The sequence below is a fragment of the Mauremys reevesii genome, linkage group 8 (assembly GCF_016161935.1).
Source record: "Mauremys reevesii isolate NIE-2019 linkage group 8, ASM1616193v1, whole genome shotgun sequence".
NCBI classification, from domain to species: Eukaryota; Metazoa; Chordata; order Testudines; family Geoemydidae; genus Mauremys; species Mauremys reevesii.
In genome coordinates, this window is record NC_052630.1 from 71,953,281 (window position 1) to 72,014,382 (window position 61,102).

Below are 61,102 nucleotides of genomic sequence, written 5' to 3' on the forward strand. Positions count from 1 at the left end.
ACAGCCCTCTCACAATGTTTGTAAGAGCTGTACATAATGAGATAATAAAGACAGAAACTGGCACAAGTTAATTGCATCCCATGACACACTTGAGGTCCTGTGTTCTACAGGTTTCAGAGTAGCAGCCGTGATAGTCTGTATCCGCAAAAAGAACAGGAGTACTTGTGGCACCTTAAAGACTAACAAATTTATTTTAGCATGAGCTGCAGCTCACGAAAGCTCATGCTAAAATAAATTTGTTAGTCTTTAAGGTGCCACAAGTACTCCTGTTCTTTCTGTGTTCTACAGTGAACTTTGGTTTTCTCAGAAGGATTGCTCAAGCCAAGATTTCCTTCTATTTTCTGATTAATATTTGTAGACTCATGACTGGATGCTACACACCCCAATGATAATTATTTGTTGCTTCTCTCCCCATAAGGAAGTGTTTTTCTAAAGCTATGTAATGTATCTCCATACATTGATATAGGTGTGACAGATACTGCAACCCTGTGCAATATCTTTGGGGACTGTATTGCATTCACTTTATGAATGGTTTATGTATCACTGTGGGCCAGGGATTGTATGCAGCTCCAGTGGGGAGGGTTACCACAGCTCCTTTAAGAACCAAAACCAGTGGGGGATGATTAAGGTGAATCGCTTAGGTTGTATTCCTTTCTAGAGAAGCACCATCCCTGGGAAGGCTTGCATATACTGGTTCAAATTGGGTCTTCCAGAGACCCACAGAAAAAGAAAGGGATTTTGATATAAAAAGGCTGGAGTTAAATTGACTCAGGACCTTCTTTCTAATCCAGCAAATGGACAGTACCTTCTTGTGGAAGGTTGCAAAGACTTTGGCCTACTCGGGCCCCATAAGACTGATGGTCTACTCTTGCTATGTTGAGTGTGTGTTTAAATCTGTTTGTTGTTTTTATGTTTTCTGTGTAATGCTTTTACCTTAAGAATAATATGCTTGCTTAGTAACTCCTGCCTGCTGGCAATACACTGGTCATAGCCCTTAGAGATAGAAAGCAATGCACAGGCACTAACTGTTAGGCAGACTGGCTTTCTGGGGACATCACAGTGTAAGGCAAGGTGCTATGCAGCCAGTCAGAAAGGAATGGGACAAGGGTCCCTGCCCAGAGACAGGTGGTGGCTGGAGACCTGAATGGCATTTGTGGAGTGGACCATGGAGGGGGCAGGGGGATACACATGCAGTTATCCTGAGACTATGACAGTTGGCACTATAGAAATGCTAATAATACAAATAAAATAATCACTATCTCATTTTCATGGGTGGAAGGTGGAACTTTACAATGGGTCTGTTCTTTAGGGCAGAGATTGATAAGTGATGCCCAGACAGAGGAGATTTCTTCTTATTTTTAAAAAATCAATAATATGAACACACATTCTGTTCACCCTGCACAAAGATGGCAAACAGCAGCAAATTTCCACACCGGCTGTTCTACTTTCTAATCCAGCCAAAACACCTATATCCCAGCCCTTCATCAGCAGCTGCACAATCTGATTCTGGGTCTGGATCCTGCTTCCAACATTTTTGATCCTGTGTCTTACTTGTCTGTATCTCAGTCACCACCAAATACACACTTGCTAAGGAAACTGTTTGGCCTAGCACTTAATTTTCACATAGGGCCATGGATGCGTTGTGTGAGTTGGTTTTCCCAGTTCTCCTGGGTCAGTGCTGGTTCAGCTAGGTCCTCTTGCTGACAAAGAAGGACCCATGTCAATCTTTTAAGGCACTGCCTGCCCTAGCCTTTTCCTCTTGAATTTCCTACTGTTGCTATGACTTGTGGACTTGAACTAGTGTAAACAAGGAGCTGCCATTATACCACCATATCATCTAATGCCATTCAGAGCGGGTCTAGATAACATGTATATAACAGGGCTCTCATTCAGGGAACTCAAATGTGGTAGCAAAAGTGGGGATTGTTTTGGCAAGAAATGTAGCATAGTCAAAGCCATACAACATAAAGGCCTTTGGACATATTTTTGCCAATAGGTTTTGCCATTAATACAAGTAACAAGCACTCCACCTAGTACCCTGAATAACCCTCTTGATGACTGCTGTGACCAGGTCATCTTGATTCTGAGGTTAGCTTGTGAAATCCTTTTATGGAGCACTTCATACCAACTATTCATCTAATACACCAAGTCAATGGCTCAAACTTTGATGTGATCTGCACTATGAAAGAAAGATTGTTTGTGGACACCTCCCCTCCCATTCATGAGTGCATAATGTAACCACGGCAACAACTTATACTGAAAAATGGTATTAGGAAAATAACGAATGGATCTTTTAATTAGAGTTAGCAGCTGGAAACAAGTTGGAGACCTAACCCCAAAGTGGCCAGCTGGCAGCCACCACCAAGTATGCTGTTGACCCTCCGTGGTTCACAGACCAGGGGTTTGGGAACCATTGCAATAACTCTGGAAAATACATTTAATTACCACATTGGCCATAACAATATAATAGCATTGTTTGCACAGCCTACATCTAAGGATGTTTCGGCACTTTTATTATATTTCCCTTTATTTTCAAAGGATCAAACAATGGTGACATACGCAGTCCAGACCACGAGTAGGTGTGGCTCAGCATGGGTTATTGCAACCATTCATTCAAATAGAGTACCACAGCTGGATGGAAAAAACAACAACAGCAACTATAACAGTAGTTATAGTAGTCTATAGCCTAACTGTAGTCTGAGACGAGGGGCATGACAAATACTATACTGTGCACATGTGGGCCAGATTACTGGATATGTAGAAAAATCATTATCTGTACTTCTCCCAAAACAGCAACAGAGTTCTCAAAGAAAAAACTGAATATAATTCTGTGTTTCATGTAAGAAAGAAGTGGGTGAAAATGTGCATGTCCCATAATTTAGCATTCCTCAGAACTCAGCTTTGGGATCAGCTGCATTCAATTCAGATTTGGGTTAGTGGAAAGGCATCTTACTTCTTGGATTTTAGGCCTCTGTCACCTTCATAGTTCTATTCCTTTCCCTTGATTGTAGGCATAAAGCAACATCATTTGGGATCATTTAAAAATTCATGTTTTCTTGGTATGGAAATTAGAAGTATGGTGCTTTTGTTTTTAAAGAACTACACATTATAAACTTGTTCTTTAGATATTTGCATAACACCACAAACCTACTATTTGGCTAAAAAAAATAATATTGTGGTAGAGACACAAGATGGGGGAGGTAATTTCTTTCATTGGACCAGCTTCTGTTGGTGTGTGAGAGAGAGAGAGAGAGAAACTTTTGTGCTTACACAGAGCTCTTCTTCATACCTCACCCACCTTGTCTCTCTAATATCCTGGGACCAACATGGCTACAACATCACAGCATAAAACAGTTGTATGCAGTGATATTGCTTTATTATCTCAGTAGTGACAAAATGGATACTATATTATTGTATACAAGCTGCAATCCTATAAATTCCATAAAGTCATTTTTCATCCAAAGGCCTATAGCACGATAATCAATGGGTTCTTCTAAGTCTAGGGGACCATTGTGTCATTCTTTTGATAGCTGTTTTTAATATCTTAAGTGTTATAAACATATTTCACCAAAAATTCAAAAGTACCCATCATGGGCCAAATCCCATTGAAGTTCAGCGGGACCATTCATATGAGGCAGGCGAGCAGAATTTGGGCCCTATATACATTCTATCCAGTAGATGACTATATAATATGGCTGTACACAACTGAAGGTTATGGACTAGTTAGCCTGTTTTGAGACATGCTTTATTATTCATCATATGTACATTGCATTACAAAAACGACAATCAAATAGAATTAATAAAAAAGAAGCTTATATAGAGTACATCATGGGTTCTGGGACCTTTACAATTTTAAAAACATTGCTGCATTTTAAAGTTTCATTGTGTAATCTCATGTTCCTATTTTCAAACTAAAAAAGAAATTTATGAGCATTTGAAAACAGGGAATTATATTAGAAATACCCATTAAATCTGAACAAGCATGAACACAGCCAGGCACTGACTATAGGTCGGATCCTGCACCATGTAGGTCAGAGGGAGTTTTTTTGGTTGACATCAATGGGAACAGAAGCCTACAGTAGTCTGGAAATGTGTGTGCATGGGAGCTGGAAGGTATAAATTCCAGCTCAAGACTTAGCTAAGCTAGCTCTAAGTAAGTTAGTATGCTAAAAAAGAGAAGTATGGCCCCTGTGGCATGAGAGTGGCATGGGCTAGCTGCCCCAAGTACGATCCTGTCCAAGACCATATGTATGCAAGGCCAGCTTTATGACCCGCAGGGCCTGATTGCAATACTTGGCAGTGGTCTGGGGCTTTGGCAGCACTTCGGTGGCGGGGCATCTGCTCCGGGTCTTCTGCTGCACCGAAGGACCCCCCCACTGCCAAAATGCTGCCGAAGACCCCCGGAGCAGGGCCCCCTTAGGTGCGGGGCCCGATTCCGGGGAATCGGTGGCGTAAAGCCGGCCCTGTATGTATGTACTCAGTGTGGCTACCTTCTTCTGCTGCTTGTGCTGCCATGACGACGCTTCTGTTTTTTTGAGTGCTAACTTGATCAGAGACAGCACAGGTCTATCTTCTTGAGCTGGAATTACACCTTCCAGCTCCTGTGTAGACACACTCTGTGGCCCTGACCTTGTACTGGGAACCTTGCCGATGGACCCCTGAGCCTGCACTGAGCCTCACTGAAATCCTGAAGTCAACAGGACTCTGGTGGGCACAGAGATTTACCTGTGCAGTTCTCAGTCTAAATTAGTCATATGAAAATCAGATCCTCAACTTTCTTTTCTCTACACAAACAAATCCTCTCTTGTTAAAGATGGAAACATCGACAAAGGATAGAAAGGAGTGTAATAGACGTGAAAGGTAAGAAGGCAGTATATAAATGCTAGGTGTTCACAGTTGGTTCATATTACACTCCTTTCTAACCTTTGTCGATGTTTCCTAGCATTTATATACTGCCTTCTTACCTTTCACGTCTATTACACTCCTTTCTAACCTTTGTCGATGTTTCCATCGACAAAGGTTAGAAAGGAGTGTAATATGAACCAACTGTGAACACCTAGCATTTATATACTGCCTTCTTACCTTTCACGTCAGAAATAATTATCTGCATCATATTATACTGTGTAGAACATCTCCAATAAGTAGCTAATGGAATCTCATTTATAAAAATTATTTTCAATTATTGCGTAGAAAATGATAATGTGTCAATTAGAGAACCTAAAATATTATTTATAAACAAACAAAATTAAAAACTTGCTAAAACATATATTCAGTGTTCATTGTTTCTTTGTATTTACTCTAGAAGCATCTCAAGATAGGAATAATCTTCATTCCTCCAAGATAAATTCCGTCCATTTTAGGATTTTCCAATTCCCACAAGTAGTGCTATTAAAAATGCCAGGTTTCCACATATATATATTAAAAATAGAATCATTTCATTTTTTATCTAGAAAGGATAAAAATATTAAAAGAGTTATTAAAAGAAATATAAAATTAAATGCTATTTGTACATCAGTTTTAGTAACAGCCCAAGTACGTACTAAGCAGCAGTATCAGTTTTCTATTTGTTGATAATTAAATAGAACTGATACAAGTTCAATACACACTTGGCAACACTAGAAGGAATTTAGAGAAGGAGTCACTCTGAAGAAGACTGGGAAAAGAGAAAAGAGCAGAAGCTGTGTCTCTAATTGAAAATGTTTGAGGGTTTTAAGTACAGGTAACCAGATTGTAATTATCCAAATTAGAATTTGAACAGGGTACTGGGAATAGAAACTCTACACTTGCAAAAAGTTTCAGGCGACGTTTTGGAATTACATCACAGTTTGCCTCTCATCTGAAAGAGAGCACCTCCAGCAACAGTGTCCCCAGCTCTTATCATTGTCACTTATTCAGTGCCACTTCACTGCCACCAATTGAAAACTCAACCCAAAGAGAAAGTTAAGAGGTGACCTGATCACAGTCTATAAGTACCTACATGGAGAAGATTTACGATAGTAGAGTGCTCTTTAGTCTAGCAGACAAGATATAACAAGATCCAATGGTTGAAATGTAAAGCTAGACACATTAAGACTGAAAATAAGGTGCAAATTTGTAAAAGTGATTGTAATTAATCAACGGAACAACTTACCAAGTGATCTGAAAGATTCTACATCACTTGAAGTCTTTAAATCAAGATTGGAGGTCTTCTGAAAATATGCACTAAGGGCCTGATGTAGGAGGCTAAACTAGGTGATCATAATTCAGGCCTTAAAAAAATAAATCTATGAATTAATCTTTTTGCAGTACCCTGGGTTTTGTGTGGTGGTTTCCCATTTGAGTATTGACTCAGCTTTACTCCAGTTAACTCAAGAGATCTGATAAGATCACATCCCAAAGTGACACAAAACGTATTTTCAGCGGTATGAAAAATAAAACATTTTACACCTCATTAATGTTTTAAAATGTGTGATATCAACATTACCTTCCTATGTGAATCTTCACATTTCTCTGAAAAATATAACCAAGAAAATTATGAGTCTTCATTTTACTTCTTGCCTTTGCTAAAAGAAAAAAAATTCTTCATATGAACTTTTACCTTTCTTTTTCAACCAAGCATTTACATGAAGCATTATGTACACTAATGCCTCCCATCCTACAAATCCTCCCATAGTTTTGACCATCCATTGGCTGGGAGAGGGGTCAAGCATCTGCAGTCCCAGAAATATGACAGCAACTAAAGAGCAACAAAACAAAGCAACACACACTTGATATAAAACCATTGATCATTATGGATTCCATTCACAATTTCAATAGACATTTACATTTTTTAAGTGTGATTGTTTGATCTGGAAATACTATTCAGAAGCTTGGAAAGCAGCATTAATAATGGTGATGTAACCCACTAGTAGGTGTATTTTACAGATCCTCTGCGCCCAATCTACAGAGGATATGAATCAGATACAGCTTAAGCTGTGGAAACTCCTGCCCCCACCCCCTATTTAATTCCCTGTGTGTCAGCCAAGATGATATGCCGTGAAAGCAGATAGTTAGCTCCTGACTTCAGTGCTTTGATCCTATGGGGATTGGGTAAGTGAATGCCACAACTGGAATGGCAGGGCACTGCACTTGGAAGAAAGAGAGAAGAGCTGATAGGAGTCTCTTCTTCATTCAGGAAAGCACTGAACCACTTGCTAAAGACCATCCCTATTCAGGATATGTACTTAACTTTAAAGGCTTGATTGAAACGTAAACTGTTGATTAAAGTTAAGTTTGTGCTTAAGTGCTTTCCTGAATCAGGGCCGGACAGCAAAGGAGTTGGGGATTCTGTTCTCTTAAAGCAGCACCAGCAGTGGGAGCAGCAGTACCTGGAGTCCCCACCCAGGGACATCAGCAGTAGAGGCAACTCCTCTCTTAGACTGCATCTTCCCGGCCAAGTTGGCACTTTTGGCTTGACAATTTGGATATGGTGCCACCAGCATTGCTGATGTCAGCAGAAAACAAATGCTGACTGGCTTGGGAAGCAGAACCAGAGCGATGAAGAGAGGAACAAAAATGGAAACTGACCAGAAAGAAATGCTATCTCAGCAAGCCTGCATTCACCACCCTAGTCCATGTGTTTGGATGCCTAAAGCACTTGCAGTTATGCTCAAGCCCCCTAAGTGCTCTGAGTGCAGCATGTGGAGCCAAGGCATGGGGAGTCAGATGGGTGCTTATTCACCATTTCAGAAGTGCCCAGAGGCCCCCCTGCCACACACAAATAATAATGACTCTTCTATCTCCAGTTTATGGCATTCCCTACCACTCCTGACTCCCCATAATGGCCCTGTGAGGATGACATCTACTGGTTACTGTTAGAAAAGTAACTACTTCCATATTTAAAAGCATCCATATGCTCCAGTTTCATGCCAGTGCAATATGCGGTAAAACACAAATTCAATTAATGTTCTAAAAAATTTTAAGGTGTTATAGTTTCTTTACTTTTGCTGTGCTTTTTGTGCTTAAAAATTCATGACTCAAGTTGAGTCATGAACTCATCGGTGCACTGTTACCTGTACATTCAAAATATAATTAAGGCAAATAAAATAGAGAATGTAAAGAATTAACTTTAGATGACACAAGAACCCACATTAATTATAAGCCATAATTATTTCTCACTATTATTGCACTTTACATCGGAAGACCTTTCAATGCTAATTACGTTTAAATACTTGTGAAGTAAGGGTTTGATATAGCACCTATTGTCTTTCAATTGACCTCAGTGGACTCTGAATCAGGCTCTTTGTAATATTTTAAGCAATTTGCAATGGGGCAACTATGAACAGAGAAATTAAGATGCTTGCTCAAGGTAACACAGCAGATTGGTGGGAGAGCTGGGAATAGAATGCAGGAATCATTGAAGTTGTAGTTTACGTTCTTCATGTCCCCATTCTCCTCTCCAGACAGGATTCTTTGCTCAGACTGCATCTCCCCTGATGCACCAAAATCTCTCATCTGGATGCATCAGTGGAGTCCCATGTCTGTGGTGTACCATGGGAGATGTAGTCAAGTTTGGGAGCTTGGCTGAAAGAGGAAAATGGGGACATTAAGTAACTGAACTACAACTCTGATGAGAACTGTGGTAGCATTTCTCAATTGAATTATTTCATATTTTAGCCAAAACTGAAAATTGAAAACTTTCAAAGTGTTTAAATGAACAATTTTCTGTAGGAAGCAGATACTTTTCACAAAAAAGTAGTTTAATCAAAAAAACAAATTTCCGTCAAACACAGTTTTGATGAAATATTTTCAACCAGTCCTTATCCTGACTCCCAGACCTGCCTCCTCTGAAAAATTGATCAATAAGATGAATAATATTAAAAATGGAATTGTAAACTCAGTTCAATAGTTCTAGTCTGAATATAGGGGCACTCCAAAGGGGAATCTGTAGTAGTTATAAGAACAATATTAAAACAACAACTCACCAGCCAAGACTTTTATGACAAAAGCATTTAGAGCATGAAACCAGTTAAAAATAAATCTCCTGTTGGTACAATAGAAATGATGTGTTAAATATTATTGTTCTTTTATGTAGTAGTGTGATGTAGTAAAATTTTACTTCACAATGAAAAACACAGACAGTGAATAATATGTCAAACTAGTTTTTCAAAACTCTTAAGAGACAATAAATCCCCCAGGGAAACACTGTAGGTTCTTAAGGGTGTTAGATGCTTTTAGATCATTTTTCAACTGAACGCCAGGAAAGAAATGGCAGGTGGCTCTCATTGGAGGGATTTCCCTGTAGAGACTTGCAAAAGGCACTTCTCATTAAAAAAAAAAAAAGTTTTTGCAGTCTGTTACTGAATGCATATTATGCTGTACACAAGAAGTAGCCTTTTCAAGATCCTCTCATCTTCTCCCACTTTTTGCAGTTTCCTCCTGCTGCCCTCCTCATCCTCCTAGACATACTCATGCTCTTTCTCTTTACCTCCCAAAGATTGCCCACTTGCCTTTTACAATCTGATTCCAAATTATAGTTCTTATCTGGTAGGTACTGGTAGAGAATGTCCAGAGTCTGATAAATCCATCACATATTACTTGTTGTGACCCTAAAACTTCCCAAGACTCATTGTTCTCTCAAATGCATGAAAAAAAAATTAACACTCCCCAAATTTCAAGAGTGTCTGAATATGGAGTTTTGGCTCTGACTCATCTGTAGTAGAAACATGTATTAGTAAGAGTGGACTGGAAGAGACCTCATGCAATGGAGTGAGATGTCAATTTTTTGTAAGTGAAAATACAAGACCGGATGAATCTGAACTATCATTCCAACTTGTGGTTTGAAGTGAACGAGCCAATCAACACACTTGAGTCAACATCTTTTATGGATAACAAATAAGTTGTTGCAGATCCTAAAACTGAGAAGGCTCACAGAGCTCTTTGGTCTAAATGAAAACTAATATGACCTTGTATCCAAAGGTAGGTACACCGATGACTACTTTAGCTACCACCCATTAGCATTGCTTAAAACAGTGACTTCAAAATCTTGGGTAAGCTGCTTTCCAAACATCCAGAAGCAATCATCAGTCATGCAATAGCTTGTTAATTCTGCATAGGTTGGATTTATCAGAAGAAGGCCATGGGCAGATCATGTGCACCAGCTTGTTGAAGTACGCCACTTGTTCTAGGGAGAGGCCACTGCAGTAGCAATCTGGGTTTAGGGGTTATGTTGCCATAGCTCTTATCTGGTCATGTAGAACAGTAAGGGAGAGTCAGACCCACCTTAATCCTCTGTCATATTGAGACTCTGGCCACACTGGAGTGGGGGAGGGGGGCAGGGCGAGCCTTCTGATATTGATAAGAAAGCAGGCATGGAGGAGCGGAAAGGTACACAGAATAGGACAAGCCACACTCAGCAGATGGTGTGGTGGAGAGGAAGATCATCCTCAAATAGGGGGAAGTATCTTATTGCCCCCACAGACCATGGGTGGAGCAGGGAAGGATATTTTTAATTGAACTGGTTTCCTTTCCCTTCTTTTTAATACGAAAGAAGGCTGGTAAGACTTAGTATTTGTTTCTGCTGCTTGGCTTTTAGGGTTATTTTGTTTGTTTACCATGTGCTAAGTCTAGCTTGCCTCCCTAGTTTGCCAGAGGACCTCCAGGCTGTATATGGAAAGGGTTGGGTTGTTGCATCTTTAACTAAGTCTCTCCTTCTACAGAATAGTAAATTAGTCATTGAGTCCTGTAGGTCTTCACAAAATCAAACAATAAGAGTTTTAAACAGTCTCAGTGAAAATCTCTTCCTTCCCTCATTGACTCTTGTGATAGCACCATTCCACTAGTTCTCCATTCAGTCTTCCAGCATAGGATCTGAATTTCTAATAGCAAAAAGTAACAGAATTTCTAATAGCAAACCCCAAGCATATAAAATTCTTATGTAGGTCACCTTTAAAAGTGAGTGGAAGCCATAGTGGCTACACATATTTCAATTTTTTGCAAAGAAGCCTTGCGTAAATCCCAGAAGTGAGCAGCTGGATTCAAAGGACTGTCTCCTCATGCCGTTGCCCACTTCTTTGCTCCAGCTAACTTCTAGTAAATCATCACCTCATGATTTGGCTTTAAAAATCCTACATACAATATGTGCTCCAACTTGATAGATCTACAGTATAACAACTTTGTAAGTCTTTTTGATAAATAACCCAGGTTAAAAAGTACGTTCTGTTGGATCACTTAGATGTACATACCTTTTACTTTGAGGAGAAGGCCGAAAAAAAGCTATGACTGGTTGAAAGAAAGAAAGAATCATGACAATGCATCCGATGACAGCATGAGCTTCTGCATCCTGTGGAAGAGAACAGCACATAGCATTGATATCTGGGATTTGGTTTCTGAATCGCTGCTTTTAAAGATGCTTCCTACAGCTTAGGGACAAATCATGCTCTCAGTTATACCAGAATAAACCTGGAATGACTCCACTGAAGTCAAAGAAGTAACTCCAGATTTATTCTGGTACAAATGGAAGTAGAATCTGGCCCTTAAATTTCACTGTAAACCCATCAAAGGGCCAGTGTATAGTAATGAATCTTTAAATTTATTTTTCCTTCCAGAAATCTATAGTTTTAGCTCCACATTATGTAAAGTACTGAAATAAGTTCCACTCTCCCCCACAAAGATGGGGAAACAAAGCAGACTGATAATGTAAGTAAGAACAATAATAATCAGAATATCAATCAGAACCTCTTATCCTAACCCTTTTCCTCCAAACTTTAGGTAATACTGGTTATGCTGAGCAGCATTTTTTGTGACAGAAAAACTATGTTTTGATAGGAAAAAGTAAAAATAGGGTCATGTGTTACAGTATGTTACATGGTGAGATAAGAAAAACATTACAGACGGGGAGTTAGGTAAGTAGCTATATGGCCCTGATCCTGTAAAGGGATCTGCACGTGCACACCTTTACTCCCACTGCAGTCCCATTGCCATCAGTGGCACTTTGCTCAGGAGTAAGGAGTGAAGTAATCCCTTTGCAGGATCAGGACCTGTAATTGCAACATGAATTACACAACCTGGATTCCAGATCTGAAGCTTCCCAAGGTTGTGAGAAGTTCTGATTCAGGGTAATTACATAGATAGCCCCACCATAGATGTGACGTTTGGACACAAACTTTCCAAAAGCTTCAGGGCTTCAGAGGGTTTGGCTCTAAGCCTCTGATTCAGGCTGATCCATGACAAGAATAAGGTAAGCAGCTTTCCATGATAGGGAAAGAAGGCATATATATAGCTGAGATGTGAAACAAACAAGGAGAGATAAGAGGTGAAATGTTGACGACAGAACAGGTAGAGAAATTACTTCATCAGCTACTCAGTACATCATAATGGCAAGAAATAAATAAAGGGGGTCATAGAATCATAGGGTTAGAAGATACCACTAGGGTCATCTAGTCTAACCCCCTGCCAAAATGCAGGATGTGTTGTGTCTAGAATATGAATGACATGACAAGAGAGATTATATTGCATCTAAACAATTTTCTTAAACTAGCAAAAGGGCATAACAATCTAACAGCGGTGGGTTGTACACTGGAAGGTCTTTAGTAAAACACTCAGTTCTGTATTTACATTTGAAGGCACCAAAATGAGAAGGAAATGTTTTCTATAATGTGTTAACCAAGAAAGTTGGTGGGGAGAAACTGGGTAAAACTTACATCAGCCCATCCCATTACTGCTACAAAGGCCAGTACGAAAGCAGTTATTGTTTCTGCGACGGTTATCACCATCAGAGACAAATGAATCTAAGTAAAAACAGATTACAGGTTATTAAACTCATCCATAGTATATATTAATGTGTTTATTGTTTTGTTGCAATAGTACAAGTTGAAGAATTTTTATGTTGGTATACAACTGAAAAAGTTCACAGTTTGTTAGATATTGGAAATTTGTAAGATGTTGTAAACCTGTTAACCTTAATATGTACGGTTAGAGATGAAGTTGGTTAAGATTCACTTAAAGTGGTGAAAAATACTATTCTACTTTTGCCTTTGTTTATCCATTGATTCATGCAGTTTCACATATTGGTGTGTCTTGTCTGAGCATAGAATTTCTTTCATTTTTTAATGGCACCACTAGAAGACAGTGTATTGGTTAGTGTTTGACAGCTAGCTTCTTTATAAACAGTTTGCAAGCTATCTGCAGGTCAATGAATTAACTCCTTTTATTGTCAATATTTGAATTTCTAGAAAACTCCCCCATGCAGCAGGTCTCATGATTAAGTAGCAGAAATGGAATTCTTGGGTTCACCAGCCTATCCCAAATTATCAAACAGCTGTAACTAGCATACTTCTTATCAAACCCAGGGCTTACATTTAATTAAGTAATAATTTCAGAGATCTACATAAAGCAAAAGGAGAGAGGAGGAAGTAAAGACACCAAAAATGGTCAGCCTACTTTCTATGGAGACTTCCATTACGAGCAAAGGGGAAAAGAGAAAATAAAATGCTACGCCGTGGAGTATGTTACATTCAAAACTAAGGTCAACATTTTCATATCAATGGGAGTTGTGGAAGATCAATTTTGAACCTCTGAAAATTGGGTCAGTAATTATGCAATAGATCCATAGCTGGTGTAAATTGTCGCAACTCCTTTGATTACAGTGGAGCGCTAATAATTTTCACCAGCTGAAGAACTGCCCCAAGATGTCCAACTTCGTGTACCAAAGGGCTCCACGAATTGTATACCCTTATGCTGAAGTCACGGGGACCATCTGGGTTGGTGCTTTCCTGGGTGAGTAAGGGTTGTACGATCTAGCCCCAAATTAGAACATTTTGCTTTAAGTGATCTCTGTGAAACTAAAAACTGTAGTGTGAGAAACCAAACAACTTAGTTCAGCTGGTGAGAAGATAATCCCCAGCTGCTGGGAGACAGGGAGGAATGGGGTACAGTTCAGCTGCTGTGGTACTCTTTGTAAATTTGATATATTCTCGGTCTCCATCTGCTGGTAGCATTATGTAGCAACAACATCCTTGGTTAGCATATCAGGTTCTGAGGCAATTCAGTCTACTCAGCAAAAAACATAGCTAATGACACTATACATCAGGGGCGGGCAAACTTTTCGGCCTGAGGGTCGCATCGGGTTTTGAAAATTGTATGGAGGGCCGGTTAGGGGAGGCTGTGCCTCCCCCAACAGCCAGGCGTGGCCTGACCCCTGCCCCTTATCCCCCCCCCACTTCTTGCCCCCTGCCGGCCCCCACCCCGGGACCCCTGCCTCATCCACCCCCCCACTCCCTGGCCCCTGACCGCCTGGAACACCCACCCTGACTGCCCCTGCCGCCCCATCCAACCCGCCCCCAATCCAGACTGCCCCTGGGACCTCGGCCCCCAAACCCCACCCGCAGACCACTCAGACCCGTAGTCACACCCCGCCCTCTGACCACCACCCGAACTCCCGCCCTCTATCCAACCCCCAGCTCCCTGTCCCCTGACCACCCCAGAACCCCTGCCCTGACTGCCCCCACCACCGCATCCAACCCCCCCTCCTTCCTCACTGCCCCCTGGGACCTCTGCCCCCATTCAACCCACCTGTTCCCCGCTTTCTGACCACCCTGACCCATAGCCACACCCCGAACTCCCCTGCCCTCTATCCAACCCCTCCTGCTCCCTGCCTCCTTACCGTGCTGCCTGGAGCACTGGTGGCTGGCGGCGCTACAGCCGCACCACCTGGCTGGAGCCAGCCACGCCACAGCGCAGCACAGAGCACCGGGTCAGGCTGGGCTCTGCAGCTGCGCTGCCCAGCTGCCCAGAGCATTGTGCTGGTGGCACGGCAGGCTGAGGTTGCAGGGGAGGGGAAACAGTGTGGGAGGTGCCGGGGGCTAGCCTCCTGGGCCAGAAGCTCAGGGGCTGGGCAGGAGAGTCCTGCGGGCACGCCGTAGTTTGCCCACCTCTGCTATACAATGTTCAAATTATCATCTTCATTTCCCTGTTCACACCATATCATACATATATACCCCAAGCAATGCATTAGGCACCTTTATGGTTTCAAGATGTGTATGGTTTTCTAACCAGAGAAACACTTTTTGACTGTTCCGTCAACTGCACGAAAATAAGTGTATTTCTGTCTGAACCATTTTCCAAAAAAGGGAAAAATCTGGCTCCAATACACAGTAATAGCACGTAGAACGGGAGTGTCAAATTCATTATATAAAGAAGGTGAATTATGTTTAACTGTGCTCCACAGCAAGAGCTTAAAAATTTAGGGTGATATATTGGCTTTGACTCACGGCAGATCTCCCACTGATGACAACTGACCAACTGGGTGTGCAATCGCTCAATTTCTATGACAATCATGGTAACTACATGTCCAAATTAGGCATGAGATGGCATGCCTACATTTGAAAAATATGGCCCTTAAGTGCCATTATTAAGCTTCAGAATCAACATAAGTTAAATAAATAAGGCAGTTCATTCCTCTCTTAGCTGCCATTTCACGCTGACTAGAACAGCACTACATTGTTCTGCATTGGGAAGGCTATTTTCTCAACCATATGGACTTGGGCTGGGACTTCCATAGATTCTTTGGAAAAATCCCAGGTTAGGAACTTTTTTTTTTTTTAATGAAAGCTTTCATTCTCGAGAATCTGAATCTACCATGAACATCAAATAAATATATTAAATGGTCAAGAGTCTGAACAACACCCCTGGTATTAAGAGATCCTCCAGGATAACAGCTTCTTGTGAATCATGTCAAGTAAATGCATCACTCTGAACACTCCAGGCAGCACAGTCAATGTGTATTAATTTTACTACACAGAGGTCTATTGCACCGAGGAGGATACTTTCAATGAGACTTCCCATAGAACTGTGTGACAATCTTTTGATAGCAGTACCTTCCATTGAACAGTTGTGAATAGCTATAACTTAGACACATAGAATACAAAAGAACTTATAACAATTCAGCTAATAACTGTGGTTGAACCACCAAATTAAGGCAATAAATTCAGAGCTTGTTCTTAACTTCCATGCTTGTGATGAGGCATTACAAGTCATGTGGTGTCTAAGATGACCCTCTTTAATTTCTTTAGTAATAGTGTGGAAATTCAAACAAAGTTTTCATTAACAGTGATTATTTTACAACTTCTTAGAGCCAAGCCTGGCACCACCGCAGGAAGGGGAGGCAAAGGTGGTTCTAAGGTACCCGTTATACCTTCTCTGACCCTGAGAGCATATGGGTGCAAAAATGGATCCCTAGCAAAAATTAGAGCAGCCACAGGGGTGCTAGAGTGCACTGTCATCCAGATCTACCCCCTCACACTATTGACATGCCTCTTCATTACCCTGGAATAAACCCTACAAAAAGAGGAGAGCAAGAGGTGTAAACTGTCATTCTTTACATCATGCAAGAACTTTCCTGTGTTGGCCTTTTATTTCCTAAAGCGTAATTATCTCATTTTCTCCTTGTTGTTAACCAAAACAATGTCATCCATATGATTGTGATGTTCTGTAGTATTCAACATTGTTTAAATACTCTCTTCAAACATTAGAACTAGTCAAACTATTCATAATGAATCATATTTGCTACACATCTAGTCTCTTTGTAGGGTAGTGAATCATTCTACTTTGTTTTGGGTGCTACCAACCCTGTTTTTTGTTAATACAGTCATTGTTCATAACCATTTACTGAATATAAAAGTTCCAGATGCTTTTTCTAATAAATGGGATGACCTATGCATTTTGTGAGTGTGTGTGTACACATACTTCCCTTTGATCAGTTATTGTTTAGAAATGGTTTCTCCATTTCCACTGCAAAATCATAGAAGAAATAGAGAAAACAATCTTACCAGAGTTTTTCTTTTCACTCGTTTGCCCATTGTATCATTTCATTTTGCCAGTGATGCTGTTATAGTCATTGATAAAAACAACAAGGTGTCCTTGTGGCATCTTAGACAAATTTATTTGGGCATAAGCTTTCGTGGGTTAGAACCCACTTCATCAGATGAATGAAGTGAAAAATACACTCTGAAACTAGTAATTGATAGTTTTTGTTCCATTTATTTACATACCTGAAACCAAATATCTTTGCCAAGGAGAGTTTTTCCAATAGCATTCTTCAAATACCTAGCAAATATCATTCCTATACTTCCTGTGGTCATCCAGGCTATCAGCATCAGGGCCCCTTATGAAGAAACAAGACAATGAATAGATATGTTCAAATTCTAAACAGTAATTTCAATCCACTCCTAATTAAAAAAAAATCAAAATCACACCTTCAGGCAGTACCAAGCAAGCAGAAAACATGGGCAAGTGTATTTGTGTTAGCACAACAATAATGCTGCACTTCAAGCTTGATCCTACAAGGTGCTGAGCACTCTGGCCACAATCCAGCAAAGCACTCAGGAACATGCTTAACTAGAAGCGTGTAGGTAATTCCATTGACTTCAATGAGACTGATCAAGTGTTTCAAGTGCTCTGTTGGATAGAGGCCAGACTACTCAGGTCTTTCCAGGATTGATCCCTAAAGGATTCTCTCTTTTATTGTAATTAAGCTAGTGCGCTAACGTTCTCTCTCGCTCTTTCTTTCAAACTAAATAATAAACACTTGTTTTTAATTGCTAAGAGGGAAGTTCCACATTTCTTTCTTCAAACAATAACACGATAGTATTATGAAGGCTGTTAGAGAGAGGCGTGTAACAGAACAAATTTTATTTTAAATGTTAATAATATTCCTTTAACACTGAAACTCTCACACTAAGGATTGTCTACACAAACAATTAGACTTCAGAAAGCTGTGGTTTGACTCTAGCCCTCACTAACCTGCTACAGTGTAACTTTGTGTACCCTGGGGATGCACGTAAACAATTCGTTAGAGCCCTTTGATCTAGTCTTCTTTGAAACAGGACTAAATCAAAGCACATAGGCAGACTGTTAGTTCACATCAGCAGGGTGCACACGAACAGTTGCACTGCAGCAGGCTAGTGCAGCTAATGTCTCACCCCAGTTTAGAGTGAACTAAACATTTGCATAGACAAGCCTGAGGTCAGAGGCAGATAAAAATGAGGCTTTACAAATTGTCAAAAACTCTAGTTCCTTTAGGCTTCACTTGTAGCCAAATGGCTTATTTTGAAAAGGTGGAAACACGGTTGGTCTCTAGAAGTCAGAGACTGGTATAAAACTTATCAGAAATTGCAGCCCTTGAAAAACCTCATACAAATAATGGCAAGAACTCAAAAAGTTGCAGGATTGATGCACTTTCTTTTAGTTACAGACTTTGCTATGTAATTGTATTTCATATACAAATCTTTACTCCTGGGGGAATTCTGCGCCACTGCGCAATGCAGAATTTTTCAGAAATTAACGTTGTGGGCGCAGAATTTCCTTTCCCCCATAGAAATAGGCTGCAGTGCTGCTGGCTGCCACTAGGGGTCACTGGACCCAGCAGAGCCCAGCTGGCACATAGAAGACAGTGCTGGGGGGAGGGGGAGGGAGCTAGAGGGTTCCTGGCAGCTGCAGTTCCCAGCACGCCCTGAGGGAAGGAGACTGGTGTGCAGGAAACTCTGTGCAAGCCTGGGACCGAGCATCAGGCTGTTTCTCCCTCTGGATCCCTGGGCTCTGGAGGGTGGTGGTGAGGAGGGCAAGTGTCTGGGCTGGCGGGGGGGGGCATGGCTGGGCTCTGGGGAGGGGTGCAGGTGTCTGGGCAAGGGGGGGCATGGCTGGGCTCTGGGGAGGAGAGGGTACGGGTATCTGGCCTGGGAGGCCCCCACGGCTGGGCTCTGGATGGGGAGGGGTTCGGGTGCAGGGCCGGCTTTAGGATGTGCAGGGCTCGATTTGAAAGAGCTGCCACTGAAATGCCACTGAAGACAGTAGCAGCGATTGAGCTGCCGCCGAAGATAGCGATGGCAATTCGGCGGCAGCTCAAATCGGTTGCCGCTGTTTCCGGAGGCACTTTGGCGGAGGGTCCTTCCTCGGCAGCAGTTGTCTTCTGGAACCTTACCTTGTGGGGACCCTCTTCCGGACGCTGCGGGGCCCTCTTAGGCGCAGGGCCCGATTCACAGGAATTGGGGAAATCGGCCTAAAGCTGGCCCTGTTCAGGTGTACTGGCTGGGGGAGGGGGGTGTCCCATGGCTGGGCTCTGGCGGGGGAGGAGTTGTGGGTGTCTGGCCCCCTAGATGGGCTCTAGGGGCGGGGTGAAGGGGGCAGAGAAAGAGGAGTTGTCATAGGGGTTTCTTTAACTCACTGCTCCTGGGGGAATTTTTGTGTGTTTCTGTATTGTTACAGACATACTTGTTGATAGGTATTTTGAAATAATTTACCAAGATAAATATTATGTAGCATTATTTTGAGAAATAAAATTTGCAGAATTTTAAGTTTTTTGGCACAGAACTTTTAATTTTTTAGTGCAGAATGCCCCCAGGAGTAACAAGTGTAGTTGATAAATGAGTCACTTACTGAGTCATTATACATTTCTAACCTCTCTCTCTCTCTCTCTGTTCTTTTCTCTAATCCTGTTTCTGAGCCTGAGTCTCTGTAGGGGGATCTCTCTCCTCTCCCTGGTACTCTCTTGTTTTCTAAGCCTCTCTTTATAGCCGTCTTCTTTCCTACACTAGACACACAAAGCAGTGATTTTTAACTTGACAATGTCACAAAATGTGTCTCTGTTACTCTGTAAAAATGAAGAGAGATTTAATAACAAAAATCTAGGTGATTAATATGACCAGGTATATTATCATGAAAGAACCATGTAATTTTCATGAATGTTAATCCAGCTGTACAGTTAATTTCTAGAACTGTGCCATTCCTAGGAAACAGATATCCTTTGTTGTAAATCTGTTATTGTCATATTTTGTAACATATTGAAGATATTCTGTACAGAGAAATCCCAGTTGTCAAGATCAAAGCTCTCTGTGGAGCATAAACCAGAAAAAGCAAATGTTCAAATATAAGGATTTTAGATATTCCAAAATCTATTTCTATTCTGTATCTTTTAGTTAAAGATTAATCTTTTTTTTAGCTTTAATGATTGCAACTGATCTTCCTTGAAACAGACTGGAAGTGTATTATATACACCCTTTAAAAACTACTGTGCTCTATATTACAAAATACTTCTCCTGGAACTAAAACTATCATGTTATTTTTGAAAGATCACACAAGAAAGATAAGATTATGAATGAGATCTGGAAAATTAAAGGTAATCTGTTGTGTGGTAGAAAATAAATTTTCTAGATCACTGTAAAATAACTCATAGTTGATAGAGGATCATCAACTGTATAATATGAATTCTCGTCTCTAAGTTTCTTGTACGAGTTCCTGCTCAACTTTATTTTATTATTATTTAGCCTTTTTTTACTGCGTCAGCTACAGAAGATAATTACTTCACATAATATAGACACAGACCTTCAATAAAGCCATGCTGATTTACATCTGCTGAGGATCTGGTTCAGTGTGTGTGTGTGTGTGTGTGTGTGTGTGTGTGTGTAGTTTATACCCCCCCCCAAACATGTGGAGATAAATACCCATGTGATAAATTAGAGAATCATATGATCAGTTGCAGAACAATAAAATAAATAAATGCATCGTGCACCTTTGGCTTCCTCTCCTATCCCCTTCCTCCCAACTCAGTAATCCATCCACTCTAGGACTTATTCTAGTAGTCCAATCCACTGAGCAACTTTTAAAATATGGCAGCTATTTGATGTCCTCCTTCTCCCAAATGTGGAATTTCCGCCTCCCACCCCTTTAAGATGGGTAAAATCCAGTGCAGTACCAGTGACCGATTTTCTATACATAAAAAAAAAAAAGAGACTTTAAAGTTCAATATGATTTGAATCTGCAGGACTAGAAATAGAATCCTTATTTCATAAGAAAGGATGTGAGTGTGAGCATATCTATAAAAACCATACACTTTCCCCCTTATAAGGAAGTAATGGATAGTTGATTCACCCAATTACTTCCTTTAAAATATTCTTACCGTGAGCCTTAATAATAGAAGGTGTAGAACTGGTGCTACCAACTGCTTCATAGCTTGAAATGTTCACTTTCTGAGGAGTGATAAAGGGTGTCGTAGGATGCTTCTGTATCTGTCCTGAAAACATTAAGCAATCATTATTCAAGCTATTGGGCTCTTTAAAACAAATAAAGAAATAAAAAAAAGATTATTCATTGGCCAAGAGTAAGCTGTAAGTATTGAATTTGCCACAATACACGCTGGCACATCCCAGGAACCAAGAACGTGTGGCACAACAGCAGCTTAATATTTTTGTTTTGGCATGTCTCCTACAACAGCTACCTCAAGATGAGGCTTTTTGTTTCAGGTTTTGATTTTCTTTTGAATGTTTGTCCACAGAATGCTAGGAGAGCCAGAAATCAGTTTCCTGTCTACGGGTTCACCTCAGATGTGCTACTTCCAAATAATAATAATTATTCAGACACTTACCATCATCTCTGGCATTTGCAGAACATGCTGTCAGAATTGTTAAAACATTTTATCATTTGTTCTTTGCATATAGAGCACTTAGACCAACATTTACAAACTTGGATGCTTAAAGTTAGGCTTCTAAATCCCTATTTATGGAATTAAACAAATAGCTTAATTTACAGAGGTGCTGAGCCCCTGAAAATACCATTGTAGACTAGGGCACTGGCCACCCTGCAGGATCAGACCTTAAATTTATATTCAAACTAAAGTACTTTGGACTGGATTTAATGTTGATTTAGGGTGGCCAAAGAAATGTCTATAGTGATCTTTTGGAGTCACTGAGTCACTGTTTCTACCGCAAATGCAATGTCATTTGTTCTAATTTGTCACTGTTTCTTGGGGTTTAACTACAAAATTACTTTTTATTTTAATACAAAAATTAGAGATTTAATAGGACTACAGGAAGGCGAAAGGATCCATGTTGGCTGATTCACTTGCAGAGTTGGAATCTTAGGGCGCATCTATATGGTGGGGTAATGTGCACTACAGGGGTGTGATTTCTGATCACTAATGTGTTGGGCATTAATTTGTCCACATAGTCTCTGCTGGTGTACACTGAATGGTCCCTATGGCACTTTGATGTAGTAGTGTTTCAAACAGCACTATGTTAAAGTGCATTAGGAAACTTTTAGTGCACACCAGAAGGGTCTACACAGACAAGTGAGTGTGCAACACATTAGTATGCTTTAGAAATCACACCCCCTGAAGTGCACATCACTGCACCAAATAGACACGTGCACAGTGGCAAAGCTTAAACAGACTGTAACAAACCTTTCCCCAATCCTCAGCAAAAATATTTTAACAGGCTGTATTAATCATGATGGGAATAGAACTGAGCCAAATCCTGGGCCATGCCAGAGCTGAATTTAGCACAGCTCGGGAAGGTGGGCACAAAAGGTGCCATAAAGCCTCCTTTACACCCCCTATTTCTGTCCTGTCCTGGTGCCAGGTTGTCACCTCAACACAGCAGCCTCTGAGCTGTTTTAAGTTACACCTATCTGTGCAGGGTATCAAAGGGGCGTTCTATTATCTGGGATAATAGAAGTGCAGGGCTCCTTTCCCCAGCCATGACCCCTATATGCAGGGCCGGCTCTAACATTTTTGCCACCCCAAGTGAAAACAAAGAGCCCGGCCCCACCCCCCGAGCGTCGCCCAAGTCCCCCGCCCCCCTGACCACTGCACTGCGCCACCCAAGTCCCCTGCTCCCCCGAGCGTCGCATCGCGCTGCCCAAGTCCCCCGCCTCCCCGAGCGTCGCGTCGCGCTGCCCAAGTCCCCGCCCCCGCTGAGCACCGTGCCGCCCAAGCCCCGCCTCCCCCCAGCACCACCCGGCTGAACCAAAAAAAACAAAAACAAACCCGGAGTGCCGCCCCCTCCCATGTTGCCACCCCAAGCACGTGCTTGGTAGGGAGCTCTAACCCACCTGGGGATTTTCCTGTATCCAAGAGGATCGCTGAGTGGAGCCAGCTAAGCCAGCTAAGCCAGCCTTCCAATTGCTTTGCATTGCCTGAGTGGCACAAAGTCGCTGGAGTGTAGGAAAGGGTTGGGACAATATTTCTTTATATTTTTTGTACATATTTTAACTCAGTAGCATGACCCAGTATGTACGGCCATGGAATGGGACTCGAGAGTTCTGGGTTCTATTCCTAGCTCTGCCACTGATTTGCTGCGTGACCTTTGATAAGCTACCAACTTCTACTTCCTCTCCCACCCTTTGTCTTATTTATTTTGACTTAGGCTGACCAGATAGCAAATGTGAAAAATCGGGACAGGGGGTAGGGGGTAATAGGAGCCTATATAAGAAAAAGACCCCAAAATCGGGACTGTCCCTATAAAATCAGGACATTTGGTCACCCTATTTAGACTGTAAACTCTTTGGTGCAGAGACTGTATGTACAATGCCTATCACCATGGGGGCCTCATCTTGGAGGTGGCCTCTGTGTTGCTTTTACACAAGCAATAATAAAAAAAAGACAAATACACTTGGAAAGAATATATTTCTTTCCAATAACGCAAGCTTCACATGTATCAAGCTGCTGCCATCACATCAGCATGTTATCTTCTCAGACCAAAAAAGATCTGTTATCCTGATCACATTTCAAACCTCTCATTCTCTGTGCCTCCTCTCCTCCACAAAATATATATGTGTGTGTGTGTGTGCACACGCGCACATATGTATGTATATATGCACACACTTCTGCAATTGTTAGTCTTCCATTTGGACCTTGCATGATAAGGTAACACTCACCAGCTGATGATGGTCCCTGGGCCAGAAATATGAAGTACAAATTGCTGGCAGCTTTTAACTGAGTCGATATGGGATTACTTGAAATGAAAGAGCAGTTGATGATTCCATTGTTAAAGGAAGTCATTATGGTCTGAACATTACCCTAAAACAGAATATGTGTAATTATTATTACACAGAACATTCATCATACAGCAATAAACAAACAGTATTCTTGCCAGCAAGTTAAAGTAGTATGGGCTGGATGAATGGACTATAAGGTGGATAGAAAGCTGGCTAGATCATCGGGCTCAATGGGTAGTGATCAATTGCTCCATGGGTTCACCAGTCCCAGCCAATGGGAGCTGCGGGAAGTGGCGTGGGCTGCAGAGACATGCTGGCCACTGCTTCCCGCAGCTCCCATTGGCCGGGACTGGTGAACCGTGGCAAGTGGGAGCTGCGGGTGGCCATGCCTGTGGATGGTCAATGTAAACACACTGTCTCGTGGCCCACTAGCAGATTACCCTGACGGGCCATGTGCGGCCCGTGGGCTGCCCACCACTGGCTTAAGGTCTCATTCCCCTGGACACTCATATCAATGTAAATTAGGAGTAACTAGAATGAAATCAGTGGGGTCAACTAGAGTATAGTTAATAGTAGATATTCATAACTGATATACGAAAGCACGAAATCTCTGATGTAGCATGTTCCAGAAAATATATTGATTATTCCTTTGCTAATAATTTTTTTTCTGATACAAGTACTAAAAAAGTAAAACCAACATGTATATACTTGTCTTAATTTTTTTTAAATGTACTTTTTTCCCCCACTCTGCTGCAGGAAGCATAAACAACATGATTCTGTTTACTAGTGTGAAAGTAGAATGAATTATATTGTAAAAATAAGAATGGATTAAAGAAATGTTGTATGTACCTTTAAGCAGAAATAAGAAATGTTGAAATACAGGTGCCAGGAAAAGAAACATTAGGCATAAACAATGGTGCTAATGGCGAAACATTAACAGAAGATCAGTAATAGTTAGTAAGGAAATAAGATATGCATGCCTAGCCCAGGTAAACTTATCTGATTCTGCTTCCTTTGTTATCTTGTTAAGTTCTCACCCTTTTATCCGTATAAATAAGATAGCACCATGCAAGACACAAACTCACATTATCTGGGTGTTATTAGCAGAGCACTGTGCTAATAAAACAGAGTGGTCTGACAAACTATGAGTCCCGAGTCTAACTATGACAATTTGGAGGTCCCACCGAGATGGCAACCGTCTTCACTGGGGCTGTGTGATTCCTGACCATTTTTGTAGGACGACCGTGGCAGCCGGCACCTGGGCATTTGGCCCGAGCGGTCCTCCACCAGAACGGAAAGGCGCACAACCACAGTGAAGTCTATGCCATTGAACCTGTTGGTTCCCACTCTGTTCTCGTAGGGATCCCGGGATCTGACATCAAGAATCTGGTCAGGTAATTATTTCTGTGTTTTGTCTAGACTGAGGACTGTCCTGTCTCTGTGTCTATCTGTCCTCCTGTGGAGTGTTTGAGTCTGGGTGCCATCTCCGTCCGGGGATCGGCCGACCAAGGGGTTCCTGTCCCCGCGGTCTGAGTGAGTGGAATCTGCACAATCACAGCCGCACCGCACTTTGGGTAAAACCCCTGGTGTGAAAGCAAGGGCGATTGAGGCAGTAGCCTGTGGGCTCCTTTTGTGTGTTGCACCGGGCATCGCTCTGATGAAACCGAATTTCCTTCTTGTGCGATTGGTGTGTGAAGTCCTCCTGTATGGGTAACCAGACGTCTAAGTCGGGACAGTTCCCTAAACGAACGCCAGCTCATTTTATGTATTTAGGATGGGTCCAGACTCCTGTAAGAAGGGTCCGGACTCCTGTAAATTTCTGGAAAAATGGTCTAGGCTAACTCAGGGGGATCCCAAAACTCAGTGGCCACTGTTAAAATCTTGGAACAAAGACCGAGTGGACGTCTTAAAGGACAAACTCGGCCAACCTAAAACTAAATTGGCTAAAGAATGTGTTAATTGTTTCATTCAGTGGTGGGAAGAGGCAAATCGTAGGTGGACAAAATCAAAACTCGCCTCTCTCAAATATTCAAATAATAAGTTAAAAGCTTTATTAAAAGCCTCCTCTCCCACCACCAGACCGAGCGCTCCCCTTTACCCCGTTCTCAAAAACCCACCCCGGATCGATCCAACCCCCTTAATACTCCCATCTCATTGTAAAAAGGACAAAAAAACCCTTGTTCTGTTCCCCTTTGTTGTCTGCCTCAAAAACTGATTCTTTAGTGTTCCACTACCAATTCAGCAAAGGGGGTGGGCTCCTCAACTAGCCCCCACCCTTCCTGGTCCCTTTCCTTAAACATTTTTTTCAAAATTGTGAAGTGACCACAATATCACTCACAGACGGTTCATTGGAACAAAGCAGGATCGGGCCCAGAAAAGCAGGCAAGCAACAGATAAAGAAACTGAAAAACAGGTTGGAATCCCTAAGGGCATAGTGTCAGGGCTGGCTCCAGACCGCAGCGCGGCAAGCACGCGCGTGGGGCGGCCCTTTCCCGGGGGGGCGGCAGATTGGGCCGGCGGACCTGCCGCAGTCATGCCTGTGGGAGGTCCACCGGAGCCCCGGGAGGCACGACTGCGGAGGGGGCGCTCGTCCTGCAGCTCCAGTGGACCTCCCGCAGGCATGACTGTGGACGGTTCGCTGGTCCCGCGGCTCGGCTGAACCTCCCGCAGGCATGCCTGCGGCAGCTCAAGCAGAGCCGCCGAACCTGCGAACCGTCCGCAGCTGCGGGAGGTCCAGCCGAGTCGCGCGACCAGCGGACCCTCTGCAGTCATGCCCGCGGGAGGTCCGCTGCTCCCGCGGCTCCGGGGCGCCTCCCGCACATGACTGCTTGAGGCGGCCAAAAAGGTAGAGCCGCCCCTGCATAGTGTCAGGAGTAAGAAAAGCAGTAAGTGCAGGCATGAACCCCTGGAATGTGCTGATGGATAAAACAAATGTATGCAAAGCTAAAGCCACAGGCCCAAATCACCTCTCAGTATTTTCTATTATGTGGACTAAATAAGAAGTGACACTGGCGATTAATAATCTTAGTGTCAAAAGGGGGATATGTAGGAGAAGGATTTTATAATGTCCCATAAGAATTAATGTACAATTTGATTTCATCCTGCTAGCCACGCTTTTTAAATAGCAGAAAGAAATGACCCTCTGGGACTATAAGATTCTGTTTTCCCATATGCATTACAAATTGGGCCCTCTCTAACTCTTTGTTTTAAGATTTAGGTAGTAATAGACAGGATTCTCTATTGTGTCTATGTTAAGTAAATTAGAGAAACATTGAAGGCCTGGGTCTCAATATAAATTGTCTTGGTTATTAACTGTAAAACTTAGCAAGGTTTAATTTGCAATGCCTTTTTGCTCAATATAAAATACTACTGATTGTATTCTCAATCTGTGTGAATGAGAAATGTATGCATCAGGAAAAGATAAGGTGTGAAGGCCATTGTTATAGCCAGAGTCAAGGAAAGAAGCAAAAAGACTTAAAGAGCATCAAAGAATCATCAGGTACTGCTTACTACCCAGACGGCTGTTAAACTGTCTGGCAACGCAGAGTGGATACATGCTTCGCAGTGTAAGACTGCATCACTCCCAGCAAACCAATCACCACCTCAGGACCATGCAGAGTCAATTTTGACTCCAGAAGAAGACGTAGAGGAACAGCCTGCAATACCTTACAATCTACGTTCTCGTAAGGGTTGCCAGAAGCAGACGACGACCTAAAGCAAGGCCCAAGAAGAAGCAGTAGTGAGCCTAGCGCCTGCTGCCTGGCGGACGTAAAACCGTGACTGCAGTTTCCTCAGTGGAGGTTGTCAGAACCAGAAGGGCCCTGCCTCCAACATGCGCCTCTGGTGGTGCCTGTTCCTCGGCTGCTGGTGTCTTAAGATCTGGGGAGTCCACAATGACAATTCTTTTATCCAGCAGCAAGTGTGGATAGCTCAGACCCTTAATATTTCTAAATGCTGGGTCTGCAGCCCAACCCACTCTCAAACTGGTGTTCCTGTCCTGGCTATCCCACTCAATTCCTCAGACCTCACTGGAGGACCTCGTCCGTTTAACACAATATGGAACAGCAATTACACCTGGAAAGAGACTATTGGCAGTTCCTTTATTCCACTTGGGGGAATAATACACCAGGCAAAAAGGCTCCTGAGGTTACAAGCAGTAGTTAAAATAATGGCAAATAAAACTGGAGAAAGTTTAAGAGCTCTGGCCAAAGAAACAGGGGCGATCCGACAGGTGGCCCTCCAAAACCGTCAGGCATTGTACATAGTGCTGGCGGCCAAAGGAGGGACCTGTGCTCTCATTGGAAAACAATGTTGTGTGTTTATACCTGACGATACCAATGAGATAATAGATCGCGCTAGCCACTTAGAACAAATCGCATATCTTCCCCATGAAGAGCCGAGTTCTTTATGGAAGTGGCTAAGTAATCTGTTCAATTTCTCTGGCATAGGAAACTGGTTGTTTCAGGGAGCCCTGACTATCCTGTTTGGAATCCTAATAATTTTTGTATGTTTTCAGTTAGTCTCCTGTTGTATCCAAAATTGTGTAAGGCATGCCACCCAGGTGACTGCCCCAAAACAGAGTGCTAATATGATGATTTTGAATATTGCTGATGAACAAAGAGATAAAGAACGGTTAATATGTGGAACCCAGTAAAATGTTGGTCATGGCGTGAGCTTGACCAAAAGGAGGGATTGTGAAAGTAGAATGAATTATATTGGAAAAATAAGAATGGATTAAAGAAATGTTGTATGTACCTTTAAGCAGAAATAAGAAATGTTGAAATACAGGTGCCAGGAAAAGAAACATTAGGCATAAACAATGGTGCTAATGGCAAAACATTAACAGAAGATCGGTAATAGTTAGTAAGGAAATAAGATATGCATGCCTAGCCCAGGTAAACTTATCTGATTCTGCTTCCTTTGTTATCTTGTTACGTTCTCACCCTTTTATCTGTATAAATAAGATAGTTTGTGTCTTGCATGGTGCTCACATTATCTGGGTGTTATTAGCAGAGCGCTGTGCTAATAAAACAGAGTGGTCTGACAAACTATGAGTCCTGAGTCTAACTTTGACACTAGGCTTACATTTTTGATTGGTTAAATGTTTAGCAGCATATTACTTGATTTAAGTTTTACTGCATAAATCGATGGCTGATCCACCTTTTTTCTCTCCTGTCTGTCTTGGTCTCTGTCTAGCTATTAGTCTTTGCTAATACCAACTCAGAGCAGAGTCAGGAGAAAAGCTAATATGGATGAAAATATGTAGATGGTCCAAATCAATTTTAAGGGATAAACTCTGTTCAGAGCAAAGTTATACTGCTAGCTTTTGATACAATAGTTCACAGTTTGGTAATCTTATCATCCTGTCTGGAATTCAGCACTGATACTGTAGCTCAGCAACAACTCTGGAATAAAAAGCATGCAACAGTAAAAAATACGAAACAGTGTTATTCTACACATACATACAACATAATCTGGAATTAAATTACCAGAGGCAAAATGTCGGGTCTAGTTCGTCCAGTTGAAAAGGCACGTTGAACTTCTATTTGTCCTGTTGCATTCTTACCACAGATATAAATGTCGTCATTCCCCTGGAAAAGCACAGATTTGCCCATGTCAGTGGTGATTGAGTAAAGCTGCATGCAGATCTTACAAAGGGAAATCTCACACAAACTTTGACTGGAGTTTCAGGTGCACCAAGACTATGGAACTGAGCAGCATTATAGTAATAAAATCAAAACCCAACTGATATTTGAGGGTACTGCTACATTAGAGACAATTGGCATATTGTCCAGTAACTTTGCACCTTAAATATAATCTTCCATTCAGTTTCTTGCAAAGGAGCAATAGTTAGAGCATGCGTATAGCATGTGCCACTCTCATCACACAAACCATTTTTCCACCATAGCTCTAAAGAAGCCACTGCAACAATGATCTCCTTTTACAAATAACCTTTCTTTCCAATCTAAGGCACCTATGCTTTAAAAGATCTCTGTAACTAAAGTAAGTCAGTGTACCTGGAGGAACTATATCATCAACTTTTCATTTTGGGGAAAAAAATGCTTACAAGATGTTTTTATATTTTTTTTCCACCACTTTTCACACGTCTGTGTTAAAAAGGCAATTTATTGATCAAGGCCAGATTTAACACCATGAGAGCTTAAAGTTAGGTTACTAAATCCATATGTTGGTACTTGTATAAATGGCCAAGCACTCAATGAATTCAATGGGAGGCAGCTCAGAACTTCTGAAAATTTGTCTACTCAGAACATGATTCAGCAAAACACTTGAGCATGTTAACTTAAGTGCTTTGCTAAACTGGAGTCTTATTTAGGTGCGTAGCTTTAGACTTCTATTTTTGAAAATCTTGTCCTGCAGCTGTTTGAGTTGCAGATGTCCATAACACCATACTTTAACAAAAAAAGAAAAAAAAAAGATTACTGGGATGTATCACTTAAAGGATGTAGTGCTACATCAAAACACAACAAGCACAATGGTAATCAAGTTCCCTAATGGTAAAATATGAGTTATGTTTAAAGGCCAAATTCTGTATTGACTCAGACTGACACCCCATTCAAATTGACTTCAGAGTGTAAGTGCTGAATCGGGTGATAGAAAAAATATCAAGAAAAATGAAATCTCACAAACAATGCCAATTAACTGGAATTTGAATCTGGGTTGCACAGAACTGTAATATTATAACAGTGTTTGTTATTCAGGTAATGTGCTATGGTGCTTCATGATTTCTTAGAATTTTGAAATATTATAGATGACAATTTCCTAACTCAAAAAAAGTGATGCATCCAACATGGGGGAATTCTATACTAGACCTTATAATGACACATAAAGCGGAACTGATCACAGAATTAAAAATTAATGGTATCATAGGTACAAATGATCATAAGTTGATCACATTAATAACGTGAAAAAAGAATAAAGTACAGACCAATAATATATATACTTGGTACTTTAAAAAGGCCAGTTTCACAAAGTTGAAAGCAATTATGGGCCAAATCAGCTAGGAGGAAGAATGTTATCAGAAAAAGGTAAATGATAATTAGGAATTATCTGGGTTAGAGGGGAAGTGAAGGCAGCTATAAGATCTAAAACAAATGGAAGAAAGGAGAAGTTGATAGTAATGAATATAAATCAGAAGCAAGGAATTACACAACACTGAAAAGAGAAACAAAGGGACACAAAGAAATATGTAGCCATTAGAGTTAAGGATAATAAGGTGTTTTGTAAGTGAATTAGGAACAAAAAGAATCCTAACGATATTTTTCCATTGCTAGATGGAAATGGTAGAATAATTAATAATGCAGAAAAGACAGAAGTATTCAATAAGCATTTCTGTTCTGTATTTGGGGAAAGAATAGAGGATGCAGTTATATTAGATGATGATGATGATTATTGATGATGATGATAACAATAACACTCTTTCCATTCCATTGAGGATGCTAACAGCAGCTACTAAAGTTATACATTTTAAAATCAGCATGCCCAGATAATTTGCACCCAAGAGTTTTAAAAAAAGAGATGGCTGAGAACCTTGCTGGACCATTAATGTTGATTTTCAATAAGTCACTGGGAAGTTCCAGAAGACTGGAAGAAAGCTGATGTTGTGCCAATATTTAAAAAGTATAAGTAGTATACCCCAGTAATTATAGGTCTAATCAGTCTGACACAATCCAATGGCTGGAAGTTGAAGACTGGAAATAAAGTGTAAATTTTAGGTTAATTAACCACTGGAACAATTTACCAAGTGTCATGGCAGATCCTTCATCATTGACATCTTTTAAATCAAGATGGAATGTTTTTCTAAATGATATGCTCTAGGAATTAATTTAAGGAAGTTCTATGGCCTGTGTTATACAGGAAGTCGGAAGAGATGATCAGGTAGGTCCATTTTGGCCTTGAAATCTGTGAATAATCAACACTCTTACTAGCTTTGCTAAACATAGTGGAACTCTCCTGCTCTACAGGTCTCCCCTTTCTCTCCACTGTAATCACTAAATAGTTTGTTGTCAAGTTTCCGCAGTCTGCAAAACAGAACTTTGTTCTTGTTCCAATAGTTTATTCAGTGATAGTATCTTACCATTTGTGTATCATCAGAAAACCCAATGGCTATATATCCATCAGAAAGGCCGCTCATTTCAAATTTAAAAGCGTCATCACCTAGTGACTCAGAAGACATGAAATAACAATTTGGATCATCCAGATTACACCCAGTGGGACTGATGAAACAAAACTTCTGTGTTCCACAGCCTTCACGTCCAGAGGTCTGTAATTTACAACAACATGAAAAACTATTAGATTGTAAATTAATTTACCAATATAAATTAGGCAATATTATCTAAATGAAGCTACAGTCTCCTATTTACCAAACCAAAACCTCACTTTCAACTCTTCAGCTGTTAGGAGAAAGAAAATAGATGGATCTATATGTAGAACTGTTGCCACTTTAAAGAACATTAAATACTTAGGGTAGGTCCATACTTACCCACCGGGTCGACGCGGAGAGTTCGACTTCTTGGAGTTCGAATTATCGCGTCTAATCTAGATGTGATAGTTCGAACTCCGAACGCGCTCCCGTCGACTCCGGAACTCCACCACCATGAACGGTGGTGGCGGAGTCGACGGGGGAGCCGCGGAGTTCGATCCCGCGGTGTTTGGACAGGTAGGAAATTCGAACTAAGGTAGTTCGACTTCAGCTATGCTATTCGCGTAGCTGAAGTCGCGTACCTTAGTTTGACCCCCCCCCCCCCCGTAGTGTAGACCAGGCCTAACATATCTCCCTATGCTTAGAATAGGGAGTAACTGTGTATCTCAAATAATTTGTTATTGTAACTCTGGAGAGATGCTGGCTTCTGAATTGCCAGCAACTCTGCAGCTGTTTGGAACATTTTCCTCTTTTTTATCCTCCTCTTCTTCCTTGATACTTCTTTATTCAGGGTTGGCGTGACCATATCTACTGGACAAGGTCCATATGTTTTATGGAAATATACTTATGAGTGTGAATATAATGTAACTGGAATATGCTTTATGCAAAAGGTATCTTGTAAGGTATCATTACAAAGCTTATAATCTACCGAGTGTGTTCATCCTATTGGTAGGTATTATCATTCTTGTATCTGAAGCTAGAAATATGAAGTATAACTCTGAAGTTCTATTGTAATTATGTAAAGTGTGGGCCATTAATGGTGGTTTGGAAGCTTGATAGCTCCCATTGACTAGGAAAACTGGTTGTAAATGGCTCTGTTTACTTGCAAACCTCCCTGGGTATGTGGGGGCCAGCCCTGGAAGAACGAGATCTCACAGGTCACAGGATACTGGAAACCATCTTAAACCTGGTCCTGTTCCATTTAGAAGGAGGGGCAGGGATCCAGAGAAACAAAGGGTTCCCGCCTTGGGCCAAAGCTATAAAAGGGGGTAGAGCAGAACAAGGGGGGCTGCCAGTCATGAGAAACCCCCTAGTGACCACCTGAGCTGGAACTAACAAGGCCTGCACTGGGGAAAGGATTGGGCCCAGACTAGGAAGGGGTCTAGTCTGTGAAAGAAGCTTATTGGACCAGGTTTCCGGAATCCCAAGCTGGCAGGGGAAACAAGCTCAGAGGTAACTTCAGCACGACATGTGACAGTCCCAAGGGAGTCTCTGTGCTGAATCCATCACACAACTATATCTTCCTATGCTTAGAACAGGGAGTAACTGTGTATCTCAGATATTTTGTTGTTGTAACTCTGGGGAGATGCTGGCTTTTGGATTGCCTGCAACTCTGCAGCTGTTTGGAACATTTTCCTCTTTTTTATTCTCTTTTTCCTTGCCACTTCATCATTCAGGGTTGACGTTGGACAAGCTTTCCAGGTTGGCTTTTCAAGCCTGACACCCTTGGTTTGAAACTGGAGTTTCCCTGCTCCTAGGTGAGCTGCCTACCGAACTCCACTTGCCCCAGCAAGACTTGTTTTCAGGCAGTCTTCATTTGCCTTGATGTCTTCGTCATGGGGCCTCTGTGGCATTTTATAGAGGTAACCATGGCACCAGCCGCCCCACCACACCCTGTTCAGAGATGCTGCCAGTTGGTCTGCAACTGTTTATTGGATATTTGCAGCTGTCCTGCATCTACAGGATGTTCCCCTAACTGCTACCTCGGGACATGTCTGATGGGAAATGATTGCTCCTTCACAAATTCCTACATTCTATCCGTAACCCATAAATTCTTGTCTAATAATTATTTGTTTTAACACATTAGAAGTGGTTTTGATACACCTTTTAGTTTATGCTATAGATTTCAGTCTTGGCAAGGGGCAGATATGGGTCAGAAGCAGGCTGTCACAGCCTGCCAAAGAGCAATGGAGGCTCAAGAGCACCTCCATGCCCAACACCTGCAGGATGGAAGGGGTTCCTGAAATAGAAGGCAGAGCCTACAGACCAGCTGCTAAGCCAGGCTCCATCCTCTGGAACCCATCTACCCCCTGCCCTGGTAGAGGGGGATGGTTCTAGTCCTCCTTTAAAGGAGGAAGGCTAATGGTTCCAGGAGAGATGGTTCCCTGCCTCCCTTCCTTAATTTTTATTTCTTATTTTAAAAAGTAGAAACATAAAAAGTTGTTAAATGGTAATGTGAATATTCATGTTAGTTCTGTTTGTCTGTTGTTCTTTAGGGCCTACAGTATTGCCAATCCCAAATGTTCAAAAATCATGAGTCAGGCTCATCAAAAATTGGCTTTAAAATCACAAGATTAGATAAAAATGATAGATTTGGAGTTCTTTTTATTTTTCTTCTCCTTTTTGAGTCTTTAGAGTGCACTGGGATCACATTTCTCCCTAGCCAAAAGAGCTAGAAGCTTACTTTTTCTTTAAGAATGAAGGCTGAAATCATCAGAGCTGGGGCTTTAAAGAAAATAATTATCATGAGACTTATGACAAAATCATGAGAGTTGGCAACACTGGGCCTAGAACACCATCTCCAACATAATTGCCCTCCATTACTAGAGTATGAAGATGGCTCTTAGCCACACACATTACAGCTCTGTGTGGCTTCCATGTATAAACAACACTGCTGCCACATGGCTCATTTAGCATCCTGCAGGGGCCTCCTTTCTGCTCCTTAACACTGTGTGATGCTGCTGCTGACTCCTGACTGCATACAGTACTCACTTGCATTGTGTGTGTGATATTACTCACACCAACAACTGCTACACTTTTCGTAGAGTCTTTTCCTCCTGCTTTGGCCCGTGAGGGCAGGTGTTCCCAATCCCTGCTCATCACTCCTTCATTATGCCCCCAAAACAACTTAATGAAACTGTTCTAGAGCCAACCTGTCATTTTAAACACACTTTTGTTTTGTTTAGGAAACTAATTTCTAAAACAACAAATGGGAAATTTCAACCATAAATTCCACTATTGATCATGGGCTCGTACAGGTGATCCCAAATCCTCCCAGTACACTCCACCCACCTACTCTGGGGTTTCTACCCTGAAACCAGTGCCAGACCAGATGTGAGAGAAATTTAAAAAAAATGTGCTGACTTGTTCTATGACAGGCACTCACTGACTAATTAACAAACCTAATCTAGTGGGACCCCACCCATGTGAGGTTTTCACATTCACTTTTTTTTAAATAATGTAAAGTGGAGGAAAAGGAGCGTTTGCTCACACACTATCCCAACCCCCCAAAAAGGTCTTTTTTAAATTGCCCATAAAATATATAACAAAGGAGGAGATGATCAGAGAGGTACAGCAGGCATAGGTGCGGGAAGTAGGGGTGCTGCAACACCCCTAGGCTTTGCGCCCAGTGTCCCGGCTACTGGCCCTGAGCCCCTGACACTGTCTGTGCACCCCTGCCACCCAGGGTCCCAGTCACTGGCCCCGCTGCTGCCCGGGCACTCCACAGCTGGCCTTGGATCCCGTTTGGCTGCAGGCCCCGGGATCCCACTCAGATGCTGGTCCTACACTCGAGGGCTCCGCTGCTGGCTCCAGGGTCCCAGCCACGGGCCCCATGCCCGGGGCTCCACCTCCCCTCCCCCAGCTGTGGCTCCAGCCTCTGCCACCTTATCCCTATCCACGTCTCCGCTCCCGGCCCCAGTTCTAGGGGGTGGTGAGGGGTGCAGACAGGTGTAAGAGGGGTGCAGCTCAGCACCCCTACTCCAAAAACTGTTCCAGCACCACTGACAGCAGGTGCTCTACAAGTACACTTCCCCCAAGACTCTTGATACAAACTGTCTCTCATTCCTATACACATACAGCTAGCAGGCTGTTCCCTCTCTTTCTCTGTGAGGGTGCAGGGTGTAAAATAAATGACATTCCACATGATGGTACCAGGACTGGTGTCTGACTGTGTTGTTATCATGTGCCCATTTGTGAGTTCCAACATGGACACTGAGTTAAGTCCCTCCACTTGCAACATTTCACAAAGGAAGGGTCTGGGTTGGGTTCTCAGCAGTGTCCTCCTCTTCTCCTGTTGTGGCCCCAGGGTCTTCCCATCAGGATGTGCTTCTGGGGAAGCCAGTTTCTATTCACTTGGATGTGCTTCTGGGGAAGTCAATTTCTATTCACTTAGATGAATGATAGTCTCTCCTCATTGCCTGTGGAGAGTCGTGTACTTGTCAGAGACTATACTGCCCGGTGCACTAAAGAGGTGCTCCAAATGCCGGCATATTGGTGGATAGGAGAGGTGGGCGACAGACAGCTTATGCAATGCTGGTCGCACATCCCTCTTCAACTGCCAGCAGTGAAGCGTGTCTGAGCCTTCTGGTGGGGATGACACTGTGGCCTATGTTTTGGAGAGCCACAAGCAATGACTTCAGCCACCATGCTTCCCAGGTGATTTTTAAAGTAAGTTATGGCTGCCTCAGCAACCCTGTTGTTGGTGTCACTGGGCCTAAATAAACCAAAGTTGTGACTGAAGGCCTGAGTGAACCAAAGGTCTTCCATGCTGTGAACTTTAACCAGCCTAAGATGCTAACAGACAGCAAGCAAAATGTGTAACTGTCAGCTGTCTCAGCTTGCAGATGCAGGAGTTTAAAACAGCAAAAGCGGCGGGGAGGAGGGGGAGAGGGGGGAGAAAAGTCTACATGCGCCTGGGCCGACAAGGCCAAAGATAAGCATGCGAATGGGAACTTTTCTAACACGCTGAGATGTAATGTTTAAAGTAACTGCTGTTGGGAAGGGAGGGGTGAGGGGGAAAACCAAACAAAAGGCTTACACAAACAAGGGGGGTATAAATGCTGGGACCCCGCCTGCGCGCGGGTGTGCAGGATTTGAGAATGCTTTTTCTCCCTGGCACCTTATTTGGGCTCAAATAAACGTGGTTTGCTTCTCCACCCTGGTGTGTTAATTAGTGCGACGCACACCGGGCAACGAACCCCCGCTGTTGCCTCGGGCCCTTTGAGCCGGCAACACGGTTATCTGAGATGAAGGAAGCCATGGTGCTTTCAATCAGGGGTTGAGACACGTTGCCATCAAATAGTGCTTCTTCTCCTTGATGGCTTGGAGATGGCAATTACCCAGAAGAGCAGACAGCACGACTCCCCAGTGCTTTCGCTCTGTTGATGGAAGAGGGTCTCCATGTGTCAGTTCTCTCTCCGGCAGGCACAGCAATGGAATTTCCTGGCTGATTCCCACATCACTCTCTCTGACCAGCTTTATAGCCTCACCAAAATGCCATTGGATGTTGATTAGCTTCTACAGCAGTCAGCGGAAGGGTGACAAGTGGAGGCTGGTGTCTGTCTCTGCTTGTGTGGGCCCATGGATGTACAACACTTGCACAGCTTCTCAGTGCTTAAAAGTTGGGGGAGGTCACCAGGGGTCAGTCCCTCGGCCAAAAATAAATAGGTAAATACAAATTAAGCCAGGCCACTTGAAGCACTGTCTTACCGAAACTGCTGCTCCCAGATTGTGATGAGTCCCCACTTTTAGCACGGCTTTTCTCTCGGCCCATAGAGACATTCCAGCATGTAAAAGATGGAGTTCCATCTGGTCACCATCTCCTGCTTCATCTGGTGGCCTGGCAGAAAGAGTGAGCCTGTGGCTGTGTAAGGTTGTGTCACACTTCCCAGAATCGGCAGATGTGGCTGCAGATCTTCCTGGTTGTTGAGAGCAATGCCTGGACTGGGCATCCCCTTTCAGAACTTCCCTTACATACCAGACTGAGGCAGAAAGCAAGGCAAGGAACATGCTGGAAACCACAATTATGCACTGCCTTTGTGATATTTAATTCACTGTTTGCTGCCACAACCTCAGCAGAGAGAGCCAGGGGCCTTAGCCACTCCTCTGAGAGAGCACACAGGTTCTCCATGTCCCTGCAAGTGTGCGGCTGTTCAAAATCACCTCCTTATAGTGAGGTATGCTGCTGACTGAGGGCATACCTGTTGCCTGTGCTGCTGCTGCTTCTGCTAACGTAATCAGTTGCCTGAACACCGGTCCACATATCAATGGTGAGATGCAACCCCCTACCTTCAGAATTACCCAGGACATGCTGCACTAAAAAAAAAAAAAAAAGCAATGGAGACAGATAACTTGAAGCTTTACAATTCAGATGGTGTGACTATATGGTCACACTAGGTCCTGTATGTTTGATTGCCTTCTGAGGATTAGAGATAGAGCAGAGACAGAAGAGCCTTTAGCAGGGCCCACTAATCTAGTTCTGTATTGAATGGATGGCATTGGTAGAAATGGACTGGAGGTTCCGCACATCAGCTCTGAGTATTAAGGCAGCAGTTTAAAGAATAGACCCTCCAAGGTACTTTCCCTGGAAACACCATCAGTGCCAATCCTAGGCAGGTGGACTGTGACAGCGACGGAAATCTGAGGGAATGCCATGGGTGCAGACAGGAGGGTTTCTGTACATGAAAAGCTAATTTAATTGGTTTGAAATAGGTCTGGTTCAGACAGAGGCTATACAATCTTTCCCCATGTAGCTCTATCAAATCACCTCAGTCCTGGCCTACATCATCTTTGCTATTCCCCTTCTCGGCCTCTCTTACATTAAGACCGACAATTGCAGATTTTGCCCAAGAGGCAACTGCTATAATAGTTATATTTACAATCAAGCAAAACTACCATCACTATCATAAAGGTATTTAAAATGGACTAAAAGCAAATTAAACATCTACGTTTAAATTTAGTTTACAGTATTTGATTAGAAAACATAATAATCATTGAAGGAGTTTAGCTCTAATAAAACTGCTCATCAAAAGTTTCCTGGAAAAATTGCCCCAAATTCATTCATATGATTCACTGTTATGTATATTTGTGAAACAATATATTCACAATCATGTCAAAATGAAACAACTTACTGAGTCAGAGGAGCTGGAAGACACAAGAGTTTGACTTCTGACATCAGCCCAGAAAACACTCACATTCTGAACAACAGTTGCTCTGGAAACAAAACAAAATAAATACCACACACATCGTTTTGAAGCATTATTTGGGGAAATGTTCTGATAAGGCACCAGTAATGTTTCTAGATATATGATAGACATCTTGCTGGCAGTAATCAATACTGACTTTTTCAAATAGATAGAGGCATTTACCTTCAGAGATGGAAGTGGGATTTAATTTTAAGGGTGTCCATTGTTTGGGAAAACATTGTTCAGTAACTATTTATGATAAGACAAAACTAAAAAATGAAACGTCATCTTGACAGCATATCTTAAAAGTATTAGAAATGAAACAAAGGCCAGGAGGTACTAAAAATGATGGGCAAATCTCAAATCACTGTCAGTACAATATTGCTAAGGGTAAGTCCTTTGCAAAATGTAACAGATTTTATTCCTTATGCAAATTAATGTCTTTATGAAATGTTAGTATATTAGGAATAAAAAATGTACCTGAATTGTACATTTCCTGTGCCTGATGGTGCTACCCAAATTGCTGTTACATTTTGCTTGCTGTTGCGATTTGTGTGACTCATTGACGAATTCTGCAATTAAAAACCCTGGTGAATGCTCAAATGAAAGAAAGTAATGCACTTTCCCCCCTAAAATATCATGAGGCCCTCCTCTCATTGAAGCAGTGATCCAGGATATTAACTAGTTCAAGCTGGCTGACTTTTAGAGCTTCCACTCATCCTTTCATTCTGAGCCAACTATTCCCTTTGAACCGTGCGGCGTTCTTCCCATAGGGTGACCAGACAGCAAGCAAGGAGCCTATATAAGAAAAAGACCCCAAAATCAGGACTGTCCCTATAAAACCAGGTCATCTGGTCACCCTATCTTCGCAGTCATCACCAGCAGCAAAGATAATTTCAATCACCCTGGAAATGAGAGGGCACAATTAAACACTTCTTAGAAAACATGAAGCTGCCTCCAGATCACATTTAGTGTCACCTCTAATGCAAAAAGAAAATATTTTCATGTCTTTTACACAATGCAAGGAAAATAACTTATGAGTTCAACAAACTAGTTTAAAATGGGACCACATACCTGAACTTGGTTACACAAAAGACCTTGTGTGTTTGGATCTATGATTTGAAAAGTACCAACAATACCATCTCCACTAACTGCTCGGGCCTGCAGTAAAAATCCTTTAAAAGTGGAATTGTCAATTCCTTGTAGAGTCACTGAGGGAAAAAGATAGGGAAGTTACTTAAAATAGTCAATTTAAATATTAGCTACTTGTCACTCACTCTCTTTCATGTCATTGTCTAATAATGATGATGACCTGAAGAAGAGCTCTGTGTAAACTCAAAAGCGTGTCTCTCTCACTAACGGAAATTGATCCAAAGATATTCCCTCACCAACCTCGTCTCTCTAATATCCTGGGGCTGACATGGCTACAACAACAATGCATACAACATAAGAGAGTGAAAGTAATAACCACTTATAGCAACGTATAGCTTCATATCACCTTTCTAAGAAATAGTATGGCTTGCTTCCACAACTCTTACCAGACAGACAGATGGTTTGATTCTAGCTGAATTGTGTATTGTTTGTGAAAATGTGTATTGCATTCTGAACATATGAACCTTGATAATGATGGAAATAAGAATTGAAGACTGAGGATTGGACTCCTTAATTCTGTATTATCAGTTACATACAATAGCAGATTTCCTGCAAACAGAATGTTTGTAATTTTGTGACCTACAAATATAAATAACTATATATAAGGGCCAAGAGAGAGCTACATTACTTTAGTTATGTAAATACACCTAAAGACCATGAAAGGCACATTTTAAACCTATCTAAAATCAAAAGCAATAAAAAAGGACACATGGCTAAATCAGAGATTAACTAGAAGCTTGCAGGAGGTTGTTCCACTGTGAACAGGACTCAGTCTTGTCTTATGCTGTTGGAATTCTGAAGGCTAGACTACTGGGGGAGAGCACAAGCCATTGTAAAAACTACAGTGGTATTCTGGTTCTGCACAGCACAATGTAATATCACTGAAATGGCCACAGTCAGTGAGCTGAAATAATGAGCCTCTTTGATATTTCTTTAAAAAATTTACATTCATTTAAATCCCATCCAAACACTCAAAATTATTCAAAGTTCTAATTTACCTGTGATCTTGTTTCCTGGGTCAAATGAAGTGTTGGATATGGAGATCCTGTAAGGTGCTGCGGTAGTTTGTGAAACAAAGTTACCATGACTAGGTAACATAGAATTACAAGCTACACTGATATTTCCACCTGGAAAACCAAGGACTCTTGCAGAAAACACCGCACAAAAAAGAGAGAGACAGTAAACCCAGTCTTCCATCTGTAGGGAAGAAGTAAACAATTAAAAAAACCCCCACAGGTACTTGCTGAAAATCTATTTGCACACCAATAGTTGCATTGCAATCCATAGGAATTTTGCATGTGCGTGACATGTAGGGTCTAATTCACTTGCTTTTAATGGAAGTCATTAAGAGTTTCATATTAAGCAAAAAACCCAACTTAATAACATTTCATCAATTGTTCACTCCTAGGTGGCTTCAGACTTCTGATCATACCTCAATAGGACAAACCTGGAAACACTTCCATCTCACAAGATGTGATTTATATAGGACAATATTTTTAAACAATTAAAAATCATTATTCTAGAAAGGAATACAATTACAATAATAATACAAATATAAACTTGTTGAAGCAAGACCTTTACACCAACTAGATATTTCATTTCCAAAGTAGGCTTGGTAACACTCTTCAGTCTATATCCACATTCTCAAACAACCACTGAATACTATAATTGGTCCATCAGTTTGGTCAGAAACATTCTACAGAAAAAAACAACCAACCAATATTCTGTAAGCAGTCCTAAGTGAAGCGGTTTTAAAGAAAAAAGGACACACTTGTAATTAAATCAGCCCCACCGGGGGAGCAGATACATTACTGGATGTTTTGTTAGCAGCTTAATTCCAATGCAGATCACAGTGTCTTTGAAAAGACTGGTTTCAGTGGTAACTGTGTTCATCTGTATCAGCAAGAGAACGAGGAGTCCTTGTGGCACCTTAGGGACAAATTTATTTGGGCATAAAGCTTTCGTGGGCTAGAACCCGCTTCATCAGATGTATGAAGTAAAAATATTCAGGAGCAAGTATAAATACATGGAAGGATGGGGGTGCCATTAATTTCACACCATCTGGGGCTCGTTCACCTGCACATCTACTAATGTGACATATGCCATCATGTGCCAGCAATGCCCCTCTGCCATGTACTTTGGCCAAACCAGACAGTCTCTACGCAAAAGAATAAATGGACACAAATCTGACATCAGGAATCATAACATTCAAAAACCAGTAGGAGAACACTTCAAACTCTCGGGTCACTCAATAACAGACCTCAAAGTGGTAATTCTTCAACAAAAAAACCTTCAAAAACAGACTCCAACGTGAAGCTGCAGAACTGGAATAAAGACTGGGAATGGTTGGTCATTACAAAACCTAAACTTATTTTCCCCAATACTAATTTCTCCCTACTGTTACTAGGATGACCAGATGAGAGGGAGAAAATATCGGCACATGGGGCGGGGGGAGAGGAGGGTGGTGTCCATCGACAGAGGAAAAAAAAAATAGGCCGAGTGCTGCTGGCAGAGCGAAATATCGGGACAAATTGCGTCCCGACCAAAGATCGGTTGGGACATGGAACAAAACACCTAAATATCGGGAGTCTGGTCACCCTAACTGTTACTCGCACCTTCTTGTCAACTGTCTGTAATAGGCCACTCTCTTACCACTTCAAAAGAGATTTTTCCTCTCTTGGTATCCTGATGTTAATTGATTTATTTCATTAGACAGACCTAACACTTGGTAAAGCATCCCCACCCTTTCATGTATTTATACCTGCTCCTTTAGTTTTTACTTCATACATCTGATTAAGTGAGTTTTAGCCCATGAAAGCTCATGCCCAAATAAATTTGTTAGTCTTTAAGGTGCCACAAGGACTCCTCATTTTAAAAAAAAAAAGACTGTTCCTTCCCTTTTCGATTTTGGGAAGAGAAAAGAGAAAATTGAATTAAAAAATAAAGTCTTCTCACGGTGCTAAGTAGTTTAAATTGTATGTGCATGCATTCTCTGCAAAACAAACATTGGCTGCAGTATTTTATTCATGGTTCATGGAAGCAGAAATTTTAAAACAAAGGTGCAATATGCCTATCGAGCATGTTGTTGTACACTAAAACAACAGACAGCATGACCAGTTGCTGAAGAGTAATATAGGATTACTCTTCAACCTTCCCTTCACAGGTCTGCATATTGTTACTGCAGTCCTGAAATTCCCAATCCAAGTATTGTCTCAGTGAATGTAAAACAGTGTTTGTACTTAATTTAAAAATATAAATGATTTATTAATGTTCTTTTCTGTAAGGCTCCATTTCTCTAGGATACTGTCCACTACAATTTAAATGGGCTATTTACCTTATGATGGCACCTGTATAAGAACACAGTTTGTCAAATTTTGTCTCCCTTGCTTTTCTTCCCACTATGTCTCTCCTGACAGCCTAAGATCTCCATTCTCAAATGTATTTCACTAGCTCTAGATTTCCTTATACTTCCTCTTCACAAAAAGATTAGAAGAACATATTCTGACATTCCTCCCAGGTTCCCAAATACCAGAGTCCTGCTCAATTTCACCTCCATTCTAGATTCAACCTGCAAATTATAACTCTCTCTCAGGTGCCAATTTCTCAGTAATGCTTCTCCAAACTAGAATGTCAACTTACATGCTCTTTAGAACTGCTTTTCATTAGAAAATGTGAATTCTTCTGGGTTAAAACATTCTTAATGACAATACTCCACAAGTTCCTTTTTGATTTCATGATTTCTCAGTTCAGTCTAGCTAATCTTGCAACAAAGTTTGTAAGATACACATTTGTAACATACTCCACTACAATCCTAAACAGCTGCTAGATAGGACACAAATACAGCTCATCGCACACATCATACACAACTTAGACATGGCTTCACTCCTTGAGACTAATGCAGCCATCACAAACTCAGGTCAATTATAGGGTGGAGGGGACAAAGAGTCAACTCCAACAATAACCTTCATCCCATGACCTACATTTACATTGCTATGTCTCAAAATAATTACTTAAATAACACAATAAACTAGATGATCTCAATGTGTCACTTCTGCAGGCTGAGCTTATTGCACAAACCAGGGGCTCCTTGCACACCCCACAAGCTGCATCCACAACCCTCCCATCCCCCTCTATTTCAGGGACTCCCTGCAGCTCCCCCATGTGAGATGCTCTGTTTCATCTCCCATTCTTCCCTCATCCCCTACCAGGGTCCCTCATTTTTGCCTGTATGCTAGTGGCTCAGTGTGCACACCCACAATTCCTTTGGTGCCCTCCATTTCCCTCTCCCGAATCCAAAAGAAGGGATTTTATGTTTCTTCCCACCTTCTCCCCCCATACCAGGGGCTCTGTGTGGCCCCCGTTACCTCTTCTGTGTATGAAGGTCCCACATTTCCTCTTACCATGAGTATTTGTCTGGGAGATAAGTCATTCAAGGTGTCAACATGCTAAACTCTATTGGATGATGAACAGAGATATTGTTATGCTGGAAGGTGTTAACAGGTGCATTCAAGCAGTTGTTTATCTGTAAACAATTTCAGGGGTGCCTGAAACTGTGGCTGTGCTAAACAGATGGCAGAAGCTTCATATGCCTGCCCTCCCCGTTTTGCCTCTTTCAGTTTTCTTCAAAGTCAACAGAGTTGTACACACTGATGCATAGAACATTCCCTGAAATTTTGCAATTGATCAGATGCAGTGTTCAGAAGCTATTGCAATTACAGACAGAGAGAGAAATGCCAACAAGCTGAACATAAGCCAATAATTAAGCCTTATAGGTGTGCATGCATAAATATACTTCAAACTGATTATGGATCTGTGTTTTCATAAAACATTTTTGTAGTATGTGTATTCTTAGCAATAATATAAATATTTAACTTGCTATATCTCTAGACTTGAAAGGATTAGAATTTTATTGGTAAATGTCAGGAAACATCAATTTCACTGTACATACACACAGTGATGAAAAAAACATTTCCATCAGTAATAATCAAAATGTACATATAGATAAAGTACTGCTGCTTGAGAACTTACTAGAGATTGAGTTAAGGATATTTACTTTGTATATCTTGATATGGGAAGTTGACAAGTTATTTTACTAGTTATAAAGCTTTCTCTTTTTGAATCTCAGTATCTACTGTTAATTATTGTGTGATCCCCCAAAATTTTGCACAACTGTGAAAATTTTAAATCAATAAAAATTAAAAATTGCTCAAAAATAAACATTTTTTATTTGAATTCCCAGGTTGAATTCTGCCAACCCCACATATTTTCTTGTGCTTTTGGTCTGTTTCCTTTTCCCCTGCACTTTTCCTTTCCCTTGTTTGTATATCTTTGGTAGCTTTTCCTACATCAGTGTCTATATTTCTGCTTTCTAGTTTATCTATTTTTTTAAATTGTTTCTTTCCCTACCATCATTGTCTTCAGAAAACGTTTGCCCCATTCAGTATCTCTCTATTTGCCTGATTTTCTTCTCTTCTTTCCCCCTCGAGTCTCATTGATCTCATTTCACTTCTTTTTCCAACCAACAAGCCAGAGGCCTCCTTTAGGGGGAAAAGGGGCCTTTAGCCCCTCCCCGAGTTTTGTATTTGAGGTCTGCTCACAGCACACACCCTAACCCCAGCCAGAGCTCTTAACTACAACACAGCTTGAGTGTGATATGTGATGAGCTCTGTGCTGCTCCCAGCTTCTGCCTTTGGGGCAGGGAGTTTGTTTATGAACAGGTTTCACATTAGTAGCTGTGTTAGTCTGTATCAGCAAAAAGAACAGGAGTACTTGTGGCACCTTAGAGACTAACAAATTTATTTGAGCATAAGCTTTCGTCGGCTAAAACCCACTAACAAATTTATTTGAGCATAAGCTTTCGTCGGCTAAAACCCACTAACAAATTTATTTGAGCATAAGCTTTTGTGGGCTAAAACCCACTTCATCAGATTAAGTGGGTTTAAGCTTATGCTCAAATAAATTTGTTAGTCTCTGTCACAGGGTCCCATGCAGGCCCTCCCACTTTTGGGCCTGCACCCAGTGTTTTGGCTGGTATAATAAAGAGTGTTCACTCCTTCTTTTGTTGGATCACCCAAGTGTCTTTATTTACAGATCCCCCAACAGTTAGTGCCCCACGGACCCTCCCCAGAGTATCCTGGCCCTTGAGGCTTCCTTGTTGGTAAGGAGACAGAGATACTGCCCTCCTGTCTCCTCCCAGGCTAGCCCGCTCCTACTCTAGCCCAGCTGTCACCACTTAGCTCAGTATGTTCCTCTGAGCCAGCCCTCGTTAGGGCTTGCAGCTGGGCCAGAGCGCAGTCTGCAGCCAGCATTTTGGCAGGGCTTTAAAGGGGGTTTTTACCCCTACCCTGCCACAGTTTCTAAGGTGCCACAAGTACTCCTCGGTCTTTTTGTTTATAAAAGAGGCAGAGTGATTAAGATAAAAAAAGGCTTGTCATTAAATTAAGGATCATTAGATGATCCTGAAAGCATTGCCAGGCACTCCAGTTAAAAGGTAGGAAACAAAGGGTAGGAATAAATGGTGAGAATGGAGAGAGGTAAATAGTGGTGTTCTCCAAGAGTCTATACTGGCACCAGTGCTGTTCAACGTATTCATAAATAGGATGACCATATTTCTCTATCCTGAATACCGCACACCAGGTAAAATTACTCATATTCAAGCAAGTTCAACAGCAATCAATCAGAACTATGCAGTACAAATGTTCAAATTAATATCAAGTTGACTGAGCCCCTGTTAAAAAGAAATACACAGTGTGATGTTCCCCTGATGTTATCTGGACCAGTGATCTGCCTTACCCTGCTCTGCTGTGAGAACCCCCACTCCCAGGATGTTCATGCACAGCCTCTAGCATCTAAGCTGCTCCCAGCTACATGAGTGAGCACTTTTGGACAGCTGCTGCTTGGACTGTGCAACCGAATGGCACTAGCCAATATCTCCAGTACCAGACACCTTAGGAACCTCCGTCTTGCAGCATCCAGTTATGCCCACTGGACGCTGCAAGCTTATATGAGTTCGTCAATTTAACAAAGAAATTGATATGTTCCAGGCTTGTTATCTCAAGGGGAGTCTCTGACACACTTCAAACCAAATGCACTGCTTCAAGTAGAATAAACAAATTTATTAACTACAAAAGATAAATTTTAAGTGATTATAGGTCAAAGCACAACCAGTCACATGTGGTCAAATGAAATAAAAGCAAAATGCATTCTTAACACTTTCAGTGCCCTTACAACTTAGATGCACCTCACCACAGGCTGGCTGGTTGCCCTTCAGTCAGGCTCTCCTCTTTGATCAGCGCTTCAGTCGCTTGCTGGTGCTATCTGTAGATGGAAGAGAGAGAGAGAGCATGGCAAATGTCTCTCCCTTTTATCATGTTCCTTCTTCCCTCTTGGCTTTGCCCCCTCCCCCTTCAGAGTCAGGTGAGCATTACCTCATCGTAGTCCCAAACTGACCAACGGAAGGAGAGTGACTCACTCAAGAGTCCAACAGATCTTTTGTTGCTGCCTAGGCCAGTGTCCTTTGTTCCTGTGAGGCTGGGCTGGGTTTGTCCCATACATGCCCTGATGAGGTGTGAACTGCCCCTCTGCTCCTGCAGAGTTTCGCCTAGGCTTGTTTTAAGCCATGAGGACACATTTTCAGCCTCATAATTTACATAAATTACAACCTATAACATTACTATAACAGTGCATCATGAGTCTTCCGATGACACCCGACATGACAAACTTTGCATTGGATACCACACAATCATATTATAAGAATGAACATGGGGGTGAAGGGTATTCCCCTAAAGTACAGAGTGTCACACTGAGTAGTTGGATTCTTTTTATTTACCTTATCTTTTTATCTTTACGGTTTTAGGGTTCACACAGGGAGGGGTGACCAGGGCTGGAGCAAGAATATTTTGCACCCTAGACGAAACTTCTACCTTGCGCCCGCCCTCCCCCAGCCCTCTCCCCAGAGCATCGTTTATTATAAACTTTCAAAAATGAATACTGCATAATGTGGCATTGTTCATTAGAATTAATACACATTCGGCTTGAACATTTATTAATTTCATTATTTAGTCTACATATCTATCTGTTGAGGCTGCATCAACTGAAAACAAAAAAAAATGAAATTTAATTCCTATCAGTTCTTATTCTTGTTCACTATTAAAAGTAAAGAATAAAGAATACATGTCACTTACTAACTATGAGTCACTATTTGAATTTCATCAACCATTTGACGTAAACATCGAGTAAGAGATCAGGATGACTTTTCCTTAAAATTAAGCACTGTTGATTGTAATCAGAAATACACCCTTTTTAGTCATGTATACGTCTTTCCTTCATTCTTTCATATCAAAATCTACTACATTTTATTCTACCTTTAGAATATCCAATTATTGTTATTAATAAAATTTATAAAATTAGAATGGCGGATACTCCATCGTACAACCGACAATATCAATATGACAAATTCCAATAACCTACACACGCATATTCGCACATGATAAACATATACACTCAAATACTTAACATACACACACAATTGAAGTACTAGCGAAATGATGCAGCAGCAATGGCCAGAATCTTAGTTCTGAAACAACTGAACAAAAATAGTTAGCCTCAGTCAACAACCTCCAAAAACTAGTAAACTTAGCATTATAAACAGCCTGTCAGAATGGGTAATGGCTGCGCGCGATGAGAAAAATGACATCATTGCCACTTTGTACCGTAGTGACGCAGTACGCCTGTGCCCGCAACGCAGAGCTAGCGTAGGTAGGGTTACCATATTTGGATACAATGTGATTGTCAGAGAGGGAGGATTTGGCCCATGAAACAATAACTGTATTAAGATGCAGCCTGTGAAAAAGTTTGAGAAACCTTGACTTAAATTTCTTTGGTGACATGATGTAATATTCAGTATTGCCAACCTCAAACATTCAGAACTCATGAGTTGGGCCCCCACAAAATCACTTGATATCTGACCTATCAGTCCTAGTTCGCTAGTGGTTGCAGCGGCCCTGGGGGTGACACACACACACTCCCATACACCTCTTTCACATGGGGTGTGTGCGTGTGACTGACTGACCCAGGGCAGCCCAGAGGATTCCGGGGGCTCGGGGTCTTCGGCGGCGGGGGGCCCCGCTTCGGTGGTAAGTCGGCGGGGGGGGGGTCCTTCCGTTCCGGGACCCACCGCCAAAGTGCCCCAAAGACCCACGGCGGGGACCCCCCTCCGCCGAATTACCGCCGAAGCGGGACCCGCTGCCAAAGTGCAGCCCCCACCGTGGGTCTTTGGGGCACTTCGGTGGCGGGTCCCAGAACAGAAGGACCACCCCCGCCACCGAATTACCGCCGAAGAGCCGGCTGCACTCCGGCGGCGGGTCCCGCTTCGGCGGTAATTCCACAGCGGGGGGTCCTTCTGCCCTGGAGCGGAAGGACCCCCCGGCCAGCAAAGACCGGGAGCGAAGAAGCTCCAGGGGCCCGGGGCCCGTGAGAGTTTTCCAGGGCCCCTGGAGCGAGTGAAGGACCCTACTCCAGAGCCCCCGAAAAACTCTCATGGGGGCCCCTGTGGAGCGCGGGGCAAATTACCCCACTTGCCCTCCCCGGGCGGCCCTGGACTGACCCTCCCCTCCATGCCTGGCTGGGCCCCTGGGACGGACCTACCTCTCCTGTGTTCCCAAGGCAACGTGTGTATATGTGTGTGTGTGGGGGGGGGGATGCAAGATCACATGCCCCCTTCCCCAGATTTCTATCAGGGTTCAAACCAGAATGTGGCCAGCAGCATCCTTTTGGCACTGTGTGGGACGGAAGGGACAGGAGCTGCTTCCAGCTGCAGGGGAGGAGGAGGGGGAAGGGATGACCTGGTAGGGTGACCAGATGTCCCAATTTTATTGGGACTGTCCCGATATTTGCTTATTTGTCCCGCGTCCTGACCTACCTTCAGTTGGGATGCGAATTGTCCTGATATTTTTCCTCCACTCCAGGCCGGCGCACAGGCTTATGCCCCACCCGTGCCCTGACTCCGCCCCCTTCTTCCCCCATTGGATCCCTCCCCAAATCCCTACCCTGGCCCTGCCCCCATCCCCACCCCCACCCTGCCCCAAATGCCCGCTCTGGTCCTGCCTCTTTCCCAAGCACACTGCATTCCTCCTCCTTTCCCCTCCCTCCTAGGCTTGTGCTGATCAGCTGTATGGCCGCGCAAGCGCTGGAGGGAGGTGGAGACAGAGTGGAGGCAAGTTGGTGGGGGCGGGGGCAGTGCGTGGGGCTCCAACGACTGTTTTTTAGTTTTGTTTTTGTTTTGCTGGAGGGAGCGGGGAGGTGGAGAGGGAGCAGAGGCAAGCTGGTGTATGTGTGGGGGGGGCGGGGAACTCTTTTTTTTTTTTGCTCCCCCCCACCTCCTGATATTTCATCTGTGTGATCTGGTCACCCTATGACCTGGCCTGTATCTTTGCAGAGCTCATCTCCCTCCCCCACCCCCCCTCTGTGGCTGGAAGCAGGTTGTCCCTTCCTGCCCACACAGTGTGGAAAGACAGCTAACACCTCCAGGCTGCTGCTGGTCATCTCCTGTCCCCCAGCTATAGCATGAGCAGGAAAGGGTTAAGCCCTAAGGATGCATTGTGCACCAGGGCTCAGGGAACCTGACTGCAGGGGCTTCAGTGAACCGGGCCAGAGATGGCTCAGGAGGTGAGGGTGCCTAGGGGATGGAGCAGCCCCACACTCCCTGGGGGGCAGGACCCAGGGTGGGCAGAGGGGGCGGGTGAAGAGGGTGCTAAGCCCCGGCCCCAGGGCCTGCTGTGGAGCTTGCAAGTTTAGGGCATGAACAGGCTGGAAATCGCCCCTCCCCATCCGTCACTCCAGAGCTTACCTGAGGGGCAGAGAAGCTTCCCCAGGCCAGCACTGTGTGGGGCTTTGGCACATGCAGGGCTCGCCTTCTCCTGGCCAGCGCCGCAGGCCGCAGGGTCTTGGCTTTCCTGGGGTGTAAGCCCAGCCAGAGGCAGTGGGGGAAGGAAGGAGCATGCCAGCTAGGCTGTTGGTGAGCTGAGCACTCCAACCAGGGGCCGGTTCTCCGCACAGCACTGGGGGTGGGATACGCCCCACCGGGGGGGGAAGGGGGGAGGGAGAATATGGAGGAACAGCAGGGCTGGTAGGGGGAAAAGGGCAAAACAGAGAGAGGACAGCGAGAAGGGGAGCATGTAAAGGGCTGATGAGTGGGCAGCAGAGGCGACATGTAACTGGCCCGCTGCCTGGCACCTGCCCGCACTCATCAGCCACCGCAGCTCACAGCACGCAGCCAGTGCCGGCTGGAAACAAGAACGTGGGCGGGGCCCTGCTGGCCAACACCCGGCACGCTGCGGGGCTGCGCTGACAGACCGGCATGGGGGAGTCGCCAGCCCTATGCACTGCATCTTCACCCCACCACTAGCCTTGCACACCCACCCCCATCAGCATCCACTGGATCCCCCCTCATTGCTAGTGGGCTGGTGGGCAGGGATCCAGCCAGCAGCAGGATGCTCCAGTACTGATGAAGGGAGACAGAAAATACGGTACAAGTTGCCTGTTTTTAAGAAAGTCAGGACACCTGCAGGACGGCTTAAATAAAGGACGTCCCTTTAAAAATGGGACATCTGGTCACCCTATTCGTAAATGATCTGGAAAAAGGGGTAAACAGCGAACTGGCAAAATTTGCAGATGATACAAAATTATTCAAAATAGTTTAATCCAAAACTGACTGCAAAGAGTTACAAAGGGATCTCACAAAACTGGGTGACTGGGCAACACAATGAGAGATGAAAGTCAATGTTGATAAATGCAAAGTAACGCACATTGGAAAATATAATCCCCACTATACATACAAAATGACAGGGTCTAAATTAGCTGTTACCAATCAAGAAAGAGATCTTGGAATCCTTGTGGATAGTTCTCTGAAAACGTCTGCTCAATGTGCAGTGGCAATCAAAAAAGCTAACAGAATATTGGGAATCATTAGGAAAGGAATAGATAATAAGACAGAAAATATCATATATTGCCTCTATATAAATCCATGGTGCGCCAACATATCAAACACTGCATGCAGATTTGGTCACCTCATCTCAAAAAAGATATATTGGATTTGGAAAAGGTACAGAGAAGGGCAACACAAATGATTACGGGTATGGAACACCTTCTGTATGAGGAAAGATTAAAAAGACTGGGACTTTCCAGCTTGGAAAAGAGATGACTAAGGAGGGGGATATAAAATCATGAATGGCGTGGAAAAATTGAATAGGGAAATGTTTACTTCTTCACATAACCCAATGAAATTAATAGGCAGCAGATTTAAAACAAAAACAATTTCTTCGCAGTCAACCTGTGGAATTCTTTGCCAGGGGATGTTGTGAAACAAAACTGTAACAGGGTTACAATAAGAACTGGATAAGTTCATGGAGGATAGGTCCATCAATGGCTATTAGCCAGGGAGGGCAGGGATGCAACACCATATTGTGTGTGTCCCTAGCCTCTGTTTGCCAGAAGCTGGGAGTAGGCAACAGGGGATGAATCATTTGATGATTACCTGCTCTGTTCTTTCCCTCTGAAGCACCTGGTATTGGCCACTGTTGGAAGACAGGATACTGGGCTAGACAGACCATTGGTCTTACCCAGTGTGGCCATTATGATGTTCTTATATAGAACCCAGATTTATCTGCCTCTCTCCCTGCCCCCAACTGTAACCCATGAGACCCCACTCCCCTACCAGAGCTGAGATAGACCCCAGGAGTCCTGATGGGGTCTCTCTCTCCACAGAGTTAACAACAAAGTAAGAATATACATTAATATTTTAAACCTAACCAGTGTCCCTTAGGTGACTTGCCACAAGATGTCAGAACATGGTAGTATTAGAGGTAAGTGGGTCTAATATTTAATTTTCTTTCTTTTATATAGGAATTAGATATAGTGCTCCTGTCAGCTAATTGCTAAGTTATCTGCCAAAAAAAACTAGAGTTTTCAAGTGCCTAAATATCCCCTGGAATCATGGTTAAAGTCTCCCTCCCCCCAAATCTGAAATGGTGTCCCCGCCACAAGCCCTCTCCACTTTCACCTTTCAAAAGAAACAGAGCCATGCATGGATTTGCAAAACTGCAAGGGACCCATGAAGAGACAACATCAAAACAGCTCTTAGGGTCAATCCAACAACAACCAAAGCTGTTCAGGAGCCCAGTTTTCCCCTCTCCATATTACTCCCACAGTAATTACTCCCACTTGCTATCAGCAAGTTTGCTTGCTTGCTTGTTCTGTTGTGTACTTGAACTTGCCTTATGTAACATCCTGGTTACTAATGTGAATATAGAAGTTATAATTAGCCTGAAGCATCTGTACTTTACACCGAAGTAGTGTTTTAAAATTAATTTTTTTTCTCTCCATTAGATGTGGACTTTGCCACATTGAGAAAAGTTTATTCCTTTTATCTCTGATGCACAAAACTGCACTTTGATACAAACTTCTGGAGACTCAAGCAACCCATCCACACACTTAAATTTTAATTTAGTGCGCACCGGTCCTGGTCAGGATCAGGCCTGCTCTAGGCACCAGTAAAGCAAGCACGTGCTTGGGGCGGCACATTTCCAGGGGCGGCATTCTGGTTGTCGGCCGGGCTGGGCTGCGTGTCGTGCAGCAGCAGGGCCAGCAGCCAGAGCGCAGCCAGCGAGAGCAGCGCGGAGACGCACGGGCCGGGAGCGCGGCAGCGAGCAAATGATGGCCAGGTAGTGCTCGAAGCTGAGGCAGCCCAGGCAGAAGCGAACATGTTGAGCAGCACCAGGTAGCTGCTGAGCTTGCACAGCACCGAACCGAAGGGCCAGTGGAAGCGCAGCGCCGTGTAGGCGGCCCACAGCGGCAGGGTCACCACAAAGGCCAGGTTGGCCAGTGCCAGGTTGCCAATGTAGGTGTCAGCAGAGTGGTGCTTGGCCCCCGGGCCCTGCCACACGATGAAGATCACCAGCCGGTTGCCCGACAGTCCCAGCACGAAGACCAGCATGTAGAGCACAGGCAGCAGCGAGGACACCTTCCAGTCCGCTGGCCACTCACACTGCGTGCCTGGCCCGCTCTCGTTCGCCTCTCCATAGTAATAGTAGGGCTCGCCGCCCAGCGGGTCTGTGGCTGCGTCCTTTATGGCCCTGCACTGCACCCCACTGCCACCTATAAAGGGGGCTCCTGCCACTGCCCTGTGGTGCACCCAGAGACCCACCCCTGGCTGCCGCTCTGCCAGCCCAGCCCACTGGGGACCAGCCTGTCCCAGGCCAGGGTCCTGCCCTCCTTCCCAGGCACACCCGAGTCCAGAATCCCAGCCCCTGACCCAGGCACATCACTTCTCCCCCCACTTCCAGAGTACCCCCACCCCCACCCCCTGCCTCCCAGCAGAGTGAAGCTTGAAGAGAGACAGAAAGGGAACAAGGGGGGCTCCTGTTTGCTTGGGTTGGGGGCGGAGTGGAATCCTGGGGGAGCCAAAACAAACAAAAAAAAAACAAAAAAAAAATTGCAAACGTGTAAAAGCCAAAAAAAAAAAAGGGGGTGGGTGGGGGCTTCCAAATTTTATTTTGCTTGGGTTGGCAAAAAACCTAGAGCCGGCCCTGATCCTGACTTAGTGGGCACACTCAAGTCCCACTAAAGTCAACAGGTAAGGAGCACTCTCACCTTCCAAGAGCCACTCAGGATCTCCCAGGATAGAGCTCTCAAGCATTCAAAGGAAAAGCCCCCAAGCTCTGAAGCTGGCATCACAACACAAGACAAACCCAGCTCCCCATCCTCGAGGTTTAAACAGGACAAGCGGCACCTGCTTTCCTCACAGACCCGAAATGCGTCTCTGGCTGACAAGCACGTAGCCCGCTGCTGCTGCCCAACACACAACGCGTGCTCAGACCTACACCGGTTTATGGGCTTGCGTTCAAACCGGTCGCTCTGGATGCGAATCCAGATGTGTGGACCGCTACCCATTCAGATCCCTGCTCCCTTCAGCAGCTCAGACACCACCGCTGTGAGGGAGGGACAGACAGCCCCCATCGGGTCCTTAGCCGCCCCCCATGGTGCCGGACCGGCACTTACCGTCGGGGTTACTACCAGCCCCTCTCCTGCCCGGGGCTGGCCCCGCGCACCGCGTCTCTTACCTGCCCGGCTGCGTCTCTGCCCTCGGCTGCCGCGGGCTGCAGACTGGCACCGCCCGGCTGGGGAGGGCAGACGAGGGGCCCAGGGAGCTCCGCGAGTGACAGGCGCGGCCGGGGCCGCATTCCAGCCGGAGAGAGACTGCCCCGCCCGGCCGCAGGGAGCCGCGCCTTGAGGCGCGTCGCTGGTTCTTCACCAGCAGCCGGCCCAGGTGGCTGAGCATCGCGCCTTCCCCCAGGCCAGGGGAGGCGGGAACACCGGGCTGCTGCCGCAGGGGCAAATGCGGACCAGAGCCCCCCCCCCCTTGGCGGGGAGAGAGAGAGACAAAGCCTTTAACCTGAGGGGACGGGGAGCCGGGGAGGGTAAGGGGGGAACCCGTCTACCCCCACCCCGGGAGAAAACCATCCTGCACCGCAGTAGGGTGACCAGGTAGCAACTCTAAAAAACGGGAGAATAGGCGCCTATATAAGAGAGTCCCAAAAAACGGGACATCTGGTCACTCTACACCGCAGTGCTGGCGCATGGGGGCGCCACCGCCCCAGGGCTAAGAGCGAGTAGGGGACACCCCAACGCTAGGGCAGAGGCCTTGTGCTCCAGCCCGGTCCCTTGCTGCCTTCGGTCCGGAGAGCAGGGGAAGACCCCTCCCTTTCGGCCAGGCAACAAAGCCGGGGATATAAAGGAAGGGAAGGGATGCCATGTACTAAACTTGATCTTAGCGTAGTACAATACAAACAAAAGGGAAAACGCCTTAAGCTAACCTTGCCTCACAGTACAGTGCGCAACCTCGACGACAGACAAGAGGAACCAATGATTATAAAGGTCATTTCTTTGGTGAACTTGTTAAAACGTGTTAGAATTTACATGGACAAAATTGCTCAATACTAAACCTAGCCATTATTCTGATGTTTATTACAAATTTAGCAGGAGCTGGACTATACAGAAATGATCTTTGCTCTGATCCCACTTCCCCTCTTTGCTCCATCTGAGCCCAGTACTCTTATCAAGTACTATTAAGATAACAGGCAAACACTTTGAAATAGCATAATTGATTAGTAGCTATCTGTGAACTATGCCAGATTTTTTCAGGCACCTAGTTTCAGATTGCTAGAAACCTGCAAAAGGTTTAGGAGTGCTGCTGCTAGTCAAGATATAGCCTACAACAACAAAGAGCTGGATAGACAGTTTGCTGATGGAAGATATTTAAAAGGGTAAGCATTCCACTGGAACATGACAATTTTGTGAAAACCTGATGGGAACTGGGCAAGGTTTCCCTGCACACCTGCTGGGAGTCTAGGGTAGCACAGGGAGAGACTCAGAAAGGTAAGAAAGGGGCACTTTTTCCAAAACAGAATTTTGAGATTTCATTGCCATTTAGAACTACTGTTTCTGAAATTTCAGAATTTCCCAAGGAACAGGAATTCCAGTTTCTGTCTGCTCCATTAGTGACACTTTGTAAGTTAGAAAGGCAAATTCAGTTTGCTTAAAGCAATTGCTTCAGTACAGTTAGAAAGGACTGAAAAGAAAATCACCTTTATGAATTCACAATGAGGGGGAAGAATCCAAATAAAAACCATGAGATATTGAGGCAGGCTCTACATAAGTCAAAACTATACAGTATGACATTTCCCTTATCAAGACATGCAGGGGAATAAAATCTATTCCCATGTCTGTTTCAATGCGAAGGCCACAATTTTAGGGTGTAACACCCCTTCCCTTGCCCCCCCCAAAAAACCCTGCTGGCATTACCCACTATCTGTAAAATGTGGGTAATGATACCTGTACTTTGAGATCTACTATTACATATATGTAGGTCCACTGTGCTGTTAAAAGTCTCCATGGCACATAACCAATCTTCAGGGTTGGCCTTTGAGCCTAACGCCAAGGATTGAGCCCAACACTACAAAGTTTTGGTGGCTAAGCAACAGCACTGGAAAGGCAGTGGGAGGGAGAAATCACACTCTGAACTCAGAGAGGGATGTTGGCAAAATCCTTATGTTGGCACAGCTTCTAGCAGTAGGAATCTTTTTGCTAGCATAACTTATGGCAGTTGGAGAGATGGTTTAACTACACCAGCCAAATAATTCCTGCTGCTGGTATAAGCTGAATCTACACTAAAAGGGTCTTCGGCAGCATAGTTATACTGAAAACTAGTGATTGGTCAAGACCCACAGCATCTTAAAAACAGCTCAAACTATACCTCGATTATTCAAGTGGGAGAGTGGGGCAACCACCACAACAGAATGGCTGCTGCCTCCCCTGAGGGCATAATAAACAAGAATGGGGGCAGGCGTAGCAAATTCACGGCCATGAAAAACATCACAGACAATGAAATCTAGGCTTTTGGGTACTTTTATCCTATATTATACAGATTTCACTGAGGGAGACCAGTGCTTCTCAAATTCTCAAAAGGGAGTTGCAGGAGGGCCACAAGGTTATTTTAGGGTGGCAAGACCATGACCCTCTTACTACTGTGCCAACTTCAGAGTTGGACGGCATACCATACCATGCTACCTTTACTTATGCGCTGCTGCTGGCAATGGCTCTGCCTTCAGAGCTGTGCTTCTGGCCCGCAGCTGCCACTCTCCAGTTGTTCAGCTCTGAAGGCAGTGTCACCGCCAGCAGCAGCACAGGAGTAGGGGTATGCTTCCCCCCCCACAATAACCTTGTGACCCCCCACTCCTTTTTGGGTCAGGACCCCTATAATTACAACACTGACATTTCAGATTTAAATAGGTGAAATCATGAAATTTACCATTTTAAAAATCCGTTGACTGTGAAATTGACCAAAATGGACCATGATGTTGGTAGGGCTCTAAGCATATCAACTCTTCTCTCCCTCTTCCAACAGCCTCTTCATAGGAGGGCTTTCCCCTGCTGATCCAGCTGAACATCCTCCCAGCTGAAGTGGGGGGATAATGTATTGTCAAATGAAAGAGGGTTAAGTAAACCAGGTCACATAGAAATAGTTTTCATAAAATTATCAACAACAACACGACCTTGAAAACTTTTCACTGAAACGTTAAAAAAAAAAAAAAAAAAAGGTGGTTGATCCCCCCTTCCTGCCCCCCCAGCAAATTCAATTTGACTAGCTTTAACAGTAACAGGAATGTCACATGATTTACATTAACACTGAATTTTTGGTGTTTTATAAGTAAGATTTTGATGGAAAGACTTCACCACCACCACAGTAGCATCCAGTGCTTACTACAAGAAAAGACCTCACTATTTATAGGGAGACGTGAACATATTAAGGCCTGCACAGGGATTCTGTGGGAAACTGTTTTCTTGACCTTTTTGCAGGATCGGAGGCTTAGCTGAGTAGAATTACTTTTGCAGCGCTGAGTGTTTTCAAGATTCCAGTCATCCATTCATAAGTGATCCCATTCTTACATGAAGTTATTCCTTGCATGTGTCCTCTGTTTAGACTGCAAAGTGATATTATTTATGAAACACTATTTTCCAACAGATATAGTATAGGTCTGTAGTGAATGCAATAATAAAAAAAGTTGCAATATGAAACTGTCCGCACATTGGAATGAGTTGAGGCTGCCATAACCTTATTCTTATCCCTATTACTCTTGCTTTTGCAGCATGCTTATATTTTGACTTTACAATGTATCCGTTTACATTGTCTCACTGCAAAGGTACACAATAAAATATGAGTTTTAGTTGATCGGTTTCTATTAAGACAAAGATTTTCACAAGATAGGGATCTTAAAGATGTTCTCTCAGGGACAGAAAGCACAGCAAACTACACCTATTGCCGTAGTCAGTGGATGTGGAGATACACAAAACATATACAAATGTTTCATCATGGAAAACAAAGTACTAATCCTGGTTTGAGTTTATGGTATAAGTGTGTAATCACATGAGCATTTAAAGTGAACTACAGAGTGGCATATTTCACATTGCTTACTAACAGAACATGTAAATGAAAAAGATCTCTAGTATTTATAGCTGATACAAAACAAATCAGGTATCTGTTTCTTTTGGAGAAGCAGAAAAAAAAAGTAAAGTACTCTCAAAGCTTTTGCTATGCCATACAATTTTTCCATCATTAAGGACCAAAGAATAATATTTTTATATTTGGTTCTAAATATAGTCGCTTACATATTATGTATACTGTAAGCCACTCTCAACCACTACTTATATATTCAAATGTGCAATAAAAAGTTATCTGCCCTTATGAGTAGTATGCCCAAACTTTAGTCAACAATACAAAACTTACACATATAATCAATTGTACACGTTGTCCTTTGCTTGAAGGGCACGCAGTAGATATTTTTCATATTACATATTCATTTTTCAACCTAAATTCAAATTATAAAGGATTTAATTGTAGTGATTACTGATATTTACAAATAACTGGCACTTTCCAATATTTAATGTTTCATTTATACATGTGCTGTTTATCTGTAAATAACATTGTGTATCAGGAGTTATTCACTTATATACCAAGAAAGTAATTTACTTTAAAAAAATTTGACCATTGAATTTTGTATTTCTCTTTCTCCCTTTTCCCTCTTTGCCCCCTGCACCCTTCAACAAAATACCCCCCTGTCCCTCAAAAAATAAAAAGTGAGAGGTAAATACTCTTGGAAGCAAATAGCACAAATGACCATCTTCCAGAAGAACTGCGGAGTATATTAAAGAAACCAATGCACAACATCAAGCAGGACACAGTTCACAGGTTGGGAAATATTCAAGAAAGGAAGTACATTTACTGGACAATGCCTAAAGGCGATACAATTAAGTCTGCATAGATGGCTCCAAAAATAAATTAATTAATTTAAAAAAGGGACAAAACTCTTGATATTTAGTTTGTCAGGAACCAAAACTGTGAGGTTCTCATCAACCTTAAAAAGGGATTCTGGTTCCATTCCTTTGCCTCTCCGCTTCTCTTTTAGAGTTTACTAAATGGAGATAGTGACTTTTACCTGACAAAGCTTTGGAAAATCATCTTTGTGATGGGCTGAGAAATAAGGCTGAAATGCAAGATAAACCAATGGCACATGTTTCATGTAGTCTTATTTCCATTTATTTGTGATTTAGGATTTGAATCCAAAGTTTGTATATACGAAAAAACTAGTTAATAATTGTGCTCTTTTGAAAAACTATTAGTAACTGGACACCAATTCATACACAGTAATATGTTTTGACTATTGGTATAAGCCTATTGTACAGTATTTCCTGGATTCTCACATTCTAGAAGAAGTCATAATATAAAATGTAAAGAGAACTGTCTCTCAATTTAGCTTAATTACCTTATGGTAATCTTGCTTAGTTTTAGGGAAAGACCTCAGAAGGTTCATCTAACCTGTATCAGAATTAAAAATCCAAAGTGAAATTAGTTTCAACCAACCACACAACTCCTACACTTCATTTTAGTGGAAATCTTCTTTTCTTTAGGTCAAAAGCTTATGTTACTGGGTATTTTCTTCCTTGGCAAAAGAACCTGAAGTTCAACACCTTCATTTACCATTTGAGACTTCACACAGCAAGTTACATGGTGAAGATGTGTCCATTAAAGGGTTTTACAACAGCGTATGTTACAGACTGCTATCCTCATTGTTTTTTGGTAATTTGTAATCGTGTTGTTTCAACTTAGATATTTGGATTCAGACTTAATGCACTTAAGCACATAGGCATCATGGGTCATCATTAGCTAGATATTCATATGTAGCTATGCGTGAAAAAAGTGAACTACAGAATGATGCTTTATATCTTCAGTTTAAACAATGGAAATAAGCAGTTCATTTCTGCTGTTAAGTTA

General features: G+C 43.0%; 1 protein-coding gene and 1 long non-coding RNA gene across 2 annotated transcripts; both read right to left on the reverse strand.

Moving 5' to 3' along the window:
- Positions 1-5,064: 5,064 nt before the first annotated feature.
- Positions 5,065-47,475, reverse strand: LOC120370682 (putative ferric-chelate reductase 1). Its single transcript, XM_039485730.1, has 16 exons — positions 47,464-47,475; positions 41,217-41,415; positions 40,141-40,277; positions 39,547-39,638; positions 39,013-39,094; positions 31,817-32,002; positions 29,211-29,312; positions 23,662-23,803; positions 20,909-21,022; positions 17,007-17,119; positions 12,660-12,746; positions 11,202-11,299; positions 8,943-9,001; positions 6,578-6,715; positions 6,464-6,489; positions 5,065-5,446 (listed from the first exon to the last, which is right to left on the reverse strand). Exons 2-16 carry the CDS (start codon positions 41,413-41,415, stop codon positions 5,357-5,359), a joined length of 1,665 nt encoding a protein of 554 aa, XP_039341664.1. The 5' UTR covers positions 47,464-47,475; the 3' UTR covers positions 5,065-5,356.
- An 11,189-nt stretch (positions 47,476-58,664) lies between these two features.
- On the reverse strand, positions 58,665-60,646 carry LOC120369988. The gene is made up of 3 exons (XR_005583542.1): positions 60,594-60,646; positions 59,558-59,639; positions 58,665-58,754 (listed from the first exon to the last, which is right to left on the reverse strand). It is a non-coding gene; the product is annotated as an uncharacterized LOC120369988 (long non-coding RNA).
- Between the last annotated feature and the right edge of the window lie 456 nt (positions 60,647-61,102).

What these genes read in the sequence shown, in the direction of transcription:
- LOC120370682 (XM_039485730.1), bottom strand. Translation starts at nt 41,415, where the DNA reads ATGGAAGACTGGGTTTACTGTCTCTCTCTTTTTTGTGCGGTGTTTTCT. An exon ending in TTTCTGATGATACACAAATG is followed by an intron (nt 29,313 to 31,816) that starts GTAAGATACTAT and finishes GTGCTTTTCCAG; the next exon opens with GGGAATGACGACATTTATAT. An exon ending in GTGAAGATTCACATAGGAAG is followed by an intron (nt 5,447 to 6,463) that starts GTAATGTTGATA and finishes TATCCTTTCTAG; the next exon opens with ATAAAAAATGAAATGATTCT.